At 39.2% G+C, this 72,089-nt stretch overlaps 1 protein-coding gene across 1 annotated transcript; it reads right to left on the reverse strand.

Annotated features, from left to right (window-relative positions):
- Positions 1-10,401: 10,401 nt before the first annotated feature.
- Positions 10,402-56,603, reverse strand: LOC114045640 (uridine phosphorylase 2-like). Its single transcript, XM_027865707.1, is given in 8 exon segments — positions 10,402-11,515; positions 23,561-23,707; positions 26,709-26,918; positions 29,273-29,387; positions 38,784-38,896; positions 38,899-38,941; positions 48,342-48,459; positions 56,350-56,603. Coding segments are annotated over 8 exon segments (957 nt in total). The 5' UTR covers positions 56,412-56,603; the 3' UTR covers positions 10,402-11,366.
- Positions 56,604-72,089: the final 15,486 nt, after the last annotated feature.

Here is a 72,089-nt window from a genome sequence, read left to right on the forward strand (position 1 = left end):
CCTTCATACTCAGCACTGTGTTTTCTTCTTTAGCTGCTCTTTCTATTAGTTGCACACTAGAGAATATTCAAAATCAAATCACTCAGGATGTATTTGTGCTATTAAGCAGGTGGGGAGCAACTTGGAAGTGCTGGACTTCAGACAACCTGTGTGTGTTTTCTCAGATCTGCTCTCTCTTTTGTTATCAGCACATGAATGGTCAGGGACTTCGAGTCCAAGGCTCCTGTTTGTTCTCTATATTACCCAACAGTCACTATAAGGGGCAAATGTTTTCCCAAATCAACACAGAAACTTCATAAGACTAGTTGGCATCTGGGCACAACAAGGCAGCTACATTCACCTCTTTTCCAATACTTATGACTCCCCTTGTAAATTCCAAATCTATTTTGAGACGTCCCTGATTTAGGGTAAAGACTATAATAGACTGATCTCATTGACTATGAAGGTCAATAACTTAAGTCATTCATAGTCAAACATAGTGTCAGGAATGGTCAAGAACCCAGTATCTGAGGGAGAGATTTTTCTGATTCCTTTCTATATTCCCCTCCTTACCCCATCCCTCTAGAAAATTGAGAAAGTCTCCACTGTGCAAAAAGACTCACCCACTATAGCATTTGGATTGTCTTCCCTTCTGAACCTCTTACCCAGCATTATATACCTGCTTAGAGGCTTCAAAACAATCTATAGGCACCTTTAATGGGCTCCTCATCACAGCATCCCTCAAAGCAATAGGACTTGATGTCAGTTTGCATTCATTCCAGTATCAACAGTCTACTACAACTGAAAAGTCATTTCTGTAGCTCATTCTCACTACTACAAGGGATAATAATACAATACCCACTAAGCCTAGTTTGCCCTAGATCCAGTTTCAACTAAGAAAATGTATAAAATAGATACTTTAACAAAGTTTCTCCAGACAAATCCCTAAAATGTAACCCTTGTATTTGAGACATTCAAGACACAAAATCCTTCACTTGTTTTAGTCCATCTGCCCCATTCAGGAACCTTGGGACACTTTTTTGCTCAGTACTTTCCTATATACTGAGGTCAATTCTCCGCTTGCAAGCATGGGTTTAATATTGTTATAGAGGAGAAGTTCACTGAAAGAATGAAAACAAAACCTGGGCAATTTGGTGCCAGAATGGATAAAGTGCCTCTAACATTGACTAGGTATATGACACTTAGCAAGTTAATATAATCTTTCTGGGACTTAGCTTCCTCGTCTGTAATATGAGGGGGCTGGATTTGATGGTCTCTTCAATCTTTTCCAGCTCTAAATACTTGATCCTATGAATGTTAGTTCCAAAGATTTCCCAAATGTAAATCTCTAGTCATTTTTAGTTTTAAATATGGAGACACTTCCGGTAGACTTCCACCCCTACTGAATCCTTCTGATCTGAATCTGACCTCTCATTGCTAGTTGAAAGGGAATATGACTTTTTAAAAGCTTAAAAAGACATTATTTCTGGGTAATTTAATACTTTTATTAATAAGGCCAGCTTATTTATTAATAAAAGGATATCAATGGTTCTCTTGAATACCAAGGACCCCTCATCGCAGAGGACTCACAGTTTACATGCTCTCAGAAGAGTTGATGTTTTTGAGGGTAGCAATCAACTCTGATTGGTTAACAATTAATTAGAGAATGAATATTGTAATGGGAGGTTGGCTATATTAAAATGAGGATCTTGGGAGTACATGACTTGGAGCAACTAAGTTTTGGTTAAAAAGACTTATAAATTTCCCTATTACCTGTCTGGTAAAAGAGAGAATCCACATTTTCCCAAAACTGTCTGAGTAAACACAATGAGCAGAGATCCTCCCATTAGCTCAAACTTAGAATTTTTTTTATTGCTTTTGATTAGATCTTAGCCTGGGTAAGTCTTTAAGCAAGATTTCCCACAATGGTTGATTTCTGGATGAGAAAGTAGAAAAGGGGAAAAACCTTGATCCCAATATAATAATTACTTATTAAATACAAGAAAGAGAAGATCAGTTCTCTCAGAGGAAAGGGCAAAGTTTTTTTCCTTCTCTTTCTCTAGCTCCCTGCTATACTTGGGACAGTACATTCTCCACACTGGAAGCAGACCCCTACCTTAATAAGAGTTTAAAATTCAAGTAATTGGCTAGGAACATGAGCAAGCAGCACCAAAAAAAGTCAGACCATAGAATCTTACTTTGGTGACAAAGAAGATCAAAATATACAACCAGAAGAAGACAACAAAGTCAAAGCTCCTACATCCAAAGCCTCCAAGAAAAATATGAATTAGTCCCAGGCCATGGAAGAGCTGAAAAAGTTTTTAGAGAGGCAAGTAAGAGAAATAGAGGAAAAACTGGGAAGAGAAATGAGAGTGATGCAAGAACATCATGAAAAACAAGTCAACAGCTTGCTAAAAGAGACTCAAAAATATACTGAAGAAAATAACACCTTAAAAAATAGCCTAATCCAAATGGCAAAAGAGGTCCAAAAAGCCAATGAGGAGAAGAATGTCTTCAAAAGCAGAATTGGTCAAATGGAAAAGGAAGTCCAAAAGCTCACTGAAGAAAATATTTCCTTAAAAATTAGAATGGAGCAAATGGAAGCTAATGACTTTATGAGAAATCAAGACACTGTAAAACAAAACCAAAAGAATGAAAAAATAGAAGACAATGTGAAATATCTCATTGGAAAAACAACTGACATGGAAAATAGATTCAGGAGAGATAACTTAAAAACTATTGGACTATCTGAAAGCCAAAATAAAAAAAAAGAGCCTAGACATCATCTTTCAAGAAATTATCAAGGAAAACTGCCCTTATATTCTAGAACCAGAGGGTAAAATAGAAATTGAAAGAATCCCCCAATCACCTCCTGAAAGAGATCCCCAAAGGAAAACTCCTAGGAATATTGTAGCCAAATTCCAGAGTTACCAGGTCGAGAAGAAAATATTGCAAGCAGCCAGAAAGAAACAATTCAAGTATTATGGAAACACAATCAGGATAACACAAGATTTAGCAGCTTCCACATTAAGGGACTGGAGAACTTGGAATATAATATTCCAGAGAGCAAAGGAGATAGGATTACAACCAAGAATCACCTACCCAGCAAAACTGAGTATAATCCTGCAGGGGAAAAAAATGGTCATTCAGGGAAATAGAGGACTTTCAAGCATTCTTGATGAAAAGACCAGAGCTGAATAGAAAATTTGACTTTCAAATACAAGACTCAAGAGAAGCATGAAAAGGTAAATAGGAAAGAGAAATCATAAGGGACTTATTAAAGTTGAACTGTTTACATTCCTACATGGAAAGATGATATTTGTTACTCACGAGACCTTTGTCAGTACTCAGGTGGTTGGAGGGGAAAAATATATGTATACATATACATACTTACATACATACATACATACATACATACAGATAGATAGATAGAGGGCACAGCATGAATTGAAGATGAAGGGGTGATATCTAAAAAAAAATTAAGGGGTGAGAGAGGATTATACTGGGAGAAGGAGAAAGGGAGAGGTAGAATGAGGTAAATTATCTCACATAAAACAGACAAGAAAAAACTTTTACAGTGGAGGGGAAGTGGGAGAAGGTGAGAGGGAATGAGTGAATCTTATTCTCATTGGATTTCGCTTAAGGAGGGAATAACATACACACTCAATTGGGTATGGAAATCTATCTTACACTACAGGAAAATGAAAGGGAAGGGGACAAGAGAGCTGGGGTATGATCAAAAGGAGGGCAGACTGAGGGAGGGAGTAATCAGAAGCAAACATTTCTGAGGAGGAACAGGGTTAAAAGAGAGAATAGAATGAACAGGGGGCGGGATAGGATGAAGGGAATATAGTTAGTTTTTCACAACATGACTACTATGGAAGTGTTTTTGTATGACTGCACATGTATAACCTGTATCAAGTTGCTTCCCTTTTCAATGAGGGTGGGTGGGGAGAGAGGAAGGGAGAAAATTAGGAACCCAAAGTTTTAAAAACAAATGTTAAAAATTGTTTTCACACGCAACTGGGAAATAAGATACACGGGCAATGGAGTATAGAAATCCATTCTGTCCTACAGGAAAATAGAAGGGTAAGGGAATAAAAGAAGAGGGGGATAGAAGCGAGGGCAGATTAGGAGAAAGGGTATTCAGAATTCATGCCATCTTGGGCTGGGGGAAAGGGGTGAGATGGGAAGAAAATTTGGAACTCAAAATCTTGTGGAAGTAAATGTTGAAAACTAAAAATAAATAGAGTATAAATAGAAAAAAAAGAAGCTAGGTATAGACCAACATCTCACACTGTAAGCCAAGATAAAGTCAAAGTTGGTACCTGATTTAGACATAAATGGTGGTATCATAAGCAAATTAGGGAATCATGGAAATTTTTACCTATAAGGAAGAGTTTATCACCAAACAAGATAAAGAAGATCATGGAAAGTATAATGGATAATTTTGATTACACAAAATTAAAAGTTTTGTACAAACAAAACAAATGCAACCAAAATCAGAAAACAGGAAACTGGGGAAAATTTTTTTTTACACAGCAGTTTCTCTGACAAAGGCCTCATTTCTCATATATATATATGAAACTGAGTCAAATTTAAGAAAAAAAGAGTAATTCCTTAATGGATAAATGGTTAAAGGATATAAACAGGAAGTTTTTAGAAGAAGTTTCCATATGTACAAAATATTTATGTATATGTACATGTACATATATATATATGTACAAAATATTTATAGCAGTAGTGGCAAAGAATTGGAAATTGAGAGGATGCTCATCAATTAGGGAATGGCTGAACAAGTTGTGATATATGATTATGATGGAATACTATAATGCTATAAGAAATGACAAGGGAGCTATTTTCAGAAAAACATGAGAAGACTTAGGTGAATTGATGCAGAGTGAAGTGAGCAGAATGGGGGGACCATTGCTCATGGAAATAGTAATATTGTAATGATAATTGACTGTGAAAAACTTAGCTCCTTTGATCAATACAATGATCCAAGAAAATTCTGAAGGACTCATAATGAAAAATGCTATCTACCTCCAGAAAGAGAACTGATGAAGTGAGTGCAAATTGAAGTATAATTTTTTCACTTTTTTTTGCAATATGGCTAATATGGAAATATATTTTGTATGATTTCATATGTATAGTTAATATCATGCTGCTTGCCTTTTCAATCAGTGGCAGAGGGGCTGAAGGGAGGGAGAGAATTTAAAAATCAAAATTAAAAAAAAGAATGTTAAAAAACAAATAAATTGAATTTTTAAAAAATCTGCTATACAGGTGATAACGCAAGAAGAGGTGATTTTTCAGTTGAAATTGAATATGGAGGAGGGGCTAGGAATGGTGGCAGACAACTGTAATCCGTGTTGCCAGGAAAGCTGAGGTTGACCAATCTCTCAAGCTCAGGAATTCTGAACTGCAGAGGGCTAAGCTGTTCAGGTGTCTACCCCAAATTCAGCATTAATATGGTGAGTCCCTGGGAAGAGAAAGGGCACAAAATTGCTTACAGAGGGGCAAAACTGTGTCTCCTGGAAAATAAAAGAGGTCAAAATTATTTTGCCAATCAAAGTAGGACTAGGACTGTGAATAGCCCCTAGTACTTTCAGCCAAGGAGACCCAGTCTTAAAAAAAAAAAAAGAGAGAGGATGTTGATTAGTAAAGAAAGAGAATTATGTGTATTCATAATATAACTTTGTACCTATAGAAGGGACGTAGAAGAGGCAAATAATTTAACTCTGAGGAAGAGTTACAAGAGCTGGGAGTGATTGGAATTATCTTTGGTAAGTTTTTTTTTAGGTCAAAAAGAGTGTAAGGTGAAGGAGTATCAAAGCAATTTTTTAGGGTGGCTATAATGAGGAATACTAATGTCCTGTTCTAGAGCTCTGACTTGGCATGGGGGTGATGCTTTGCAGTTTTGTTAGCATATCAAAGACTCTTGTAGGTCCTACAAAGGTGCTTTGATTTTGAGTTTTTGTTTCCCCTATGTCAAATTTTAAAAATAATATTTTATTTTATTTTTCCCCAATTACATGTAAAAACAATTTTTAACATTTTTCCCTAAATTTTGAGTTCCAAATTCTCTCCCTCCCTCCCTCTCTTCCCTCCACCCATTGAGCAGGCAAGCAATTTGCCTATGTCAAACTTAATATATACTCTAAAAAGCCCAAACAATATGCCCCAGTTCATGGTTTCTTACACAATCTTCTTTTTAGTTGTTGTTTTTTGAATATTGAAATGTTTGCTGTTGATTGTTAAATTCTGAGAAAAAAAATATAAGAAACACATTAAGTGTGTGCCTAGAAATGAACTCTTTGTCATCAGAAGCTTTGCCTGACAGTTTTGAGAGATTGTAGTCCAGTAGAGTGAAACTGAATTAGAAACTTACTTAAGGATCTGTAATTAGAAACTGTACTTAAGGATCCCTGTTGTCATATGTCGCTATCTATGCTTTGTTTCATTTTTATTTATTTAAAAAATATTTCCCAATTTAATTTTAATCTGATTGAGATTACACTTGAGAGTCATGTAGCCCAGGGACTTTGTGTTCTACATCTCTGTTGTAGACCACCGAGTGACAACTTTTTGACCACAGCAACTGTTGGAATTATCTACTAAAACATGAAGAGGTTACTATTGGTGTTGATGAAGGGTCATTCACACCAATGAAATCAGGGATCCTTGAAGTAAGTATAGTGAAAACTACTGAATTAGAGGAGAACAAAGTTCTTGGGGCATTTTAATGATAACTTACATAAAGGAGTGCTCTGAAGAGGAAAATTAATTGATGATTGAAAGGAAGCCTGAGGTATCTGTGGGTTGTGAGAAAATTTCAACATTTTTAGAATTTTATTTCTAGAAGATAATACATGGGTGTTGCCTTAATTAGGGCCAAGCCATCCTAGGATAGTTCTCTTCTTTTCCCCTTCATGCCACTACCAAATCTAACCACAGTAGAGGAGAGGAGAAGAAAGGGGAGAGGGGAGGAGGGGAAAGGACTGGAGAAAGTTCAAAAGACCTATTCAGATAATTATGGAGAAGTTTCTTCTTGGCTTAAAAATAGTAAAATGAAATTAAAAGCCTCCAAAACAGAGCTAGAATGTGATGGGAACTGATTTAGATCCCATCCTATCCCACCCCCTCCAATCCCAGGAGGGATGAAAACAAGCATTTATTAAGGGCTTACTATGTGCCAGGCACAGTGCTAAGTAGTTTACAAATATGATCTCATTTGATCCTCACTACAAGTCTGGGAGGTAGGTATTATTATTATCTCCATTTTGCAGTTGAGGAAATTATCAGAGGTTAAGTGACTTGTCCAGGGTCACACAGCTTCTATGCGTATGAGCTCAAATTTAAACTCAGATCCTTTGACTGAAAATTTGACCCCTCTATCTAATGGGCTTCACATATGATATTATATAACACCACTGCCTTTATATATGTTAATCAATTGCTTCCCAGTCAGGACTGTTTGAAAATCCACATTAAACACCTATGTGTTGGTAAAGAAACACAATTCAATTCAATGGGCATCATATTAGGTGCTTGGAATTCAAAGACAAAAGTGAAACAGTCCCTGCCTTCAAGATGCTTATATTCTCCTGAGGATTAAAAACACCAATACATATGAGACACTCCAGGGAGTGAAGCTGGCAAAGTAGATCAAAGTGCTTTATTTGAAGTTGGGAAAAGCACTAATAATTTGATTGGGTAATGGGGAGAAAATCAGAAATGGCTTCATAGAAATGGTGGCACTTTAGCTGAGCCTGAAAGGCAGAGACTTGGTATGGTGATGGGGACAAAAACAGGGTTAGAAGAAACGAGGCCAAGGTGGAGATGTAGGTCTCTGCAGGCTTCCATTTCTTACCAGGACAATCGTTTAAATGCCAGGGCAGCAGTGAGCCTGAGGTGGTGGGAGATGCTGCTTTCTCTCTTAATAACAGTGGCCCTGACCTACCTGAGTCATGGTGAGAAAAGAGCCATAAGTAGGGCAAGGAGAGCAGGGCTCTGCCTCAGGGTCCCAAATTTAGAAGGGGTGCTGACAGCATTTGCGCCTAGTTGGCAAGAATAATTAGGAGGGATGAGCTGCTGCTGTCCAGCATTGAATCCAAGGAGTTCAATGATAAAAAGAATGACTCCCCATTTATCAAGATATTTATAGCAACATCTGTAGCAGTAAAGAACTAGAAATAAAGTAGATGCTCATCAACTAGGAAACAGCTAAACAACTTGTGGTACAAAATGTAATAGAACATCATGTTTCTATAAAAATAATGAATATGGTGCATACAGACAAGCATGAGAAGACTTATATGAACTGATGCAAAGTGAAGCACAACTAAGGGCACCATATGCACAATGACTAAAACAATGTAAATAAATGAAAAAAAAAACAAGCAACCAAATTGAAATTGAATGCTATGAGATTGAGATGATCCAGCTTGGTCTCAAAGAAGAGGCATGAGAAGATTCCTTCCACCCCCTTCCTTTCAGAGGCGAGAAAATATAGATGTGGAGCACCGCAATGTTAATGTGTTAATTAGATTTTGCTGAACTGTTTTTCCCCCTCTTTTTTTTATTCTTTGTTATAATACATGGCTCACTGGGAGGGGAAGAGGGAGAAGGAAGAGCTATATTAAGAAATAAAGGTGGTTCAGATTCTTATAATCTAGCCAATAGCACACTAATGTTCAGACTCCTTAAGAGTCTGCCCAATATGACACATATTCTACTAAATCTTGTCTTTGGTTGAAAAAAAAAAAAGAAATAAAGGTGCTGTAAAAACAAAAAAAAATACAATAATTTTTTTTAAAACTTTAAATAAAATAGGTGGGGGTTGGTTGGATTTATGTTTTTATTTCATAGAAAAATGACCAATGTGATGAAAGAATTACTAGGAACTAAATTTGGAATTGATGTTAAAGTTGTACTTTTTTTTAGAATATTTTAGCAATTTTTCTTTTTTTTCTTTGAATATATTATTTTTTCCCAATTACACATAAAAACAATTTTAAGATTCTTTAAAAATTTTTTTTGAGTTCCAAATTCTTTCCCTCTCTCCATCCCTCTCCTCTCCTCTCCCTGAGATACAACCAATTTGATGCAGGTTATACATGTGCAATCATGCAAAACATTTTCATATTAGCCATGTTGTGAAAGAAAACACAGGACTCCCCTCCAAAAAAAAAACCCACAAAAAAGTAAAAAGTAGTATGCTTCGATCTGCATTCAGACTCCATCAGTTCTTTCTCTGGAGGTCAATAGTGTTTTTCATTATGAGTCCTCTGGGATTGTCTTGGATCATGGTATTGCTAGGAATAGTTAAGTCATTCACAGTTGATCTCATACAGTATTGCTGCTACTGTGTACAATGTTCTCCTGGTTCTCACTTCACTTTGCATCAGTTCATATAAGACTTTCCACGTTTTTCTGAAATCAGCCTGTTTGTAATTTCTTGTAGTACAATAATATTCCATCACAATCATATACCACTTGTTCAACCATTCCCTAATTGATGGACGTCTCCTCAGTTTCCAATGCTTTGCCACAACAAAAGGAGTTATATAGAAGATTTTTCTCAGTATATGTATAGTCAGTTTGGCCCTCCAGGAGGTACCATGTGTTTGTGGCACTTGTTCCAGGGCACAAGAGTTCCTAGTTATTTTTTGTATAGATGGTAATGGCAGCTCAGAGGACTATGTAGTGAGGTCAACCTTGAAACACCATCTCTGTGAGGGATCCCTGAACAGGAGAATGACTGACAGGAGGAGGCAGGGGTTGAATTGCCTCTCCAAAGATTCTGTTCTGCACGTGCTTTATTCCATAAACTATGATATTTAGCAGAACTGTAAGTCATCCCTTTGTCCCTTACTCCCCATCCTTCCCCCAAGGAGAAGTGCCAAGGAAAGTACTCAGCTATCCCCTTGACCATCCTCTTACCTGGTGATAGCCCAAGAATCTAGTGGATTAGGAGAAAAAACCCCTCAGAGTCATTGTGGAAGAGACAGTTGGTGGGGAAGTGAAATGTTGCTGATCTCTAAGCTCACTTCCATGATGCCAGAAGAAGGGTCCTTTATTTGGTATTCTGTTAGAGTAGGAAGGCTCTATCAAAATAAAATCTCTACCTTAAGATTTATAACATCTTTCCTCACAACAAAACCATGAAGTATTTTAACAAGTATTATCCCCATTGTGCAGATAGGAAACAGGTTCAGAGAAATTTAGCAGCTTGCCCAGAATCACACAATTGGTAAGAGTCAAAGTCACAGCTCAAATGCAGGTCTTTTGACTTCAAGACCATGTTCTTTCTACATTACACTGCTCTACAAACCTGCCTTAAGAGTTTCTGACAGCTGACAGTGTTTTTCCTCCAGTTACTTTTTTTTTCTGGTGTGAAAATGACTCTTATACCAAAAGTATCAGTAAGTATACGAGACCGTAATTAAAGCTTTATTTGATCTAAAATATATGAACATATGTACAAATCATTTATATATAAAACATCACCTACTACCATGTTCTAAAATCCAACTACCATACCCCGCCTCCCCCCAATCACCTTGTCCCCTTCTTGCATTTGTCAGCCTTGGAAAAGAGCCAAAGGCTTAGACAATTATTTCAGGGCACTGAACAGCCTAAAAGAGGTATGTTGCTTCCTGGAGGGCCAAGCTGACTATTGAGGTATCATGTAGGTGCTGAGAAAAATCTGTTATAATATTCTATAAAAGGTTCAACTTTAACACCAATTCCAAAAGTTCCTTTGTCAAGCTGGTCATTTTTCTATGAAATAAAAACACAAATCCTACAAACTACCAATGCTAAAAGATAATTTAGCTTTATAAACATAGTTAAATATTCCCCCACCTTACCCCACCTGATTACCAAGTCTTTTCTCTCAGAAATAAATATGAAACCCAGATTACCTTTGTTTTGAAATAAAATCATTTATATAAAAAATAACTACCTAGGTTTTGAGTTCCCACTCTCTAATTTGCTGAAACCCTGCAGATGGAAGCAAAGTGAAGTGTGACCCATTTCCCTAGGATGATTTTTCCATGTAGATCCATATTAAACTGACATTTGAGAGGTAAATATTTTGAATGTGTGTGCTCAACTACTGAAACTTGTCCAAATCTTAAGATGGTCTGACAGTGTTCTAACGTGAAGGTCTGGATGGGTTTCAGAAATAGATTGACTGGTAATCATATCTACAAAATGGCTGGTGTATTTCAGTGTGAGCTTGATTTGGGCTTTGTACCATGACCAGAAATCAAAATTGAACATGTCATTGGTTTCACTGGGGCTGCCATATATAAGCTTCCTTCAAAAATGGAATTTGCATGTAATTGCAAGTGCAGAGGGACAGTTTGGCTGCTTGCAAATTACTTTGGGTTATATCGTCCAAGGCGCTTTTTGATAAAGATTGAGATCAGTTTCTGGGGGTGTTGCTGATATTCTAGTAGGACTTCACGGGGCAAGTTGATCTGGTCACATTCTAGTCTGTTGAGAAGGGTAACACAGACAACAGCAGCTAGAAAATGAAACACAAAACAAAACACAAGCATTGTTATTAGCATGTCACCCTTTGTATATTAAGATGATTTGCATCTCTTATACTAGGCCATATATGCGGAGTTGTTTTTCTTGCATTGGTGCAGAAAAGTCATGCAGTGTAGAATATATTTTGTACTTTCATGGTAACTCACATAAGGGAGTCTCAAAACAACCTATAATAAGTGTAATATAACTATTGCCCTGTCTCCTTTTGTATAATACTTGATTAAAATGAGGAAAATCAAAGCAAAATGTACTCTCATATATCTGAAACAGCCACCAGGGAGGCAAAGTGTTTGATTTTGCTGTTTAAGGAAGAACCCAAGGTGAGAAGGTCAATGCCTCGGTGCAGTACAAAATCTTATATTGTCAACATTAGGGCCAATTTTTGATTGCATTTAGTAGAGCCACAAAGGAGAAAATGGGTGATGACCGTCTTTTGAGAATTGACAATTTAGTGACAATACAACTGTCTATACATTATTGCTTAAAAAATATATCCAATGATAAAAAAAAATAAACATAGGTGACTAGACCAGCTAATCACTCCTTCCTTCTGAAATTAAACAAGGAAGAGAAAAATTTTATTTTTGGTTTTTCATCTTAAAACATCTGGCTTAGATGTGGGGAGAAGTATAGTCATAACTAGAAATAGAGTGCTAAGGTTTTGTCTACCCTGTAGAGACCCAGAGACTGCTGTGCCCATCCTTTGCCAGGGGCAGGGGTACAAGAGGATCTAGGGAAAAACAAAAGAAGGGGGTTGTGGGCTGGAAGAGGAGATAACAGGATCATAGATTTTCACCTGGAAAAGACCTTACAGGTCATCGAATTCAACTCTCTTATTTTGCAGATGTAGAAACTGAAGCCCAGAGAAATTAAGTGACTTGGCCAAAGTCATACAGCTAGTAAGTATCTGAGGCAGAATTTGAATCTCCAACTCCAGGTTCGGTACCCTATCATTATACCACGGTGCCTCATCTAGCCTATAGCACTCAATAGTCACTAAGTAGTCTCCCCTCCAAGAACAGATCAACTGTGATCCTGCTTTGCTTCTGAGATCTAAAGAGATGGGTGCATTCAGGGTGGTTTGGGGTGCCCCCTCTCTTTGTGTGACTGTAACTACAGTTGATCAGTCCTCTGTATGTGTTGCTGCTCCCCCATCCCAACTATTTTTCCTTAGGTAAAAAAACCAAAACTGTTATACATCTGGAGAAGAGACAGTGACCTGTAAAAGCCAGGATGGCAGCAATTCTCTGAATCTACAGAGAAGAATCCTAGATCACTCAATAGGTTGCCTTTCTCTCAATGCTCCTCACATAGAAATCCTCTTGGGAAGCTACCTCCTCGGGCCATTGCTAGTCAGAATAAGAAGTCATGAAAATATTCAACCAGGGTGGAATCAAGTATTCCACCACTTAGGGTCCTATTTGTTTCAAACTCACTCAGTTGAGAAGCTGACTGTCAGAGCAAGGGTAGAACCAAGACATTCTCAGGTTTATGATCACCAAGTCTATGAAGCCCACAGGTGCCCATTAGGGAACAGGAAATGTTGACAGTCTCTCTCTTATTCCTTTCCTCTTGGCAGGTAGATAAAAGTATATTCGGTCCATGTCATACCACAAAGTGGGAAGCAGAACCAGGGTTTCCTGAATGTCTTTTCTGATTATTTCAAGGACAAGACTAAAAAGTCCAAAGAGGACAGTTCATAACCATCTCAGTGGTATTTTTCTGGCCTTGGAGACCCCATTAATAAGCAATGTATAATAATCTTGTCACATAAGATTACAATTTCCAAGAGCAATTAAAATGGACTAATTACACACAACAATTTTTTAAAAAATTAAGCCTGACAGGTTTGTTACTTTAAGGCACAGATGCCTACATCAAGGATCCCAGCTATTAAAATGTCACTGAGAAAGTAAGCCAGTCCACAGACCTGAAGTTAGTGTGGCATGGGACTCAGAGAGGTCATCCTGGTCCAGGGACATATAGATATATGTAAAGTTGATAAATATGCAGAGATTCTACAGAGCTAATCATCTGACCCATGTGGGATTCATAAACCTTTTCCTTGACTGTACCCCATGCTTGAAATGCTTTCCCTCTAACCTCCTGACTTCCATGGTTACCTTCAGTACTTAGCTCAAATCTTCATACCCCCATCTCCTCCAACAGTGCCTTACCTCTGCTATTATCTGCAGTTTTCCCTGTTTGTATCTTGAATGCAGGGCAGCTAGGTGGCACAGCAGATAGAGAGCTAGGCCTGGAGTCAGGAAGACCTGAGTTCAAATTCAGCCTCAGACACTTACTAGCTGTGTGACCCTGGGCAAGTCATTTAACCCTGCTTGCCTCAGTTTCTTCATCTATAAAATGCATTGGAGAAGGAAATAGCAGACCACTCTAGTACCTTTGCCAAGAAAACCCCAAATGGGGACATGAAGAGTCAGATGTGACTAAACAACAAAATCTTGAATATATATAGGTGTTTGTATGTTGTCATCTTCATTAGACCATGAGTTCCTTGAGGGCAGAGATTGTGTTTTACCCTTCATATTCCCAGCACTTAGGCACATAGTAGGTGCTTAATACATGCCTAAATTAATTGATGAATTAATTAATTGATTGATTCTTAACCGGGTACTATACGATACAGCACCAAGATGTCTTTGTGGACAGTTTGATTTTCCTTAGTTGTTAGTGTCCACTCCCTTCTCTAATTCTCCTGCATACACTTATCTCTACACATATTACATCCTCAAGGAAGAATATAAACGTCAGGGCAGGGACTCTTTTTTTTTAAAATTTGTCTTTGTATTCCCAAATAGCTAGCACTATGACTTCCAACTGAGAAATACATAATAGATGCTTGTTAGATTGGATTTGGTATTTTCAGCCTTGAGGCCTTGCTTATCATCACACACTTTTTTGGGTCTGGGTCTGGGTCTGGGTCTGGGTCTGGGTCTGGGTCTGGGTCTGTGGTTTCATTGGTGCAAGGGACTCCCTCTACCATGTAAAGAGGCAACTGTTCCTGGGCTTGGAAAGTCTGGGGCTCTCACTGAGACATTAGGTGACTTGACCAGTCACACACTCAGCAAGGGTCTAAAGCAGGACTTGATATGTATAGCCTATATCAGATTGTTATGGAAGTGATTGTTTATAAATCAACATAAATTAATAAAAAAAGTAGGACTTGAATTAGGATCTTCCTGAATCCCAAACCAGGTCGTTACTTACTGTACCTCACTGCTTTTCTACTTTTCCACTCCCTTTCCCTATTACCATTGTTTAGGGCTGGTCCTGCAGTCCATCCTCTCCTTTATCTAAAGGAAGGAAGGAAAAGGAATAAGCATTTCTATAGCACTAGGCACTGTGCTTGCACTTTACAAATATCTCATTTGATCCTTACAATAACCTTGGGAGGTAGGTGCTGTTAGTATTCCCATTTTGCAGTTGAGGAAACTGAGATAGACCGAGGTTGAGTGACTCTCCCAGGGTCACAAAGCTAATAAGTGTCTGAGGTTGGATCTGTCTGTTATTATCTACACTTTATAGTTGAGGAAATTGAGACAGAAGTTGAGTGACTCTCCCAAGATCACACAGCTAGTAAATGTCTGAGGCTGGATTTGAACTCTAGGTCTAGCTTTCTATCCACTGTGCTACTTAGCTGCCTCAAAACAGGAAATATTCTATTTCTGGTCTTTCATGCTGGGAGACCCATCAGGTTAGCCTTTAGAGCAAATAAACTTTAGTCAAGGGTTACTTAACCCCAAGCATTTGCATTTGAAGTCTTTTATCCGTAAGTGCAGAAAAAAAATAAGGCTATGTAACTAGATAAAGAAATTTTAGACAGTTGAAAAGGACTTTTTTTGTTTGTTCTTGTTTTTGTTTTTAAGAGGAGAGGTATGAAAGCCTCATGCTGTACCCACTGCTAAAGCAGAGCTGTGACTAACTGTAACCCAGTACCTGGGACAAATTCTGTTGGCAAATGGGAGAAGGATGGTTGTGGTGGACATACCATGAGATCTGAGGACAATGAGGAACTCTGAGGGCAGGGTGTTTGAGGGGTGCAAGGCTTGGGTGGAAAAGAAGACTGTGAGCCAGGCACCAAACGTATTGGGGAGAAGGGAGAGTGGTCTAGAGGTCTCCAGATGATAAGAAGAAGGATTGGGCCAGATGGAGTGAACTTTCAAGGACTAGAGGTCCTTGTTGAGCATTGGTGGCAGATGGTAAGTCTAAATATGGCAGTAGGAAGCAGGTAGAATGCCAACTGGCCCTGTGCTTCAGGAAGTGTGAGGAACGGACCAGCCTGCCTCTAAGAGGGGGTCAAGACATGTGCCATCCTCTCTTCTGTTGTCTTTGGTTATTGAAACATTCATGCCTGTTAAGTTCATAATAAACAATTTTTTTAAAAAGATCTTAGATGTCAGTGAGTTACTGAAAATGAAGAGACTGTAAGAGGAAGAGATCTAAGATCATTGTATCATAGGGTGGAATCCCACCTATGATGTAGGCATCTGAGACAAAACCCCAGCAGTCCCCTGCTAGTTCTGACTCTGTCTGAAAGTCTACCTGCTTTGATTGTTTCAGAATGCCTGGGAAAGGGAGAGAGGCATGTGTGAGGGGGCAGGGCAGCAAGGAAGACGTTATCCCAGGATTTGGTAGAGTTGGAGAACTGACTGTCAAATTAGCTTCCTAGTGCTGGCTCTGATACACAAGGTAACAGGGTCACAGAGAAGTACCATCACCCATTACCTCATCCCCTGTAAGAAGATTTTCAAAAACTAGAAACAAATAGTCTGGAGGGAACTGAAAAGTTGTTTCCACGGTATCTTTTGGAATATTTATCATCTTTCACAATTCATTTCCCCATTCCCAGTGAGGTATTCTTCTTTACTCCAGCCAGCAAGAGGATATCAGAATGAAAAGCATTCTAAGTCAGGGTTCCTTGCACCTTTCATTGGACTTAATAAGGTAATGTTGAAAATACTGAATACATTCTGTGTGCTTCTAGTATCTGTCAAAGGAAATAAAACTGAATTCCACCTTCCCCCTATGAAAGACTCTATAACTAAGTGATTGTGTGGGCTAGAAACAAGGAAAGACAGAAAGTGGAATTTCAGCAAAACTTAATCTGAGACAAACATTAGGCTCAGTGTGTTGTCATTCAGCAGAGTGAGTGGCAAAATGTATTGTCTTCAAAAAACTGAGTGGGAATCGAACTCTCTTATCAGAAGCTCCCAGAGCAAAAGGATTAGCATCTATAATCAGAATTTTACTTCTTTCAGCCAATGGAGATTTAGCCTTGAGAGGAAAAAGATCTGCGCATGTTATAAAATTTTTTTTAAAAAAAAGATGTAAGTAGTCAGCTAATAAACATCATATGCTGTGCATGTAGAATTGTGTAGGTTCAGCCTTCAGGTGTAGTGCCCTTGGGTGAGTTCCCAAGTTCCCAAGTTTCCTGTCTCCTCTATCCATCGGAGGATGAGGATGATGGCAGCATTAACCAACGTATGTTGGGGGGAGGGATGGATTTTTTGGGGGAAGTGATGATTTCAGTTTGGGGCATGTAGGGTTTGAGATGCTGACAGGACACTCAAGTGGAAATATTAGTCACATGGCTATGGGTGTGAGACTAGAGTGCAGGCACATGATTGGGGCTAAATATTTGGAAGTCATCTTCATAGAGGTGATTATTAAAACCAAGAGTGTGGATGAAATCTCTAAGAAAAATAGCATAATAATAATATAATATTAACCATAATAATATATTTCCATGGTATGTTAAGGTTTCTAAAGCACTTTTTGGGGGACCAAACCTGTGATTTTATTCATTTAGGAAAATACTGGTGAGGAACCTCTCTTTACCAAAGCAGATTGGAACTAATGAAGAATAAAATGAGCAGGACAAGGAGAATAATTTATATGAGAACACTGTGAAAACAAACAACTTTGAAAACTGTAAGAACTGTGATCGATAAAATGACCACTGATAATTCCAGAGGATGGATGTTGAAACATGTTGTCTATTACAGAGAGGGTATGGAATGAAACATATATATTTTTGTGTACAGACATTGGGGAATTTGTTTTGCATGACTATACATATTTGTTATAAGGAATTTACCTTTTTTTCTTTGCTTTTTTCCTCCCAGTGGGATGGAGAGTGGGGATGGGAGGAAGGTAGAGAAAATAGATTTCTACTATTTTTTTTTTACATAGAGAGGTGAGGGGTTGCTAAAGATTGAAATATTGCATGAATTTCAGATAAAGTTGTTGTATTATTAATATTGTCATACTTTTGTTACAAAATACCTCTCACTAAGTGGGAGTAAGTGGTAAATGTTTGCAGTATAAAAAATTAATAAAATTGAAAGCATTAAAAAAAAGCAGACTGGCACCTTCTGATATCTTAGAGTTTTAGAGATTTGTGTGGAGCACTTAAAGGTTAAGTTACTTGACCATGGTCACACTGCTAGTATCTGACAGAATTTGAACCCAGACCTTCCTGGCTCCAAAGCCAGATCTCTCTCCAGTTAACCATATTGCTTCTGATGGGAGACATTATCAGCCCCATTTTACAGAGGAGAAAATAGAGGCTCTGACAAGTTAAAAGGACTTGCCCATGATTACACACCTGACAATATTGAATCCCAAGTCTGCAACCCTTTCTGCTGTGCCACATAGCCTCTCAGAATAGACTAAATCCATTCCTTTCTGAACCTCAGTTTTCTTAACTACAAAATGGGAATGATACCATTCATGATACCTAACTTGCAGGTTTTTTTGTGAGGCTCAAACATGTGTTAAAAGTACTTGCAAATGTACAAGCCCGATATAAATAGCTTTTTGTCACCGACCCCACCTGAGTGTCTTTCCAACATATTAAACCAACATGTCCAAAACCAAAATGGTTATTTCCCCACCAAAAGAACTCTCAACTTCTCTTTTTTTCCCCTCCAGGTCAACCAGGCTCCAAAGATCAAGTCCATCTTTGACTTTTCTGTCTCCTTCATTCCCCATCCAAGTAGTTGCCAAATCCTGTTGATTCTCCTTTCGTTGTCGGCATCTCTAATTTCAGATGGATTGGCGTCTCTCTTCTCCACTCAATACCCTCTCACCTTGACTCCACTCATTAACTCTCACCTTGACTAGGGTACTAGCCCCCTGATAGGTCCCTTCTCTCCAATCCAAACTTCTTCACACAGCTGCTAAAATAATCCTACCCTGCTGATGAGTAGGCCTTACAGTGTCTCTTCTTTGCTGAAAAATGTTCCCTACTTCTCTAACTTTTAGGCTGGTGTTAAAGACCATTCACAATCCAGTTAAAAACCTAACTTTTGCAGACTTCTTTCATTCTTCTTGGGGCAGCTAGGTGGTGCAGTGGGTGGAGCGCTGGGCTTGGAACCAGGAAGACTTATCTTCATGAGTTCAAATCTGGCCTCAGATACTATCTGTGTGATCCTGGGCAAGTCATTTAACCTTATTTGCTTCAGTTTCTTATCTGTAAAATGAGTTGGAGAAGGAATCTTTACCAAGAAAACCCCCCAAAATGGGGTCACAAAGAGTTGGACGCAACTGAAAACGACTCAGCAACAAAATTAATCCTTCTTCCCTTCACATACTCTATGTTACAGAGAAAGTAGACTACCAGGCTGACATGTCTTGTGTACACAAATCCTCCACATTGCTACCTATTGAAGGCTTTCTCTTCCTTCAGGGCCATCAGGTGCCATTGGTCTTTTCAATCCAACCAGGTAAAAATAATATCTCTCACCTCAAATTTCCTATAGCTTTCTCTGCATCTTCCTTTGTTTTCATTTCATTCCAACTTTTAGTTAGTCAACTCTGTCAACTAGCATAAATTAAGGGCCTACTACATTTAGAGCTAAAAAGGCCATAAAGTCCAACTCTCTTATTTTACAGCTCTGGAAGCTGAGGACCCAAGAGATTAAGTTGCTTATGTATGAGGTGATGTTTCAACCCAGATAGATCTTCCTGACTCCAAGTCTGGTGCCCTATCCATACCACACTGCCCATGCTTATGTACATGTTATACATACACACACATATACATATGTATATGTGCATATGTATGTATATATATGTATATACAAATGTATCCTATTAGATTATTAGCCCCTTGAGAGTAAGCACTATGTTGATTTTTATCTTTGCATCTTTAGCAACTAATACAATGCCTTATATGGTTGTTGTTGTTGTTTGTGAGGCAATTGAGGTTAAGTGTTTTGTTGTTGTTAAGTCACTTCATTTGTACCCAATTCTTTGTAACCCCAGTGGAGTCTTCTTGGCAAAGATACTGGAGTGGTTTGCCATTAGCTTCTACAACTCATTTTACAAATGAGGAAACTGAGGTAAGCAGGGTTCCTAACTTGCTCAGGATCACACAGCCAGTAAGTGCCTGAAGCGAAACTTGTACTCAGATCTTCCTGACTCCAGGACCCAGTGCTGATGTTAGTACCCAACAAATGTTTATTTTTAAATTGAGATAAGTCAAATTGATTGTGTTATGATGAAGGTTGGAAGCCTCCAGGGGCCAGTAACACGTGCACAAGGGACTCAAGGTCCACAAACACCTTGTGAACTCTGTAGAAAAGGTAAATGTTGATTGTGAGGGAAAAGAAAAGGTACACAGGATAGGACTAAAAGGGACAGCATAGGGGGAGGGAGTTCTAGGCAGTCCTATGGAGATTAAGGGCCCTGAGCTGAAAGAGAGAGGAAGACTGGAAGGGTGATTGGGATCCTTTGTGTATTAAGGAAGTTGTCACTACTTGGTCTTGGAATGGGTCATTTTTAGCTGCACTTCTATCTGTTTTACTTGTCTCTGTCACTATCCCCATGCAAGCTTATGGTTTGGTTTGTTTTTTTTTGGCTAGGCTATGGGGTTATGTGACTTGCCCAGGGTCACACAGCTATGTTGTTGTAAGTGTTATGTGTCTGAGGCCGAATTTGAACTCAGGTCCTCCTGACTCCAGGGCCAATGCTCTATCCACTGTGCCACCTAGCTGCCCCCTTAAGCTTATGTTCTAAATAACATAAGATAAGCATACACTTCTTTCCGATCATGTATTTTTCTTGCTTTCTCTAAGGTTCAGGAATGGGCAGAAAGTATATGTTGATTTAACAACCAAGATTTTGGAGCTAGAAGATACCTTAGAGATTCTTTAGTCCAAGGGATCTTAATCTGGGGTCTATAAACATACAAAACAATTCAGCTAACTGTATTTCAATATAATTGGTTTCCTTTGCAATCTTAGGTATTTTATTTGATTCTGAGAAGGGCTCCATAGGCTTCACCAGACCACCAAAGGGGGCCATGACCCACAAGAAGGTCAAGAAGCTCTGATCTAATCTAGCTTCATTGTAGATGAGAAAATGGAGAATCACAGAGGTGGAGAGACTTGTCAGGGGAGTGTACCAGAGCTGGGACATGAATGAACTCAGGTCTTCTGATTCCAAATCCCAAATGCTTTTCACTACATCATTGCTTCCCATAAGTAACATCCCATACTGATGCTTAGAAATAGATTAAGAAGCTTCATTACATATGCTTTTTAGTTGTTATGTCTGGAAGTTATATTCTAATCCTACTAGTGGATTTTTAATTTAGCCTCTAAATCAGCCTTGCAGCAAAGGAGAAAAGTTGTTCTAACAGAGGGTAATAGAAGGGAGAAAATCTTATGAATCAAATTATCAGATAAAAATACCATTTCTTATTTTTACATTTAGTACAGAATCATACACCCAGTAGGTGCTTGATAAATTATATTTGGTGTTGATGATTTATTTCATGGCACTGAATTTCAAAAAAGAGACAGCGACCATGTTAAATACAGATAGTGTACAGTTTTTGAAATTTTTTGCTTTAACATCCTGTTATGTGGTTATCATTTTCCAGCTGTGTGGTAATCATTCTCACTAAAAGAAACTTTTTTTTTGCTGTGCAAACTTTTTATCTGGAGCTTTCCAAGTAGGTCTAATATAGTGTATAAATTTGGTTGGAAACAACTTTTTTATTGGTGAGCTTGTGAATTACTTTCTAAAGGATATTTAAGATGATGGGAGGCAGCTTGGCATTCAATTCAATTCTGTAAACATTTATGAAGTGCCTGCTGTATGCAAGGAGCTGGGTTAAGCCCTGGAGATATAGATAGTTTCAATTCTGCTCTTAAAGAGTTCACAATCTAATGTGAGGAAAGAAATGTATACAAATAACTAACTCCAAGTAAACTGCAATAAGAAATAAATTATAAAATTTATGTGGAGGGAGAATTTTTTTCACCTGCAAGGGTCAGGGCAGGCATCATGGAACAGGTAGTACTTGAGTTGGTCCTTGAATCAAAAGAGAGAATTCAAAGAGTAGGAGCAAAGCCCATTCCAGACATGAATGATGGCATGGACAAAGGCATGGAAATGAGAGAGAAAATAGGATACAGGGAAAGAGAATACTCCATTTGCCTGGAATATAGAGCATAAGAAAGACACTGGGAGCCAGATTGTAGAGGGCCTTGAATACCAGGATATGGATTACACTTCATTCATTAGTTAATAGGGAGCCATTGAAAGTTTTTTGATTTTTGTTTTCTGTAGTAGAGTAGTGACATGATTGGGAGTGGTTAGAAAGATAATCTGAACAGTGATGTGAAGGATATGTAATTGAGAGGAAATAAGGAATACAGTTAGAGTTACCAGGCATGCCTACTTGTTCCTGTGGGGAGCTGACTCCATTATATCCAGTTTTCATGACTAGGGATCAGTGAAATAGAGGAGAATTTGGGAAGAGGTGGAGTATCAGAGCTATTTCCATTAGATAAAATCCATATTAAATATATTCCTTAAACTAACAAGACAGCACGGTAACCCACAGAGTGGCAGAGCTAGAGTGCAAACAATTGTCTCTTCTCTAAAAAAACATAGAGAAGCTGGCACTTCCTCATATTGCTTCTCAATAAGGGGGAGGAGGGGATTGTGTCACTGTCAGGTTGAACTTTCTCAGATCCAGATCCTTCTTGTTGAATAGGACTAGCATAGTGGTTAACAGTGCCATATGGTGGTTGAAGACATATGGGAGAAGGGACAGACTGGAGGCAGAAAGACCACTTAGGAATCTATTAAATAATTTAAGATAAGAAGAGATGCAAGCCTGAATTAGAATAGTTGCCATACACATGGAAAGAAAGGAATGGATGGAAGAAATACTATAGAGGTAGAATCAACAAGACCTGGCAACAGGTTGGATGTGTGGAGTAAGGGAGGTTGAAAGGTCAAAGATGACAAGGAGGTTACATGGTAGATTGACCAAGAGGATTGTGGTGCCATCAACAGAAACAGGAAAGTTGGGATACTGGATATGTTTTAGGGAGAATATGATGAGTTCAGTTTTGGATATATTATGATTGAGATGCCTTTGGTAAACTCAGGGAAAGACATCTAGTTCAGCTTCTTAGTTGAACATATGGCCCTGGAGTCTTGAAGAAAGATCAGGAGGAAAAGACATGGATTTTGGAGCCATCTATGTGGTAAGAGGAAAGGAAGAGGAGGCCACAGAGAAGACTGCAAAGAGGAGAGAGAGAAAGAAAGAGAGAAAGAGAGAGAGAAAGAGAAAGAGAGAGAGATAATAAGTAACAGAGCCGAGATTCGAACCAAGAACCTCTGACTCTAAATCCCATGCTCTTTGTACTGTACCACTTTGCCTCTTATTTAGCAATAAGTGACCTTAGAAAGATTTACCTTAGTAGAATGATGGGGATAGAAACCAGATTGCAAGGATGACAGGATAGATGATCCTTGAAGTCACTGAACTGTCTGTCATTTTTGTCTTCATAACCCCAAAGTCTGGAATAATGTCTTACCCACAGTAGCTATTTAATAAATGTTTGTTGATTAATTGAGGAGTAATGTGGAATTTCATACCTCCTCAGGGTGTAATGGCACACCTCTTCCCAGTTCTAGATACAAGTTAAAGAAAGCAGAAGTCGGCTCCTAATTCTTGTGAAAATCTTACCTTTTAGCCCACAAAGTCCACACATGGCTGCAAACACAGAGGACTCCATTTCAATATTCCTGATGCCAGTTTTGTAAGCTCTTTGTAAGTAATCGAGCTTTTTTTCATTAGAGAAAGAACACAGTGCTCCATCCAGACGTCCTTGTCCTTAAAGAGAAGGGAGAACCTTTGACCAATGGTCTTTCAGAGTTCACAGGCATGCTTAGAGTGGCTCATAGGTTTGTTTAGAGTGGCTCATAAGTGTGATAGCTTGAAATTGTTTCTACAGGTCATTTAAATCACTAGATTCATCTGTATCCTCAGTTTTTACTTTTGTGGTGCAATTTTCATTAAATTTGACAAACATTTATTACATATCTGTTATGCTAAATACTGAGAATATAGAAAATTAAGAAAGCATGGTCCATGATTTAAAAAAACAAACACCCCAACAGCTCTAGTTTAGTGGGGGCAGAGGAGTGAAGGTAGGGGAAGAAAAACTAAATTCTTTTTTTAAATTGGTCTGGATCTGAGGTTTCATTGGTATAGAGAATTGTGAAGAAACTTCCTTTATCAATATGGATCAGAAACTATTTTCTGAGACCCTGAAAGGTAAAAATGATGTGCCCAGTATCACACAGCCAGAAGCCGGATTGAAACCAGGTTTCCTGACACCAGTGCTGATGTCATTACACCATGCTGCCTCTCAAATCCTGTGCCTGAGAGTACCTGAGAGAGGTGCCCTGCCCTCACAAGGAACGAGGATCAAAGGAGGGAGGGCTCACTTGAAGTGGGCAGGCTCAAGCAAAGCTGTATGGAGGAGGTGACATTGGAGGCGAATAAGCTGAATGAGGATAGGCTATTAACTAGGAAGGAAAAAGAAGGCACCACACTACAGAGGCTATATGTTTTAATGGGGGAAAACACACTGGACCTGGAGTTAGAAGACATGAGTTCTAGTTCTGTTTCCATCACTTAGTAGCTATGTGACCATACACAAGTCAACTTCCTCTGAGCCTGTTCCTTCATTTGCAAAAATTGGATTATTGTTGTTTAGTCACTCAATCATATCCAATCTTTTGTGACCTTGTGGACCATAGCATACCAATATTATCCATGAGGTTTTCTTGGCAAAGATACTGGAATGGTTTGCCATTTCCTTCTCCAGTGGATTAAGACAGAGTTTTAAGTGACTTGTCCAGGGTCATATAGCTAGTAAGATTCTGAGGCTGGAATTGAACTCAGGTCTTCCGGACTTATGGGCTGGTACTCTACCAGGGCCAGTGCTCTATCCACTAGGCCACCTAACTTCCCTACTCAATCATATTCAACACTTTTAAAATCATAAAGCATCACATAAATGACAGATATTGTTATTAATCACAAGCTAAGTAATTTGTATTTTATTCAGAACATGATGAAGAGGCAATGAGAACTTTTGATCTGGGAGTACTTTAGTCAGAGTCATACATGTGGAAAATTAATCTGGCATTAGTTTGTAATTCAATTGGTGGGAGGAGGCTAGAGGTGGTGAGACCAGTTAAGAGGCTATTTTAATTATTGAGGTGAGAAATAATAAGGCCTGACTTAGGATGGAAAGGAGAGAATAAATGTAAGAGATATTATAGAAATAAAATGGATAGGAGATGGTGAATAATTGAGTGGGAGGGAGTGGTATAAGGGAGACAAAAAATGACAGAGGTTTTAGCCCTGGTAATGAGAAGAACAATAGCACCATTAACAGAAATGAAGAAGTTGGGAAAAGGATGGACTTGGGGAGGAAGATAGCAAGATCATTTAAAGATATGTTGAGTTGGAAGTGTTGACTACACATGACGGTGAAACTGTCCCACAAGGAGATGAAAATGAGGTTCTGAAGCTAAAGTTAATGATTGGGACTTGTCCCAATGGCATGTAAGCACTAGAGGCATAGATGCTATGAATGAGGTAATTCAAGCCACAGGACTGACTTAGTTAATGGAAGACAGTATATCAGTATACTTACATATGTGTACATATGCAAATATATATGAGAGACAGACAGAAAGACATAGAAACATGGAGAGATAGACACAGTGAGAGACAGAAAGATGAAGAGACAGAAAAAGAGATAGAAAGAGATATATAGAGGCAGAGACAGAGACAAAAACATGGAGATATAGAGACAGAAAGATAGATGGATAGATAGATAGATAAATAGACAGATAGAGCTAGATAAAAAGATCCAGAGAGGGAGACAAAAAGACAAAGATAAAGACATAGACAGAAAGAGATATATAGAGACAGAGAGACAGAGACAGGGAGACAGAGACAGAGAGACAGAGATGGAGAGACAAAGCCAGAGACGTAGAGAAAGAAAAGAGGAGCCAGTAGTAAAGGAAACAAGGAAGGAGGGACAGCAATAGGAGAACCTGGCCAACTTCAATTTCATGCTTTTCTCTCTTTACATCTTTCCCTCTCTCCCACTTCTATTTCCTCCTTTGCTTTTCCTTTTTCCTTATTCTTATTTTCCTCATATCTCTCTCCATTTCTTTCTTTTCCTTGAGTGTGCCAATGCCCCACAGGTATTGTTTACATCCTGGGGTTGATACAACTAAAAATGTAGATTATTACTGAGTTAGATTGGATACCCTCGTGCAACCCCTGAGTCTTTCCTAGGTTCCCCACCCCCACCCTAGCCATCTGTGCAATACTAAGGTGGAAATATTTTGAGGCAGTTCCATCCCTTTGGGGCTCCCATGTGTCTTTCTTTATGTTTTCCAATACCCACTGGTTCCTTCTGTCCTCTGCTTATCCTTTAAGGTTCAGGTGAATAGCAAAAGCAGTGAATGATTATGTTTTCCTTTCTCCTGAATCACTGATTTCAAAATTAATGACATGAAAAGAGACACAATTTTGTTAACTTCCCTAATTGCATTTTAGTATTCAATTTGTTCTTGGAGGATTAAACCCAGCCCTGAATATAAATTCATTATGTGGGTTTCTCTGCTGGTTATTATGTCCTTGTGGTCTTATGCTTTAGTAACTAGAAAAGCCTGTTTCAATTTTCTTTTAATCCTCTATTATTAATTCCCTGAAGTGGGTGTTTTCATATAATTTGTGAACTTAAATACCAAAGAGATACCAACAACTTTCTGCATAGACCCAACTGTTGGTAAGTTGTCCTTACCTTCATAGAAATCATAGGTACACATTGTATGCCCAATGAGTGTTGGGAAGTCTGGAACTTCTTTGCTACATTTGAGTAATTCTTCTGCCAATTCCTTGTCCAGCTCTGTATTTTGAGTAACCACAGTGTCCAGGATTATCTGCTCAAACTGGGGCTTAAAGAAGGAGTCTACAGCTGTGTCTGTTATAACAATAGACCCAGGTTCAATCCCTGTAATATGAAAAGAAAATGAAAAAGAAATGATTGCAACAAAACAATCCTGAGAGCCCATTTTTCTTATCTAATCTAATTCCTTTCCCACATGAGAGCTCTTTTGGTGCTTGAAGGCTGCTAACACAACCTCGCTATGTCTTTTTTCTCCTTCAGGATAACAAGTTACTTCATCTCATCCTTTCTCCATTTCTGGGTGTGTGTCAAGTTGTCTTATGCCCTTCCTAAAATGGGGTGTCTAGAATTGAACTCAGTACTCCAGATGTGAATGGAGGAATCACCATAATGTCTGGTGAATCTACCTTATTTACTACAGCCTAAGAGAGCAATAGACTGAAGAACCTGAATGTCAAGCTTAGGGTCAGTCAGTCAGTCAGTCAATAAGCATTTACAAGTGCTTACTGTGGGCTAAGCACCATGAAAAGTGCTGGGGTTAAAAAAAAGGGGGCAAAAAACCTGTCCCTGCTCACAAGCTATAGTAATTATTGTTATCCCTATTTGACATATGAAGAAACCCAGGCTCTAAGAGATTAAATAAATCTGATGGCCACATTTCTATGAAGTATCGGAGCTGGGATGCAAATCCACATCATCCCAGCTTCAAGGTGTGTGCCCTTTCCACGGTGATTCTGTTCAGGTATGGGAGGGACGCTGAGGACACCCTTCCAATACTGATATTTTATTATTCCATTGCTCGCACCTCCCTCTGTATTGTGTGTGCTTTTTGTGGCTAGCTGGCATGCCCAACCCCAGACTTGGTCTTGTGAGACCTTTAGTTTTCTCTAGCACTCAAAACATAAATGGGTCCAAGAGCATCATCCACTCTCTTACTATTCCCATTTACTTCACAGTTTTATTGGGAGGAATAAAAAAGATAATAAAAGCAATTACTTTTATTATTGAAAATGGATATATAAATGAGTTGAGAGGCAATATCAGGTAGTGGATAGAGGGCTGAATAACCAAAGGTCAAGTTCTGCTTCTAACACATGCTAACTACATGACCATGGGAAAGTTCCAAGCTCTCAGACCTTCAAAAAACTCAGAAGTCTACAAGATGTAGATGAGTTAGTTGTCAATCTGTGTTAGCGGAGATCCCTACACCAATAAAGTCAGAGCTCTTCCCTATCCTTAGCAAAACAAAACAAATAAAAATGTTGTTGTCAGTCTAACTCCTCCCATGTAGTAATATGGGGCTATGAGAGTGCATAACTATGGCAGCATGTTTGCGAGCTTCACAAAAAAGAGCTTTCCTTGCAAACCAAAGAAAGTCTAGTTGTTGGTGTCTTTGCCTCAAATCTCTCCCCAATTCAACCAAGCCTCCAACTCAGCTACCAGAGTGATGTTTTTTTTTTTTAAGAAACTCCAGTTGCTCTCTATTACTTCCAAGATTGGGCATCTAGGTGACACAGCGTATAGAGCACTGGGCTTAGCACCAGGAAGACTCATCTTTCTGAGTTCAACTATGACCTCAGATATTTTCTAGCTGTGTGACCCTGGGCAAGACACTTAACCCTGCTTGCCTCAGTTTCCTCATCTGTAAAATGAGCTAGTGAAGGAAATGGCAAATCACCCCAGTTATCTTCTCCAAGAAAATGCCAAATAGGGTCATGAAGAGTCGGACATGACTGAAAAAATGACTAAACAACTTCAAAGAGCAAACATAAAACCCTTTTGCTTGCTTTAAAAAATTTTTATAACCTGGTCTCCTCTTATCTTTCCAGTCTTCTTATACTTTTCTCCCCTTCATCTTCTTTATGACCTAGTGACACTGGCATAATGATGTTCCTTGCATAAGATATTGTATCCTGATTGCATACATTTCTCTGCCTGTCTCTTACTATTCCCATTGGAATGACTGGAATGTTCTCTCACCTCTTCTCTGCCTCCTGAATTTCTCTGGCTTCCTTCAAGACTTAGCTAAAATTTTACCTTCTATATGAAGCTTTTCCTGATTCCCCTTAATGTTAATGACTTTCTTGTGTGATATTTCTTGCATGTGTTTATTTGTGCATATGTTGTTGTTTGCATGTTCTCTTCTCTTTTAGAATGTGAGCTCCTTGAAGTTAGGGCTGTCTTTTGCCTTTGTAACCTCAGTGCTTTGTCTAATGTCTGACACATAAAAAAGCACTTAATAATTGCTTATCGACTGATTGACTAGTAAGATGATACATCTGTTAGGCATTATCAAGGATCCCTGCCTAGCATCTTGGATTGTTGGGCTTTCCTATTTTCTTTTGGCTCATAGGTGAATGTACTATATTTGGTAGTTTGATTGGTGAGGCAAATGCGCTATATTTTTATACCAATTTTTTATTCATCCTGCTTTCATCATAGACAACTGGGTACCTTACCTATGCCCCCTGATGTGCCAATGCGGATGATTGTCACATCATAACACTTTGCATAGTAAAGGAGTTTGATGAGCTCATGCAGCATAATCGAAATGGAAGGAATGCCCATGCCGTGCTGTCAAGAAGAAAAGAAAAGTCATCATATTTCTTTGAAATTGATAGATGCACAAGACATTTTGTTCCTTCTTTACAAGTTAACAACGCACAGATGAATTTATATGATCATGAAGGACTTGGCAAGGCTGGGGAAGATTTAAGTCATCTCTAACTTATATCCCCATGATCGCCTGATGGATGGGCACATCTGGGAGGATCTGAAAGGAGGATTTCCATCTCTATTTAAGTGGGTTCTGCCCTCCTAGGCAGTAACAGAAAAAAGATGTTATATAGTCTCCAAGATTGTCAGGGGAACATAATTCCTTTACTCCCCACCAGGAGCCTGATGAGGAAACTTTTCAAAAGAGCATTTTTCATGTTTAATTTGATTGTGAGAAAATGTGTGTGTGTTTGTGGCTGCCATGTCACTCAAACTTCTCTATTGTGCTAAGTGGAATTTGCAATTCCTTTTGTTGTTCTTATGTTTCCCTGCCTGAGTTCACTCACTGCTATTTCTATGTGCATGATGAATGGGGAAAGGGGGGAGGTTGGGTGAGAATGGGCCAAGAATCTAGGAATAGACATCTGAAAGAATACTCCAAATCACTGATAGAGAAAAACCAATTAAAGCAACTCTGAAGTTTCACCTCATCTTTGGCAAAGATGACAAAAAAGGAAAATAGCAAATCTTAGAGGTGCTTTGGGGAAACACACATTAATGCCCTGTTGGTGGGTCTGTGAATTGGTAAAGCCATTTTTTTCTTTTTTTTTCTTTTTTTTCTTTTGTTATGGTAATTTTTATTTATTTTTTTTTGTTTTCAACATTTACTTCCACAAGATTTTGAGTTCCAAATTTTCACCTCATCTCACCCTTCCCCCCATCCCAAGATGGCATGCATTCTGAATACCCCTTCCCCTAGTCTGCTTTCCCTTCTATCTCTTCCCCCCTTCTCTTATCCTCTTCCCTTTCAATTTTCTTGTAGGGCAGGATGGATTTCTATACCCCATTTCCTGTATTTCTTATTTCCCAATTGCATGTGAAAACATTTTTTTAAACATGTGTTTTTAAAACTTTGGGTTTCAAATTTTCTCCCTTCCTCCCTCCCCACCCACCCTCATTGATAATATATAGGTTATATATGTGCAGTTACGCAAAACACTTCCATAGTAGACATGCTGTGAAAAACTAACTCTATTTCCCTTAATCCTATCCCACCCACCCCGATTTATTCCATTCTTTCTTTTGACCCTGTCCCTCCTAAGAAGTACTTGCTTCTGATTGCCCCCATCCCAATCTGCCCTCCTCTCTATCATCCGCCTACTCTTGTCCCCTTCCCCCCCCCATTTTCCTGTAGGGTAAGACAGATTTCCATAACCAATCGAGTGTGTATGTTATTCCCTCCTTAAGTCAAATTCTATGAGAATAAGATTCACTCATTCCCTCTCACCTTCCCCCATTTCCCCTCCACTGTAAGAGCCTTTTCTGTTTTTTTTTGTGAGATAATTTACCCTGTTCTACCACTCCCTTTCTCCTTCTCCTAGTATAATCCTCTCTCACCCCTTAATTTTATTCTCTAGATATGACTCCTTCATTTTCAACTCACCCTGTGCCCTCTATCTATCTATCTATCTATCTATCTATATCTATATATACATGCATATAATTTTTTTCTTCCAACTACCCTAATACTGACAAAGGTCTCATGAGTTACAAATATCATCTTTCCATGCAGGAATGTAAACAATTCAAACATAATAAGTCTCTTATGATTTTCTCTTTCCTGTTTACCTCTTCATGTTCCACTTGAGTCTTGTATTTGAAAATCAAATTTTCTATTCCGCTCTGGTCTTTTCATCAAGAATGCTTGAAAGTCCTTTATTTCACTGAATGACCATTTTTTTCCCCTACAGGATTATACTCAGTTTTGCTGGGTAGGTGATTCTTGGTTGTAATCCTATCTCCTTTGCTCTCTGGAATATTATATTCCGTGCCCTGTGGTCCCTTAATGTAGAAGCAGCTAAATCTTGTGTTATCCTGATTGTGTTTCCACAGTACTTGAATTGTTTTTTTCTGGCTGCTTGTAATATTTTCTCCTTGACCTGGGAACTCTGGAATTTGGCTACAATATTCCTAGGAGTTTTCCTTTGGGGATCTCTTTCAGGAGGAGATCAGTGGATTCTTTCAATTTCTATTTTGCCCTCTGGTTCTAAAATATCAGGGCAGTTTTCCTTGACAATTTCCTGAAAGATGATGTCTAGGCTCTTTTTTTGATCATGGCTTTCAGATAGCCCAATAATTTTTAAATTCTCTCTCCTGGATCTATTTTCCAGGTCAGTTGTTTTTCCAATGAGATATCTCACATTGTTTTCTAATTTTTCATTCCTTTGAATTTGTTTTACAGTGTCTTGATTTCTCATAAAGTCACTAGCTTCCAATTGCTCTATTCTAATTTTTAAGAAAGTATTTTCTTCAGTAAGCTTTTGGATTTCCTTTTCCATTTGGCTAATTTTGCTTTTTAAGGCATTCTTCTCCTCATTGTCTTTTTGGACCTCTTTTGCCACTTGGGTTAGGCTATTTTTTAAGGTGTTATTTTCTTCAGTATTTTTTTGGGTCTCCTTTAGCAAGCTGTTGACTTGTTTTTCATGATTTTCTTGCAAAACTCTCAGTTTTTCCTCTACTTCTCTTACTTGCTTCTCAAAATCCCTTTTGAGCTCTTCCAAGGCCTGGGACTGATTCATATTCTTCTTGGAGGCTTTGGATGTAGGAGCTTTGGCTTCATTGTCTTCTTCTGGTTGTATATTTTGATCTTCTTTGTCACCAAAGTAAGATAATATAGTCTGACTCTTTTTGTGATGCTTCCTCATGATCCCGACCAATTACTTGAGTTTTACACTCTTTGTTAAGGTAAAAGTCTGCTTCCAATGTGGAGAATTACTGTCCCATGCTTCAGGGGTTTGTACAGCTGTTTTCAGAGATATTTCTAGGGATCTGTAAATTTTCAGTTCTTCCAAGGTGCTATGATAAGAGGCGAGGTGTTTTCTCTCCACCACCACAACAAGCTTCACCACACCAGCACTCCTCCTCACCCCAGGACCACCCCATAGAACTGTGACCCCGATCCAAGCATGGGCAAAGCAAGAGATTCCTGCCCCAACACTGGTAAAGAGACCCAGCAATCCCCCTCGATCAGCCACTCAATTCCCCCTCAGTCTGTGGGCCAGAAGCTCAGGAAACAGCCACGGCCCTGGGGGCGGCTGAGACCTAGCTCCTTCTCTCACTGCAGTCACAGACTTTTCCCACTGACCTTCTAAGTTGTCTTTGGCGTTTGTGGGTTGAGAAGTCTGGAAACCACCACAGCTGCCCATGATTCAGTCCTCTGAGGCCTGCTCCAGTGTCGCTGTGGCCTGTGCACCCACACCGAACTGCTTCCCTCTCCCCGCCTGGCGTGATATACCTTTCTGATCAACCATCCAGGCTGTCTTTGGCTGGAAATTTGTTTCACTCTGTCTTTTTGTGGGTTCTGCTGCTTTAGAATTTGTTTAGAGCCGTTTTTTATAGTTATTTGGAAGGGTTTGGGGGGAGAGCTCAAGCAAGTCACTGCTTTCCCTCCACCATCTTGGCTCCTGGTAAAGCCATTTTGGAAAGCAGTTTGGAACAATACTCCAAAAGTCACTTAACTGTGATATTGTTTGATTGAGAGATAGCACTATGAGGCCAACAGATAGACAGATAGATAGATAGATTTAAATGTATATGTGTATAAATGTGTGTATGTATATGTGTATATATTTATATGAGGGTAGATAGATAGATGATAGATGCTTAAGAGACCAAAGAAAGAGGGAAAGTATTCACATACAACTATATTTATAGTGGCTATTTTTATGGGGGGAAAAACTAAAAACTAAGGGAGTACCATCAGTTGGAAAGTGACTGAACAAATTATGGTATATGAATATAGTGAAATACTATTACACCATGGAACATAATGGAAGGGACAGTTTCAGAGAAACCTGGGAAGACTTATGTGACCTGCTGTGGAGTGAAGTGAGCAAAACCAAGAGACCAATTTATACAATAACAACAACATTATAAAGACAAATAACTTGAAAGACTTAAGACCTCTGGTAAATGCAATGACCAATAACAATTCCAGAGGACAGGTTCTGAAGCATGCTGCTCACCTCTTGATGGAGAGGCAATGGACTAAAGAAACAACATGAGATGTGCATTTTTAGACATGGCCAATGTGGAAATTTGTCTTGCTTGATTAAGCATATTTGTTATAAGGGTTTTGTTTTTTCTTAATTTTTTTCAATATGGGTGGAAGTGGGAGGGAGGGAACATAAATGCATGGTAATTGAAAAAAATCAAATGAAATCTGTGTGAAAAATAAAATACACTGAGAAACAAGTTGCAAACACAATTTATATTTTGCAATATATACTGGAAGCACAGGCAAGAATCATGACAGACTGTGGGGGTGGTGTAGCATTTTGAACACTTTCAGTCAGTCAGTCAGTCAGTCAGTCAAAAGATAGTTATCAAGTGCCTGCTATGTGCCAGGCACTATACTAAGGGCTTGGGATTCAAAGAAAGGCAAAAGACAGTCTCTACTCTCAAGGAGCTTACAATCTAATGAGGAAGTCAACAAGAGAAAAAAATGTGTACAAACAAGATATATACAGAATAAATAGAAAATAAATGAGAGAGAAGGCCTTAGAATTAAGAAAGATGGGGAAAGTCTATATAATATGGGATTTTAGTTGGGATTAAAAGGAAGCCAAAGAAATCAGTAGGCAGAGATGGGAAGGAGAACATTCCAAGTAAGGGGGATAGTCAGAGAAAGTGCCTGGAGACTAGAGATGGAATGTCTTATTTATGGAACAGCAAGGAAGCCAGTGTCACTGGATCAAAGAGTAGATGGTGGGGAGAGAGGTGTGAGAAGACTGGAAGTGGACTAGGTTATGAAGGGTTTGAATGTTAAATAGAGGATTTTGTATTTGAATCTGGAGGCAATAAAGAGGAATTGAAGTTTATTGAGTGGTGGAGTGGCATACTCAATCCTTTACTTTAGGAAAACTCATTTTGGTGGCTGAACAGAGGATGGAATAGAGTAGGGGGAAACTTGAGGCAGGCTGACCCACCATCAGGCTATTGGAATGGTCTAGGTGTGAAGTGATGAAGGCTTGTACCAGGGTGGCAGCATTGTCAGAAAAGAGAAGGGAGCATACCTGAGAGATGCTGAAAAGGTAAAATTCACAGGCCTGGGCAACAGATCAGATGTGATGGGTAAGAGACAGTGAGGAGTTGAGAATAATACCTGTAAGCCTAAGGAACTGGGAATCTGGAGATCAGCAGAGAGGTTTGGGTAGAACGGGTAGATTGGAAAAATATTAGCATAGAGATGGTAATTAAGTCCATGGGAGCTGATGTTTTCACCAAATGAAGTAGTGCAGAGTAGGTCTGACTAGAAGCAGCTGTTGAAATAGAGGAGAGTTGTTTAACTCTCTAACCTATATACATTTGAACTCTAATGACAGGAAGATACTGCCATAACATCTTTTGACCTCATCATTCCACTGAAACTGCCCTCTTCAAAGTTCCTAATGATCTCTTAATTGCCAAATCCAAAAGGCATTTCTCAATTCTCATTCTTTATGACCTCTCTGCAGGTGACCTGTTGGTCACCATCTCTTCCTTTATACTTTCTTAGATTTCAGGGACAGCATTCTTTCCTGGTTCTCTTACTTATCCGATCTCACCTTTTCAGTGGAATGATGAGGTCAGAAGATGTTATGGCAGTGTCTTCCTGTCTTTAGAGTTCAAGAGTATACAGGCTAGAGAGTTAAATAACTCTCCTCCATTTGAACAGCTGCTTCTAGTCAGACCTGCTGTCTGGAAGCAATGTAATGAAAACAATGATGGACTTAGAATCGGGAGAGATCTGGTTTCAAATCCTATTCCTGACACTTATTATCTGGGTGACCATGGACAAATCATTTTACTTCTCTAAGTCTCAGTTTCCTCATGTGTAAAATGGGACTACAATCACTGAATTTAACTACACCACAGAGTGGTCATGGAGATCAAAGGAGATAATACTTGTAAAGGGCTTTGCAAACCTTAAAGCATTAAACAAACAAATATCGGTTATCATTACAGGAAATTTGTCCAGCCACCACTGGAAGTAAGTCTAAGCACTGGAAGTGACTAAGCTAAACTGACTACTGAATTGTACTTTGCACAAAGAATTTAGTGGAACCTTGTAAGTGAAGCCTTTCATGTGTTCCACTCGAAGGCAGAAAGACTTTTTGTACAAGAGAGCATATTGGGAAAGAAGGTAGGAGGGCTGGTCTGTCCTGGTAGTTGGGTGGTTTCTGTCAGGACTACTCAGGATGAGTTCAGTTTGGAAACTCAAAGGAGACAAAGTCCATTTGTTTTCAGCAGGATCTCCAAATATGTTTACTGTTTTCTTTATGTCATGAGAGAACTTATACTCTGTGAAATAATCAATTTCTGGTCTGTTCTGGTGAGTTAAATCAATTCCCTTTCCCCTCCTCACATTTGATACAGCCTGCTTCTCCAATCAGAATTTGAGAAATTTGTGTGTGTGTGTGTGTGTGAAGCCCTTGGAGAGCACGGCCGGTGTCTCTTGCCTTTTTTTAACCCCAGTGCCCTGCCCAATGTCCTCATCATGCTGGCTACTCAATAAATATTTGCGGCTATGAGCTTGTTCATTTTTGTTACAGGTTTTCTGTTACCTCCCCCTATCTATCAGCTAGAGAGAAGACATTTTTAAAAAAGGGCTTTGAGTTAGGAATTCCTCCATTCTGCTGATGAAACCAAGGTCCAGGTTGCTGACCTTAGAGCTAGAACCATGTTTTAGCTACTCTTTTCTCAAGGGGCACTGAGATTAGGCTGTTTTTATTTCATGGTGAAGTTTTATTGCTTGCTTCTGGTGGTTTTAAATATATTTTATTAATGCTGTATTTCACTATCCTCACACACTCAGACTGCTTGAACAAAGGGCAGGGTGTTGTAAGTCAAAAAGCATGTTAAGGCTTTGGGAAGCAAGGTCTACAGAAATATTAAAAGTTCTCTATCTCCACTCTCCCTTTGAACCCAAAATGGGCAGCATCCATGCACTTTTTTTTTTGGCTAGGCAATGGGGTTAAGTGACTTGCCCAGGGTCACTGTCAAGTGGCTGGTCTGAGACCAGATTTAAACTCAGGTCCTCCTGAATCCAGGGCGGGTGCTCTATCCACTGCATCACCGAGCTGCCCCATCCATGCACTTCTAATGGGGGAAGCTCCCCCGTCTTTTCCTTCCCCATCATCTTCCCCTTTGCTGTCATTCCCTAGCCTTCTGTTCTCCTCTCTAGCCATTGCTGTGCCCAGAGACTGCTATGTCAGTTACAGCTATCCACACAGGCTGCTGCTTGGGGGATAGAGTTATGATTAGCTTTCAGTGGTAGTCATCATTTCCTGGCATGGGACCTATCTCTAACTTAATTGCTAGACGGGAGAATTGTTACAGCCTTGCTGCAATGAGGTTTCTCTGGTCTTCTGGCCACATCTCAGGCCATTCTTCCTCTGAGGCTGCATGGTCTAGTGATGCTAGATGCTCCCTGCTGTTACGTTATGACCTTGCCCCGTAGGTAGAGACAAAGTTTGTAAGGCCAAGCTAGAGGCATATTCTGACACATCTTTATGATATTCTGCTTCCCTGAAGACAATAGCTAAAAAAAAAGTCAGGGGAAGGGTAAACAGGATTATATTTTGCGTATAGTTCATAAAAATTGTAATTCTGTTCTTCATTTATCTTAGGGCACTGTGTGTCTACTGCTGCTAACATATTCTAAATGCAGGAAAGTAATTTATAGGAACCACATGAAAATGCATTAGCAGATTTTCAGTAGGGCTTATTAAAGTTTTAAACTGTCGCATTTTGGAATAACTACAAATTTCCATGGTGTACTAAGACTTCCACGTTCACAGAGGTAGAGAGGTGTTGAAGAGAGAGTTGCTGAAAGGTGATGTGTGTATAACAGGGACAGTTAATGGTTAGCAGTGAGAAAGAAAGTAGATGTCCTTTTTTGCTATTTCTAACATGAAAAGTTTACATGTTAACTGCCCCAAAGCAATACTGAACAGTATGTCCTGCCCTTTCTTTCTAATAATGAATTTGTACCTGGCAACTTTGTGGGATTGTATTGGAAGGTCACACTGAACATCTCAGTGATCATGTTGGGTTGGGTAACCCCTCCACCAGGGTAGAACACAGATATAAAGACAAAATGGCACTGATTCCTGTCTGGCCTTCTCTTCAATTCCACAGGGGCAGTGCTACAGTGAATAAAGGAGCAGAAGGGGCTAAGAATCACATATTTATAAATGTCTGTGCAACTGCTGATACTCTTAATGCATGATCTTTTTCCAATGATCAGTAAGTTGATGCTTTACTGGAGGAAGTGTCCAGAATGTGAAAGAGAAAAACAACATGCTTATCTTTGAGCATTCCCCACTCCTGATTGGAAACTAACCCCTACCCTGCTTACCCATCCCTATAGGTAAGAACCCAGAATCTATGCTCCATTTGAGGCAGCTAAGTGGCTCAGTGGATAAAGAGCCAGGCTTGGAGCCAAGAAGACCTGAGTTCAAATCTGGCCTCAGACATGTATTAGTGGTGTGACCCTAGGCAAGTCACTTCACCTTTGACTGTCCCAGTTTCCTCAACTGTAAAATGGGGAAAATAATAGCACTTACCTTATAGGGTGGTTGTGAGGATAAGATGAGATAATAATTATAAAGCACTACATAAATGCCAGCTATTATTAACTATTTAGAGCCTTTGGCCCACTTCCTGTTTCCTAATTGTGGTGGGCCAGACCCCTTCCCTACCCCAACCCTGCAGAATGGACATAGCTGCTCACATTGCTTGTATGAGCTAGAAATAAACAATAGTTCTTCTAGTAAGGTGGAGGACCACTAAGCCTTACCTTTAACCCTGACAATGATTCCTCAGGTTCTCTGGGTCTTTCCATCTTTTCTGCTGCTACACCCTCCAGACCCCCAGGCACTGTCCCCAGGGCTTTGCCATCTGCCTCACGCATAAACCCATTTTCTTTTAGGTCTTCCAACCACCCTGCAGCTGAACTTTCTTATGTATGTTGTCTCTTCTAGTTAGAGTGTCAACTCTTGAGGGCAGGCACCTTCTCAGTTTTTCTCTTTGTATCCTCAGGGCTTAGCACAGTATTTATAACATACATGCACAAGCACATAATACCTGCTTAACAAATTTTTTCATTCATTTATTCATGCATTCACTTACAAGTAGCCAGATTTTTGTATCCCGCTACAATGATTTCAATAGCTTCTGTGAGGTAGGTCATCACAATGATTTAGTACTTACATTGATGGAGAGCACTGGGCCTGTTTTGTACATACAGTATCTGTCTGTCCCAGTACAAATGTCTTGCATGTCTTCCTCACTTCCCTCAAGTCCAAGTTCTTTTCGGATAAAAGCGCAAAAGCCTTCATTCTGTTGGAACTCCCTCTGACACAGACAAACTGCAAAGAAAACCATCCAAGAGCAGTTGTAGTAATCAATGTGGTAACCAAGGCTCAGTTTGCCTCTAAAATGTCTCATTCAGCTCTTCACATGTGCCTTATGCTAGGGTACGTCTATACTGTAGACAGTATTAGGCAGAGAGCAACAGTGTAGGGGAGTTGAATGTATACTTGCCTTGGAGTCAGGAAAGATGGACGTTCAGATCCTACCTCTGACACTTACAAGCTATGTGACTGTGAGTATGTCATTTAATTTCTCTGTGCCTGAGTTTCCTCATCTGTAAAATGGAAATAACCACCCCTTAGAGTATTTAATTCACCCAGTGTTTGAGAGGATCAAATAAGATCATCTGTGTAAAATGCTATGAATGTTGTTGTTGAGTCATTTTTTCAGTTATATCTGATTCTTCATGACCCCATTTGGAGTTTGCTTGGTAAAGATACTGAAGTGGTTTGTCATTTCCTTCTCTAGCATTTTATAGGTGAGGAAATTGAGGCAAACCAGATTAAGGGACTTGCCTAGGGTCACACAGCTAATAAGTGCTGAGGCTGGATTTGAACCCATGTCTTCCTGACTCCAGGCCTGGCACTCTATCCACTGTGCCACCTAGCTGCCTTGTTATAAATTTAAATGTCTATTATTATTATTATTATTAAGGAAGTGAATCAAAGGAGACTGGATCAAGTCAAAGAAATTTTCTATGTAATCTGACAATATAGTAGAGTGTAGATCATTGTTAATCAAAACGGAGAAGTTCCTCCATAAACCTGATGAGATTATAGGTCTTGGCCATTGGATGAAAACCAGTGATGGAACACAGGGAACTCCTAGTGATTGGATAGTGAATGATCAGTCATGCAACTTATGGCCTATACAGGCAAGCTAGAACTTGTCTTGTCCTACTCTGTTAGAACTCAGCTCTTGAGGAATTGTTTTTCATGTGTTTCCTCAGACCTATTTCAGAGTATGTCAAGGGGAAGGGGGAGGTGCAGGGTATTCCTCCCATCTTCCAACCAGAAGCATCACTGACAACTTGTAGCAGCATATGGCCACAGGAAACATGTGCTTCCATGCAGCCTGAAAAGAGAATTCAAAGATTGTTTCCTGAATGCCAACTTCCTGTGTAGAAAAGGGAAGGGGTATTTTAATCTCCTTAGACAGTGTGATCTTGGGATCTTGCCTCTTAGCAGAGAGAGAAATTTTTCAAGGCAGCACCAGTTTTGAGAATTGCCTCATGGGTAACTCCAAGTTCAGGAGTTCCTGAGTTTGAGAATTCCAGGGACTAGATCTTCTAGAGAGAAAAGATTTCCTGATACCTCCTGCTCCTTGGAGGAGAAAGGCAATGTTCATCATTTTAGCAGAGTATAGTACTTGGACCATGAAGCCAGATAAGGGATAGTGCCCATTCTAAAGAAGCATGCAGTGCCCTACCCAAGGATTGAAAGCAATGGATACTACAGTCAAGCAGCAGTTTTGGAGCAGTCTCTGACAGTAAGCATTCAGCCAACCAGTGTCTGGAAGCATACTGTATACTATGAAACCAAGGTCAGGAGCCTCTAAGTGGTGCAGTATATAGAGCACAGGCCCTGGAATCAGGAGGACCTGAGTTCAAATCCAGTCTCAGACCAGACACTTGACATATACTATCTGTGTGACCCTAGGCAAGTCACTTAACCCCAATTGCCTTGCAAACAGAAAGAAAAGAAACCAAGGTCAGCAGGAGCAACATGCAGACTTCGGGGTCCTGCAGCGTTGGAGGCATGAGCTGTCCCTTCTCATGTTTCTTGACTATACACATTCCCTTCGTAAGTATCCCTTCCAATATACCCTGGTCATATCCATCCCCTATGTATTTTCCTCTCTTCTTATGATTTCTATGTGCATCCATTCTCTCTGCTGATGCTGATTTTTTTTTTTTGTGGAAGAGTGCACTCCAGATTTTTGAGGGAGATATCTGGTTGTTGTTTTTTTTTTAATTTTTTAATTTTTTTCCTGCTGTCTTAGTAAATGACTTTGCTTTGAGCTAATTATGCCCTCTGGCTAACTTTTAAAAGACAAACTTATTGGTGAGGGCTTATAATGTATAATTTAAGGGTACATGTCCATTAAGTGCCTAGTGCTATATTATTATTATCGTTGTCATTATTATTATTATTGCTATCATTGGCTTATGACAAATATTAGCTGACCAGTCTTTAACATTAACCTGGAATTAAATATAGAACAAAACGTAAGATAACTTCAGTATGATCAGTTTAAGTGAACAGGTCAGCAAAGATATGATCACAAATCAAAAAAAGGGTGGTTCACATCTCACCTGAGTGTTTCCTAACGTTTTCATTTACATTGACTATCTTGGCCTGCTTTAGACATTTGCTCTTGCATAATCCCTGTGTTCAATAATAAATGAAATTGAAAAATGGAATCATATTAATATCAGTGGACATATTTAAAGAACCAGTAGATTCTTTAATTCAGCAAAAGTTTGAGAATTGTTTTACTGGCAAACTCATGAATTAAAAATCAGTTCTTAGTATTTTTTTTAATAGAGAGAGTGTCTATTGAAGTTTTTATAACTAGGAGTGAAGATCTCATTGATTCAGTAGAGTCCAGAGCCTGAGCAGGCCCAACTGTAAAAGGACTTAACAACTCATAAATCGTGCCTAAGTTATTGGCATATTATTGAGTGTGGCAAGCAGGGCCATCAGGGCTTGGGATCAGAAGTAGAATTGGCATGAGAGAGTTAAGAAACTCTAAAACAAAAGTGTCGCATTCAAGGGTGCCACAATATCTAAGGAAATTGTTTAAGAGCCAGTAATTATGTTGAAGAAATAACAAGCAAGAAATTTGATTACTAGTTTTCAGCTCCTACTTGGAGGGCCCATTCCTAGGTATAGTGGATCAGGAGTCGGTTGCAGAAGACTTACTCTAGCTTCTATAGTTGGAATAAGTCACAAAGACTCACCTAGTTCAGCGAAGAAGTAAAAACATAGAGCAACTACAGCAGTTCTTGGGGAGCATCTTCTGATGAGGAGAAAATATGTCATTCAAGACTAGTTAATGTTAAAGTAGGTTTAGATAAGAGTCACATGGTGACTCTCTTTTATACTTTCTACGATGGCTGTTCCAAATGTTGTCTTTTCTCTTCACATCTCATTCCATTTACACTGAATATATCATGTATGCACTTCCCCCCAAGTTGTCTTCCCCAGTAGAAGGTGAGCTCCTTGAGGGGAGAGGCCATGTTTTTGCCCTTCTCTGTATTCCCAGAACTTAGCAGAGTACTTGGCATTTAGTAAATACTTTATAAATGCTTATTGATTTAGGATTAGTGAGATCCTTTTCTTGTACTGTGCTGAGAAAATAAAGGACATTCATCATGAGTTCCCTCTTCTCATCCATTACATACCTCTACACCATCCCTCATTCTCTCTTCCTTTGTTCTAGTCCCCGATGAAGAGATGACTCTTCTCTTTTCCGAAGCCAACCACTCTACCTATGCCCTTGACCTCATCCCCTCCCTATTTCTCTGGGAGTCTTTTCATAATCTAGTTCCAGCCTACCTTTCCTGACTTATTTTCTATTACTCACCTTCATATAGTCTAGATTCTAGTCAAACTGGCTCAATTGTTTTTCCTTGAATTCAGCATTCCATCTCTCATTTCTGTACTTTTCTCCCATCCCCAAATTGACACAATCTTTTCCTCAGTTTCTTAGAACCCCAATCTTCTTTTAAAGCTTAGCTCATGTGCACCTTCTAAAGTAGGACCTTGGATATAAAAAATTGGATAAATGTATTTCAGTAAAATTTATTTCCTTTGTAGTCCTATATATTTTAGTTTATATACTTAAAAACATTTTTCTGAGGGGTCCATAGATTTTTACCAGATTGACAAAATGTTCCCATGACATAAAAAAGATTAAGAACTCCTGTCCTAAAAGAAGCCTTTCCCAGTCCACTTAGTTATTCTTGCTCTCTGCCTCATATTGTCTTGCATTTACTTATTTGCTTACTTGTCTTATCCTCTAGTCAAATGTAAGCTCCTTATGAGTAGGTGAAGTTACTCATTTTTCTCTTTGCATTTCTAGTACCTAGGACAGGGACTCACTCATTGTGGGCACTCAGTAAATGCTCGTTGGTGTTGGAGGTTTTAACATTATTTCATTAAGCTATTGGATATTCTAATTGCATTATGTGCTACTATTATTAATTACTACTACTACTATTATTAATTACTACTACTACTACTACTACTACTACTACTATTACTACTATTACTACTCTCTTTTGCTGATTACCATGGAGCCGTTTTTGTAGCTCCTTGGTTTATTTGCCAAGGGACTGATAGTAGGTAATCAGCTCTAACTCAATTCAAATTTAAAGGCTGAGTAGAAAAGGAGGTGAAATCATGAGCTAAGTTGAGGTTTTGAGTTAACTGTGGATTATCCATTCAATTTCCTCCTCTACTATCATGAAAAGCCAAGAGTTGGCTTGAGATCTAAGTGTATGCAGGCTATTTTTTGCCAAGCATGATAGTTTCTAAATAACCTCATTGTCTGATACCAGTGAATGTAAATGACTATGATTTATATTGATCATAAAGCCAAAACAGATGTTAGAGTAGCTTGTGGTTTGATTTCTCCTTTGAACTGTAGCTATTGCTGCAATCAACAGGCATTACTGGATGTTGCTGGAGCCATAAGGATGATATGGTCAGACAGAAAAAGCCTAGATAAGACTTTGTAACTGACAATTCTTAAAACCAAAGTCCTAAATCAGAGGCACTAGCATTTCAACTACAGATCTGAGTTTCAATTGACTGCTTAAGTGGGAAGTTAAGCTTGGCTGGCAACTACCAACATTGACCTTGATGGTCACTAATCAGTCAAAGCCTCAAATGAGTTTTTTTTTTTTTCATTTGTCCTTGTTCACTCCAGAGAAAAAGTGGTGAGGAGGATCCACAAATGTCACAAGAATATGTGGAAGAAACAAGAATAGTTGCTGATAAAGTTTATTTAGCTGTTACTATAAGGTATACACTATCTTATCCTCGGTATTGATTTTAAAAAATACCTAAAATTAAGTTTCCTACTTTACAGGTCTGGTGGGCCTTTTTGCATTATTCTGAATTGTGTAAATGAGTATATGGAGGTTTTTAATCCGTTATTATCCTTCCAGTTTTATGTTTAAATGTCCTGGGGACAATTTGGCTTATGTGGGTCTCTCAGCAAGCCTTCTGGAACTTACAAGGGATCAACCATGCGCTCCACTGGCCGAGGCAATGCTAAGAGATCTAGAGGAACTCTCCTCCATGCCTCCACTCTGCCACGTTGCATGGACCCCCTGGGGAGAACATATTGGAAAATAGGATGAACACAGGATGAGTAGGCATTGGTGGGTTGTAATCTTTATCATTTGAAGGACAAGATCCCAGATCTATCAAAGTCTCAAAGCAGCACATGAATCAGAATTCCATTTTTTCACCTAATATGTCTGTGAAGCTGCCTAAAGACATTGGGGAAGATTATAAAATTATGTTTATGGTAGCAGTCTCCCCAGCATTTTAAAGACAAAATTTTCAATATGTTCATAGACAGACACTCAAAGAGCTTTCCCCTGATTTTGTAGATGATGTTATTAACAAGGATGACAATTTGTGTATAGATGGAGCTTAAAAAGCTAATGTTGTTTTGATATTGTGAAAGACTGTGGACCTTAAGTGGACCTTAGAGGTTGTGTACTCCAAACCATTCATTTTACAGGCCCTTGGAGGTCACATGATTTGCGCAAGATCACATAAGCAATATGTACCAATACCAAGAATTGAACTCAGTTCACTGTTTCCTATTGTCCAAGTGCACTGATTACATTTATACTGCTAAAGATATCTCCAGAAGGTATCTGTGTACTTACAAGGATTTAAAAAGTTCCAATTTATTTTTAGGCATTAGTATTCAATATCCTCCACATTTTCCAGAAAAATCCCCTGTCCCAAGTAGGACTGCTGCTATTAAGTTTAAACTCAAGCAATGAATTGACCCTATAAAATGCTGAAGCAGAGATAAGGAAGGAAGAAGATGGAAGAAAAGCATTTCTAAATGTGAATCAGACTGGCTGGTTCTTCCAGTCGTAGCTAGGATAGCACAAAGTCACACAGGTAGAAGGAATATGATACACAACTATGGAAAGGAGAATGATAGAAACCCTGGGATAGAAGTGCAAGACTGATGCTAGGTAGTCTGCCAGTTGGGTAGGGTGCAGAGGGAAGGAGGCTAGGATGGAAGAGGAAATCTCCCCAGCTCCCAGCCCACCATCTGGTAGAATCTGATTTTAACTTCTAATTCTTGCTAACTAGTTGTTAAATGTTGTTGTATCCATGCTGCCAAAGGATGACAAGTGATGTCAACATTCTCTAAATTTAGCTTCCTGGGGCAAAGTCCTGGTCACTCTGCTCTAGTTATAGTTGTGTGGGTTCCAGTTAATGCTAGAAAGATCCTCCTTTCATTCTCTTCCATATGCCTATAGCTTCTGCCCCCAAAGGTACAGGTCAGATGGATAGTTCTATTTTGGAAATTTCCCCTCACTTCCCCATCATAATATAACAATTCAATTCAATGCTTTTTGACCAGATCTGTGGTTTCATTGGTATCGAATCAAAGATCTAGGAACTATTAGTAAGGAAAACCCCTCTGCTGGTGCAAATCAATCTTGCCTCTCCAACTTATACTCTGGAGCACTGAAAGTTCAAGTGACTAAAATCATTCACCAGGTGTCAAAGGTGAGATTTGAATCCAGGTCTTCCTTATTCCATTGCTTCCCATTGCCTTATTATATTTATTAATTACAATATGTATGTGCTATACTATATTTATTATTTTCATTATGTTTATATTATATAAATTATATAGAAGGTTCTTTGGTTATATGGAATTGTCATGTGTAAGAAATGTTTCTTAGGCATTGGGAAGTCCACATAATGGTACACAGTCAGGTGAGAATTCAAGCTTTGGTAAATGGAAACAGTAGGGTCTATAGCAGTAATAATGATAATGATAATAATAATAATAATAGTTGTCATTTATGTAGCACATTAATACTTTACAAATATTATCTCATTTTCCCCCCACAACAATTCTGGGGGGATAGAGGTAGATGGTGTTATTATTCTTATTTTTACAGATGAGGAAACCAAGACTGAGGGAGGTTAAGTAGCTTGTTGGTGGTCACACAGATAGTATGTGTATGAGTCTAGATTTATGCTTGGGTGTTCTTGACTCCAGGCCCAGCCCTGTATGTTCCACCGAGCTATCTCCTGAAGCCTCCTTCCTATAGCAGGGCGAATAGAGGGATGCAGAGATCAAACTTTTAGATACTTTCCGCCAGGAGAAATGCAGATGACAGGGCTCCTAGGGTTTAGCCCAGGCCCTGCAGTGTGTGACAGCACAGAATAGTGGAAAGATTGTTGATTTCCTGATTGCTTAGAATCAGGAAACCCTGAGTTCTAATCTCTTCTCAGGCCCTTGCTGTCTTTAAAACCACAATCAAGGCAAGTAACGTTTCAGAGGTTGTTTCCTTTCCTTCAAAATTGGCATAATAATAATACTTATACTACCTATTCCACAGGGTGGTTGTGAAGCAAATTCTCTGTAAACTTTCAAGAGCTCTGTAATGGAATTATCATTGGTAAAACAAATGGTACCCATGAAATATCTTTTTTAAGCAAAGGATCATCCATTCTGAATTGGAACCAACCTTAGAAATCATCCTTCCCTTATTTGATAGGTGAAGAAACTGAGGTCCATGAAGGGGAACTGGGTTGCCTGAGGCCAAATAAGCAAGGAATCAGGCCCAGCTTCTCTGAGTCCAAATCTAATCATCTTTCTTCTGTGCTGTACCTCTGAATAAGTACCTGAGCTGTTTTTAGCCGTGATACCAAGACACCATCCAAAATTTGTTCAAGTACGTGGACCCTCAACATCCAGTAATAGCACCTCTGTTCTATCATGATAGGTCATGTGGTTTGCAGGATGAGAGTTAGGACACTATTGTTTGTTTGCTGGGTTGTGATCAGAGGTGGGCATTCTGGTTCCGGCTCTGTCCTTCACTAGCCTTGTCAACTTGGATAAGTGTTAGGTAACCTCTGTGAGCCTTAGTTCCCAACTCTGTAGGAGAGGTATGATACCTGCCCATCTCATAGGGCTATTGTGTGGAACAGAAGATATACTATCAATGAAAAGGCTTTGAAAACGATCAAGCATTACACAAATGTAAGGCATTTTCCATTCCTTTAATTGCTTGTATATTTATATTTATGTTCCTGCTTCTGATTCTTCCAAACCAGGGCCATCCTTAGAGGGGTGCAGGGCCTAGGGAAAATTACAGTATCAGGCTCCAGGGATATCTTCATTCAAGGAAAATCTAGTGAGAAGCATCAAGAACAGCCTCGATTGACTGAACTGAGCTTAAGCATCAAGGATGATAGATAGGAGAAGTATTACAGTTTAAAGAAAATAGTCAATAGCACAGATATCACAAAAAGGCAACATACACAAAAGGATATGTTTGAAAGGGGGGAGAAAGGACATAGTTGTCAGCAAACCAGTCCTGGTCTCTCCTATGTTGCCTTGGTGATGATGGAAGGAGGATGGGAGAACTCAGGGCAGATTGTGAGTGAGAGCATCAGTTTTTGTTTCAGCAAAAGGTGTTGATGCTACTTACCCTACTCCCCTCTTGTTATATCCCTGAGTTATATGTTATATGTTATATCCCTAAGTCATTGCATAGCTTCAGCAATCTGGTCCCTCCACTATGTCCCCTTCCCTCCACAAAGGCACAGATCCCAAGACAATTGCTTAGATTACAACACAATAAATATGGTTCTCTGTATTGCTGGATGGCAAATTTCTTGGAAAAGCAACAAATCTGAATAATTTCATCTGAGTTGTATTTTTTAAAGTGAAATAAAGTTTTTTTTTTGTTCTCTGCTACTTAGATAGTATTGGGTTTAATGACTTGAGGATTAGGGAAATTCACTTATAAATTTAGACCTTAAGTAATGATTTACTAGATCCTTAACACTTTGGTTAATTCCCAAACTCTGAGCACCATTGAGGTTATCAGTATAATTTTCTACATTCCTGGGGTAAGAATAACCAGTATATGTATACTTGTATTCAAATTAGCTTGGGAGTCTTCATGTTTCATTGAGGATAGAGAGGAATTCCTCTATTATTGGATAAATTTGAAATAGCTTCAGAAAATGAGAGTGGCTTCAGTTCGTATAAGAACTGACTTATTCCTTTAGTACTAAATGTGAAACTCAAGTGATATAGGTAAAAATGAGAAGCAGCAGATGAAGAAAGTCAGTATTTCCCAATGTTCCAGATATTTTTATTTACCTTTACATCACCAAACATGGCTGGAAGGTTATGTGTCTTTGTTCCTAAATCCAAGTGGTAAAGAATATCTTCATCCATAGAATTCAGGTGAGGGTTTTTAACACAGACAAACCTATTTCTGAAAAAAAAAATGAGAGTTAATGTAGAAGAAGTCAGGGGATAAATTAACACTCAAAAGAGGAAGAATGACAATCAGATTGAAATATATCATGAAATATGATCATATTGGTTTCCCAATATGGTTTATAGGCATGTTCTCAGCTCTCACGTGGGTCACAAACTTTACGCTGGGGCCAGTGATTTGTTGAGATTCCTTGGGTATGACCTCCCAACACAAGGAATCTTAAAGATTGCAGCTGAAGTAGAAGCTAGTCAGAAAAAGGATACTTTTTCATTCACTTTGTCAATAAATGGCTGCCATGATTGAAGGAACTATTCCCTATGCTATGATTAGTTGTAGGCCACAAAATATTATGGCAGGAAAGGATCATGGAAGCACATAACCAAGCTGAAACAAATAGATAAGGATAATCTGAGAAGTAAGAGAGAAAACTGGGTTGAAAGGGCAAGAAAAGATTCCCCACGAGGCCTTTCCTGAGCCTCCCCAAACTAGTAGTACCTTCTCACCAAAATCTCCTTATATACATTGTGGATATACTTACATATGTATTTGTCTCCTCTGGCTGGCCTATAAACTCCTAGAAGGCAGATGCTATTTTTGTTTTGTTCAGTTCTTGAGAGATGAGAGAATAATGAGGAGAAATGGAGAACAAAGAGGATGAGAAAGAGAAAGAGGAGTATATAGAGAAAAAACAAAGTCATAAGGTCTATTTGTCATAAACAATTGGAACTATGAAAGAACAAAAACCAGGAGAATGGACAAAAAATGGAGATCATAAAAAATACCAAGGGTCAGATAAGAAGCAGAAAAATGAAAAACAACAAATCTATTGTCCTAGGAACATCTTTCTAATAGAGATCAGAAACTCTAGATAGAAGTGTGTGTGTGTGTGTGTGTGTGTGTGAGAGAGAGAGAGAGAGAGAGAGAGAGAGAGAGAGAGAGAGAGATGGAAAGGAAAGAAGAAAAGGAGACAGAGAGACAAATAGAGACAGAGAGAAATTATATACTGAAGGACCAAATGTCTAAACACAAAATAATACAAATCAAGAAATAAGGAATACTATTATAATACTCCAACTGCGAAAGATTTTCAGATTACAGTCAATCCTTGATTTCACCATATAACTCACCTTTCCCCAATACTTCAATAGCTCCCTCCAGATTAAATGTTGACTTCAGACCACAGCCTTCAAGTCTCTCTGTCTTCCCTATGTGCTTTCATCTCAGCTATAACTGAAACCTTAACTTCCTTTCTAGTCCACCTTGTCTTCTAATGACCTATTGCACATGGTATTATTCCTACCTCTTGATTTAAGTTTTCCCCATCCTTTCTGTAAATCACAGTTTACCTTCTGACTCATCACGGATGTTACCTGACTTTTACCAACCATTCACACCTAAACACACACAAACATCATTTGAGTCAATAATTTCATAACAGCCTGCAGGGAGCATAGCTGACTGCTATGCTTTCTTAGGCTTGCCCTACTCATTTATTCTCTGGAGGAAGAGCTCCTAGAGGGAAATCCAGAAATGCAATCACAAGATAAAAAGATGGCAAAAGAAAAGAAAAAAGGAAGAAAAGGCAGAAGATTGGATAATGCATAGTTGAATAATCAAATTGACTTCATCTCGTTTTCTCAAGATAAGGGAAAATCTGCTCCCTGTCCTATTTATAACTGAAGTTCAAATCAAATATTACCCTCCAGAGGCAAATGTCCCAATATTTGGGATCTGCCCTTGGCCTCTGTGGAGAATTGTCTCAGATGAGAAAGGAGGAAGGTCAACAGCTATCCATGAGTTGACCCAAAAGGCTCTAGTATATTTTGTGAGATTTTCTCAATCCCTTGGCTCAAAGCCCCCAGTCAGGAAATCTAGGGAAAAATGCTTAGTATCCCCTGGTTGAAGGAGATGGACTCCTCATTTATAGGGAAGGGAATAAGCATTGATTAAGCACCAACTATATTCCAGGCACTATGCTAAGCACTATACAATTATTATCTCGTGATACTCCCAACAACTGTGGGGGTTAGGTACTATTGTTGTCATCTTCACTTTACAGTTGAGGAAACTGAGGCAGACAGAAGTTAAACGACTTGTTCAGGGTTGCACAGCTAATAAGTGACTGAGGTCTCATTTGAACTCAGGTCTTCCTGACTCCAGTTTTACTACTCTAACCCTGGTGCCACCTAGATGCCTCTGCAAAATGAGGGGGGATAGACTAGGTGATCTGTAAGATTCCTTTCGGCTCCAGATCTATGATCCTCATTTGTAACCGTGTACTTTTAAGCAGTTATTAAAGGAGGAAAACAAAATACAATGCTTAGAATGAACAACTATTAGTTCCTAATATGTATGTATTTCCTGAGACTCTTATACGTAAAAGTGTGTTAACTCCCCTGGGGTGGGCCCTTACTAATAAGTCCCTTCCTGGCTGCTGCTCCTTGTCCCTAGGGGCAGGGGCTTTTTGGTGGGGAGAGCAGGAATAGAAAGGGGAGAGTTGTATTTCTTTCTTTCAACCATTTCTCATTGATCTGTATTATAACCATCTAATATCTTACTTCTCAGACCAAGCCAGAGTGAGTTTCCAAAGAGTCACTCAGTCTTTTGATGTCATTTTCTCAGTTCAAAATTAAGGGGAAAAAAAAGTAAAACTCCCTCCTAGGTCCTTCCCTTTTCTCCTGGTTACCACTAACAGGTCTGTCCCCACAGTCCCTTCTTCTTTACCTTCTCTTCCTTTCAACTACTAGCCTCCCCATCACTGTACATAATTTTAGAGAAGACACCCTTTATTTTTCCCAGTTACTCAAATGGGAAAAGAAGAGTAAAAAGGCAAATATCCCATTACTTGCTAAATAAGAAACTTTGGGATCAACCGTGGGTCTCTGTAAAGCCTTATAAAAGAAAGAAAAGGGAAAAGGCCCATGGCTGTTGCTGACTCCACCCTGGATTCCCATTCCTACCTGCCCCAGCTCCTCATCTATCTGGAATTCTTTTAGTCAACTGCCACTGTCACGCCTAGTCATCAGGAGTACTCCCTTTCTATCTTGACTGAAGTAGAGAAAATTCCATTTTTCTCAGTCAATCAATACAAGGTTAGGATTTTTCAAAAGGAATTAAACTAAAAGAAAACTAGTAACACACCAAATCCTAGAAAGAAGCAAATTTCCAAGTTACAGATTTCTGATCCCAGTTTTAATGTCTAATCAAAAATTGGCCTGGCTAACATAGCTTCAGAAGAATGTGTTTCCTAGAATTCTTTTTCCTAGACTCGAACCCATCTGAGGTCTCTTTCCCAAGGTCCTCTTTTTCAGACTTTCCTCTTCTCATTCTTTCTTGTGACTCTAGCTTTTCCTTTAGGGGATGGAGTAGAATATAATCTCTGGTTGAGTTCCCCTAGCCAGGTAGTAGAATAGACTGGCACTTGGTTAATTAGCCACCCCTAGATAGAGAAGCACATCATTTTCTATATTGTACTAGCATATCAGAACAGAATCCTTAGATATTCAAGTATCCCCTCCTCAGGGGGGCTATTCGCTTTTCCTGAGGGACAAAAACTAATTTCCTCATAGTACTTCTTTCCCAAACTCATATAAACATATACATTCCTTCCATCTGCTCCTTTTGTATAATTTAGATTCTCTTATTCCCAAGGACTGCTTTCTTAAGCTGAAGTTTTTCTCTAGACTTTTAATAGAATCCAAGAATCACTATGGTATAGTGGAATAGTGTCTTGTTTAGATTCAAAGGACTTGAGGTCTAGTCTTGGTTTTACCACTTATTAACTACATAACCCTGGATAAAACACTTGAATTTTCTGGGCCTCAGTTTCCTCATCTATAAAATGGGGATAATAATGCTGGCATTAATTATCCTATAAGGTTCTTATAGATTTCAAATGAGATAACATGCGTAAATATTTGGCAAATCTCAAAGTGTTGTACAAATATCAGCTCTTTATTATTGTCGTATGTCAGTTGAAAAGGCTTAGGCTATGGGTCTGATAACAAACTATACTATATGCATGTGTGTACATATATCTATATCTTTAATGAGATATTTAATAAAATATTTGAACTATTATAATAGATGTATATATCTTTTAGTACCTATTGCAAAGGGTTATTGTGAAGATCAAATAAAATAATATTTGTAAAGCAGTTAGTACAGTGCCTGGCACATAGTAGATGCTTAAAAAATGTGTGTTCTCTCCTCCCTTTAGTGGCCATGTCACTGTGACTTCAGCAAGAGATATTCCTCAACAGGAGAGGTTTTCAGGACTACTTTTCCTAGAGGGCTTTGGACAAGCCTAGAGTATAGTGATGTCATTCTGCAAGGACTCTGATTGGTGGGGAGTGTGCCACCAGGCAGGATGTTTAAAAAGAGGATGACATGAATACAGAATAAGAATCGAGTGAACATGGGAGTAGATGGAGCTTTGAATCATTCTATGGAGCTGGAGTTAGGGTGGAGAGACCATATGGAACTCTATGGCTAGGATATCCCTCAATACCAGAGTCACAGCTGGACCCAAACCTCTAGAGCCAAGGTGAAAGCATTTGACTATTCTCCAGTGTGCTGCAGGAGACTTCCAAGAAAGAAATGCCCAGAGGCAGATGACAGTGGACTGTAAATATTTACCACTGTGGCAATGACTTCTGAAGTGACTGCATCCTTTTCCTGCCATACTGAGGAACCAGGGGGATTTAAAAAAAGAATTTGTATTGAATTCCTCTGGAAGTAATCCTTATTATATGGGTTCAGAGAATGTTTTGCTACTGATCCCCTTCTTTGTTATTTATGTTGCTTCCTATCTAAATGATTTTGCCTTTGGATCTATTCATCTCCTGTATGGTCAAGCACAAGAGAAAAATTTTTTGCATTGGTTGGGGGCTTGAGCTATGAGTCAGATGACTGATTACCTAGCACGACCATACTGGAAGTAGTGAGGAATATTATGTCATCATCATTATCCTTATAATACCTATCATTTATATAGCACTCACCATATATCAGGCACTATGCTAAGCATTTTATAACTATTACCTCATTTGAGCCTCACAACAACCCTGGGAGGTAGATGCTGTTATTATCCCCATTTTAGAGATGAAGAAACTGAGACAAACGGTGGGTAAGTGACTTGTCCAGGGCCACACAGCTAGTAAGCATCTGAGGCAGGAGTTGAATTCAGGTCTTCTTGACTCTACACCCAGTGCTTAATCCTCTGTGCCACCTAGCTTACCCAAATGTCTGTTATTTGAGGACTCTCCTAAGTTCAGACAGGCTCATCACTGTAATGACCTCAGCAATTCCTGAGGATCATCATTACTAAATCATACTAAATTATAGATCTTTGAAGTGTTGGAATATTACTATTGTAATTATTATTAAGAGGTTGACAAATCTCAATTGTTTTTCCAGTCCATTTCCCTGGCTTTCAAGAATGAACCTCCAAACCATCTTAGTCAGATTAAACCTACTCTTTAAGAAAACCTCCCAGGAAAGAAAAAAGTATCCTTTTCCTTGATAGCCAACCGGTCTCGGTGACTGAGAATTCTCTTTGACAGTAAATTCCTTTTTTTTTTTTTTTCGTTTGCTTAGGCAATTGGGGTTAAGTGACTTGCCCAGAGTCACACAGTTAGTGAGTGTTATGTGTCTGAGGCCGAATTTGAATTCAGGTCCTCCTGACTCCAGGGCCGGTGCTCTATCCACTGCACCACCTAGCTGTCCCTGTCAGGACATTCTTAACTAAGTCATGCCTTAGAAGGAGGAGCATCTCAAGAATCTCCAAATATCAACATCATTTACTGCAATAAAAACTTGCCTAGAACTCCATTCCATTTCTTGGTGCAGCATGAATCTTTTATCTCACCATTCTAAAATGTGTGATGCTGTGTGTGTGTGTGTGTGTGTGTGTATGTATGGGGTAGCAAAGAACTAGAAACAAAGAGGGTACCCACCAAATGGGGAATGGCTGAACAAATTGTGGCATATGAATGTAATGGAACATTGTGAGCCCTAAGAAATGCTGAATAGGAGGAATACAGAAAAACAGGGAAAAACTCAAATGAACTCATGTAAAGTGAAGTAAACAGATCCAGCAAAATGATATATGTATAATGACTACCATAATTTAACTGAAAAAGCAATAAGATGAAGCTAAGCGTGATATAATTATGACTAATCTTGGCCCTGGAGAAGAAATAGAGAAATGTAACTCCTCTTTCATTAGAGAGGTAGGAGACTGTGGGTGTGAAATGTTGCCTATATGATCAGTTATGTAGCTTAACGACTTTTCTTTGTTATAAGGGAAAGATGGAAAAAAAATAAAGGAAGACTTGGATAAGCAGGGAATCAAAAATGTATATGAACCCTTGCAGAGTAAAGTAAACAGAACCAGGAAAACAATGTACACAATGACTACCATAATTTAACTGAGAAAGCAATAAAATGAAGCTAAGTGTGATATAATTATGACTAATCTTGACCCTGGAAGCAGAAATATAACTCCTTTGTTTCATTGGAGAAGTGGGGGACTCTGGGTGTGGAATGTTGCATACATGATCAGTTATGTTGGTTGGTTTTGCTTAAATAATTTTCTTTGTTATAAGGGGAAGATGGGAAAAAAAATAAGGGAAACCTGGGGTGGGGAGGGGCAGGAAGTAAAAAAAAAAGTGCATTACCACAAAAGGCAGCAATAGAACTTTAAATAAGCAAATGAATGAATGAATAAATAAATGAGTAAGTATAAAAAATGACTAGGGCTTGCTTTATTAGATTTCTTTCTTTGCTTTATGGACACTTCTGTACATTTTAGATTTTCCCTTTCCTGCTCCTCTAGAGCACACAGTACAGAAAGGAAGAAATGCAAACCTCTCCCCAAAGCTTCATAAATTACACAACATGGCCAGCCTTTAGAAAATACAACCAGAGAAAAGTCCTAGCAAGGAAGCAGTCAAAGGATAAACCTCTCCTCATGGCTCTCTTTGTCTTCATCATTTTTCATTCTCTCTGTGTCTCTGTCTTTCTCTCTCACTCTCATTCTCTCTGTTTTTGTCTCTGTCTCTCTCTGTCTTTCTGTGTCTCTCTGTCTCTCTGTGTCTCTGTCTGTGTCTCTCTTTGTCTCTGTCTCTCTCTGGAAGGAATGAACACTATAGAGGCCCACCTCTGCTAAGGAAGGCTAAGTGATTCTTTTTGTTGAAGTACTGGAATGACTGAAGTATGATGGGAGAAATCCCACACAATCCACCGTGAATCAACCAATACTTTCACAAATGCCTAAAGCTTGATGAAGATTAATGATCCACAGCATTCTGTGAACTTGAGGATAACACCTAAGCTAAATACGCCAACAGTTTCCACAGATTTACGTTTACCCTACAGTTGTGTGACATGTGATATTTTTGAAGCAAATTTTATCTAAAGTCAGTCACAAAGCTGGTGAGGTTGTTTCATAATGGGCTACTGGAAACAGTCAGTCAGACCTCCCTGGGGCACTGGGAGGCACCTTTAATGGGGTCCCAGGTTCAGCCAATTTTCTCCTGAGTTGAAGGATGAACTCTATGGAGTACACTTCAGGCTTGACTTTGAATTTCTTCACTTAAGGGAGTTGGTTAAAGCCTTAACCTCATTTCCAGTGATTTATATTGCCCCAATTTCTTAGATAAATCCGTGTGCAGAAATCTGATATAAATGAAAATGTTATTGATAAGACAGTTTGCATTCTTTCTCTCCTTTCATATTACAATTGCTATTTCCACTACCTAAGCTTTAAACTTAAGAAGTTTAAATAGTAGCACAGGCCAATATTCAGAGTTGAATTTAATATAACACCTATAGAGAGCTCATCTAATCAGAACAAATCCAAAAAATGTCAAAATTACTCACCCAACATAAGTATTCCTGTCAGTCTTCATGGATTTACTGGAGTCAGCTAAAATAGATGTCATGCTTTTCTACTATGAGACACAATCAGTCTTGAGTTTGAAATCAAAAGAAGGAAAAACAAATACCAGTGTCCGCTCTTAATTTGTGGATCTAAACAGAATTTTTCAAGCGTATTTGCTGTGGTTAGAGTGATGCTCCTTGCCTGGTGTTTTTCATCAGAGATTAGCAATGGAACTTTTCCATGGGCCTTTTCATCACCTCAATAAATTCAAATATTCCCCCTTCTCTGGTGACCTTTTCTTATATACTAGAGTTCAGACATTGTCAAAGCATTTTACGCAGCAGATTGGCTCTCTAGGAAGGTGTGGCATCCTATCCCCACTGTCAGGTTGGAAGCCTGCTCACTGTTTGTCCCTGTTCTCACATCTGGCACTCATCCCAGAATGAGTTTGATGGGGCACATGGACTTATTTGCTTTGAGATTAGGTACAGGGATGCAAGCCCTCTGTTGGTTTCCATAACAACCCCACTGGGTTTTCCTGCAAACGTATCCAGCACACGTGAGAACTTTCAGCCCCCAAACAATCACTTCCCTCTCCTAAACACTTCCCCACCCTCACCACTCTCAACTTCTATTTTCATTCTTTCTAATCACAAGTCAGGATAACATCCAAAGTTAATACTTAAGCACAACATCTCTTGTACTTGGCTAGCGCAGCTTCTCATACAGATGACCAATATTTAAACTGTATTCATTTCTTGAGGTCTCACCATCTATCTGGACTGTCAGACTGAGTCTGCATCACAGTGAATTAGTTGTTTAGGGGCCAAACCAGGTAGAATTGTTGAAATGTCAATGTCAATCTGACATTTTTAGAAAACACAGTGTCCCTGTAAAGGGTTCTATGGATATACCCCCCCCCCACTCTCCCTATACATGTATATTATATATATATATACACATACATATATTTATTTATTTATTTACTGTCACTTCAGTCTTCTTGGGCCCTCAGTTTGCTCATCTGTAAAATGTGGGGGTTGAATTAGAAGATCTCAAAGGGCCCTCTTATCTCTAATATTCTGTGGTCTTACTGATTCTCACTATTCTTTTCAGGAAGAATTCAGAATTATTCAGTAGGACCCAAACTTATTTCCTTTTTAAATTCCCTCCTATGGAAGCCAATTGCAGTTCTATGCTGATGGAGGCCTTATGAACATTACTCTCATGGCTCCTATATAAGTCAAAGTATAAAATATTCATAGATGCAAAACTACTCTGATCATTTAGAATTTAGTGATACACATTGATTTTTTTTCAAGAATGTGCGAATTAGGTATAATATTTTTTTCTTGTACCATAGTATGTGTTGACATCTATATCCATTCTCCATAGTGCTGCTATGGCTGACAGTTCTTGTTTTTTTCTCCTGTACCCCTACATTGACCTTCCTCTCTATAAATCCCAGCCACTAATTCATTTCTCTCTTGGGGAGGCATCAGCAGAGTTTGAAGGTTGAGATGGAGAGAGTGAAAGGAAAGGGCCCAGGCAGTTAAATTAGTGGCATGGTGGAGGTGTCAAACTCAAATACAAATGGGGGTCACTAAACCATAAGTGTATCTGTAGGCTGCATATTGACTTGTAAAACCATGTAATAACATTATCTATGTTTTATTGCATTTTTCACTTATTTTGTTAAATATTTCCCAGTTACGTTTTAATCTGGTTCTGGCCCCTCTAGGGCGTGTTGTGGGCCATAAATGTTCTTCAGGTTACATGTTTGACACCTCTGATATAGTGGCCTGGAAGTCTGAAAACTAGAGTATAAAGCAAGCAGTCAATAAAATGTATCAAGTACCTGCTATGTTCCAGGCACTGTGCTAAGTAAGCTCTTAATAACTGTATAGTCTTGAATGAATCAGTTAACCTCTATGGGCTTTACTTTCCTCATTTGCAAAATCAGAGAGTGAGGTAAGTTGAACTAGATGATGTCAGGTCCTTCTTATCTCTAATCCTTAGGTCTCACAACCTTTCTTATACATCTCACATCTGAACTCTCTTTTAAGTGTTCTCTTACACACACACAGACACACATACCCCCATTTAGAACATGAAATCCTTAAGATCAGGGACTGTTGTTTTCTTTTTGTGTTTGTATCTCGAGCACTTTGCAAAGTGCTTGGAAATGCTTTTCATTCATTCATTCATTCATTCATTCATTCATTCATTCATTTATGAACTTCCAATGACCATAAGTTTCAATGCAGTTGCCTATCTACATTGGAACTCTAGAGTTTCTTCATTGGGAGTTTTTGCTATTGGAGAAATCACAGATTTGGACCAAAGGAATTGATCTAGCCCATGACTAAAACAACTGAACAACAACAACTACAACAACAATTTTTGCCATTTCCATCGCCAAATCACTGTTTGGAGTTCTGAAATTTTGTTTGGAGAAGAGGTGGAGGTTTCTAATAAGAATCTCAGAATCTCAGAATTTCACACAGGATTACCTAGTCAGTCAGTCAACAGAAATTTGTGAAGTGTTAAGTCCTGGGAATACCAAAAAAAGCAAAAACATGTAGTTCAGCCCTCACCTGAAAAAGAATTTCCTCTCCATTCCATTTGATTGTAAACTCCTTGAGGGCAGCAACTATCTTTTGCCTCTTTTTATATGCCCAGAGCTTAGCACAATGCCTGCCATATAGGAAGTGTCTAACATATGTTGATTGATTATACGATATCTCCAAAACATGGTCATCCGGCTTTTACTTGAAGACCTCCATTAAGGAGGAACCCATACCTTTCCAAGACAGCCCATTTCACTTCGTAGAACTAATGTTAAGAAGTTTTTCACACTCCTAGCTTGAGAAAGCATGTCATTTATGCATTGGTGACTGGAAAGCAGTGGGAGAGTTGGGTACAAACCATCTGTCCTCTAGCTTATACCAGTTTGTTGGTTATGGCAACAATAAAGCCTTTTGTCTTATGACTCAGCCACTTTGGCCTTCCCAGTGTCCTTTCCCAGCAGTCCACAACAATGCTGAGCATTCAGCATCTCAAGTTTTCTTGGCCACCCCTCTTCGCCTCTTACTTGTAGTAACTTTTAATTTATAGTTAGAGAGTCATGTCAGGGGTACAGGGACTCCAATCTGGCATTTACTTCTGGTTCTGACAGGTGAAAGCATTAGCTAATTAGATAAATGTCATGTAATTAATTAATCCAGTTAATTAATTTGGCTTATTAAAATGCCTGTTTTTAGTGCAGATTTTGGATTTTGCTAACCAATACTTTTGATCTGCAACAGTACCATGGAAATCCAGCTGAGATTTATATGCCCTATGAAGCAACTCCCTTAGACATTAAGGAAAGTCCTCATCACCCCACTGAATTGTAGAATCTGCTTATAGATTCTATGAAAATAGAGAGTTAATTAGGGCCTTCTGGGCAAACAGTTTATGCTCCATGGTTTTCCAATTTCCCTAAGCCTTGACTCTGTTCTATTTTTTTTTAAGTAGGGGGAGAGAAAGGGGGAATTATTCTGCTTTTTTTAGGGTTCTGCCATACTTGACCAGTCAGTGCTTTTCATGAGGAAAGAAGAAAAGAGAAATACATTCAATCATGTACTTTGGGAAGTGAAAGATCTTAGCTCCCCTTCAATCACTGAGCAATTTTCTTACTTGCAAACTGAGCAGAATGCTGTGACTCAGCATGGGCAAAGGATTGGTTTTCTGAGTCAGGGAATCCAAATCTCAGCTTCCTCACTGTTTGCCTTGGGCAAGATACTTAACCTTAGTTCTTCCTTGGTGGTGAAAACATTATGATATGACCTCTCCCATGGGGGTTTTATATCCAGCTTAATTTTGCCTTTTAGCCATGCATGTTTGAGGGAAGAAAGCAGATCCTATGCCTGCTGCCTAAGCCTTTGGGCCCCTCTCCACCTTACAAACACTCTGCTCCCCTGCCTGCCCATAAAGGGAAAGTGCTGGATGTCTAGTTCAGATGACTCAAGTTTGAATTCTTTTTCTATCACTTTCGACTTCTGTGACCTTGGGCAAATCTTAATCTCTGTGGGCCTTAATTTCATCTGTAAAATGGAGGAGTTTTATTAAGTGGTCTTCAAATTCCCTTCCACCTCTAAGATGATCATTCTAAGTATAGATGAGATCAAGAAAGTACTGTGTAGTCACATTATATCTCTTTCTTTTATAACCTGGCTTCAACCAAACCTCAGGGCATTTTTCGAGCTGATGAATATGCAGAGAGATGTAACTCATATGTCTTGGAGAGAATATTGAGTACAACCTGCCATAAGAAACTTAGTGAACTGGAGCCAGAGTATCTGGGAGAGAGACACATGAAGTTCCAGAGACTATTCAAGAGAATGCTACATATGGGGAGAGAAGTTACAGATATGTAGAAGAAACCTGCTACTTCTCAACCTGTCCTTTATTTCCAGCTTACCTCCCTAGAAACTGCTAGAATGGACCTCTTTGGGTGAGATTGGATCTTCTCTCTCTTGGTTTGAACTGAGAGCTCCTCTTTTTTTTTTTTTTGTAAGGCAATTGGGATTAAGTGACTTGCCCAGAGTCACACAGCTAGTGAGTGTTATGTGTCTGAGGCTGGATTTGAACTCAGGTCCTCCTGACTCCAGGGCCGGTGCTCTATCCACTTTGCCACCTAGCTGCTCCTGAGATCTCCTCTTAATCCTTGCTAAAGTGCTCATTCACTCTTGCATGTTCTTTGGTATATTCTAATCTGTATACGTTGCAGATTTCTGTTTGCTGTTTAGATGAATTTATACTCATTTTTTGTTATTCATGGTGGTCTTTTGTGAAATGAGCATCTGATAGGAAGGAGCTAAGCTGGTAAGTGTAACCTCCTTTTTAAGGATGACCAGGAAAAAAACAGCTTTCCTTTGGAACCAGACTCATACCTTTAGACTACCAGTATTTGTGGAGACAGATATATATAATTCTAGCCTGACATCCCTTTTAGAGATAGGTGAGAGAGGGAGCAAGTGCCCAGTCAAGGCTTTTCTCTTGCTCTCCTTAAGGCAGAAATTTCTGCCTTTCTTGGAGAAGGGTCATCTGAATTCCATGCTACCTGCAAGCTGTGTCATTTAGACAACTTGTGTGTATACACACACACACACACACACACACACACATTATTTATCTATCTAATCTTAATCTTCTAAGTAGCGTCATAAGCAAACTACTTTAAACCTATTTTTGTTTACATTAATCTGGAAGAAGGGCATGGCTAGAAACTTGGGCATCCCAAGAAAAATTTCAACAAACTTCCATAGACAGCCCTTGTACCAATGCTATCACATACTCTTTCCCACATCCCAGTGCCTTGTCCCAGGTCTCCTGTTCCAGTTTTCCTCTAATTCCTCCCTGGTACTCTTGGCTTCTTCCTTCTTCCACTCCTATACTCTTCACCCTTGTCATGGGCTGGAGCTAACTCAAACTAGTCCCCTATTAGTTTATGTCCAAAACTGAACAAAATGAGACAATTGTAGTCCATTTAACAGTTAATAGAAGGAGGTTTAGTTAGCTATAGCAAGAGAAGGCCATTCAGAATAGAAAAAAAGGGAAAGGGCTATTCATCTGGGCTATAGCACAGCTCACCTGTGTTGGTACTGGTCATTCTGCTAGTCTACTGTCAGAAGTCTGGAAGAGGAGTTGCAGCCCCTTGTGTCCTGGGTGTTTTGTAACCAAATGACTTGGAAGCTATGAAAATGGCCTTAGTCCCCTCAGTGAATTAAGTTTCAAGGACAGTTTCAATGGGAACACCTTTGTCGTAAGATAGTCTTTATCCTCCTCTTCAGATTAAATAATACCTTTCATCTTTTTATTTCATTTGACACCACGGAAAAATGGTCTCTTTGGAGACAGGACTTGAATTCAAATCCTCACGTGCTCACTTCCACATTTAAGGAAAAACAAGAGGGTGAAGAGAACTTAGGCTATCGCTCTGCTCCCACAACAGCTCCTCTGTGTTTCAGCTTCCTCCTCGTAGGTGCTCTAGGCCAGAGAGTGAAGGACAAACCAGGAAAATAATCTTAAGTCCAAGTTTCTAGCCATATCCTTCTTCCAGATTAATATAAACAAAACGTATATTTAAACTAGTTTGCTTATGACTCTACTTGGAAGAGTAATAGAAAGCCAGACTTCCAGGACTGGCTCCTTCTTCATCTTCTCTGCCTCCTGTGGTTGGTCATTTGGAGTGGAGAAAGGGAAGGAGTAGAGGCACCACAAGGTAGGGACCAGAAACCCACTATTCCAGGTGTTCCTTTGACTGGCACCAAGAGAGCTGGCCTGTAGGATGGTCAGGTATACTTGGAAGTTCTTCAAGCACCTTCTGCCACATATTCCAATATTTAGTAGTCCTTGCTTATAGCCTGATTTCCTCTATATCTATTTTACCCCTTTCCTTGTGATAATTCTTCCTATATTAGAGGACAAATTGTAAGGTTCTTTTTTTCTTTCTCTTCTTGAGGCTAAATAATAATTTTCATCTTTTTATCTTTCCCTGGTGGCCTCATTCGATGCCATGGAAAAAATTAGTTTTGGGTTCAGAAAACTCAAGTTCAAATCCTGGTGCTTCCATTTCCACCTGGGAGAAGAAGACTTTAGTGAAGACACAGCCTCTCTCTACCTCATCTCAGAGAGGTGGATTAGATGACCTCGAGGTCCTTTCAGCTCTAAATCTATGATCCCAATAATGCGAGGGGGGGAGGAAAAAAAGGGAAAAAAGAAATTTACATGATAACCTTATTTTATATTGAAAAGGAATAGCAAGTTGTACATAATAGATTTGCAGTTTCATAGGCAATCATCTTTTTTGTTATGTTATGAAAATGCTTATTTTATTCTATAAACTAAAAATAGAGTTAAAAAATTAAAAAATAATATTATTGATTAATAATTAATAATATTATTAATGATTCTTTGATTTGTGAGATCTGTAGCAACAGAAGGGGTACTCACACTGATGAGATTGCAAATTCACTGGAGCATGGAATATGAACAATGATAGCATTTTCCTCTAATCATTTGCATTGATCTTCTCTAGAGACTTTAGTTTCCTCACAGCACCAGTGATGTGAATACTACATCAATACTCTCATTATCTGACTATGATGAAGGCAAGCAAATGTGACCTATGATAGAGGCAAGAGTTCATGGTGTGGGGAGGGTGCTGAGGCTGATAGTTACTACTGGCTTAGTGCAATGAAGTAATAGCTAGATAGACGTCAGTTCTTGCATCTGATTTCCCAAGTTCTGCTAATAGCATCACCACCCTCCCAGACACATAATTACAATGTCTACTCAGTTGCCAAATTCCATTGATTCTTCATTCACATTTTTCAAGCATCCTCACCCTTCCATTTCCATTGCTAAGACCCAAGTTCAAAACCTCTTACTTCTTGTCTAAACTATTGCAACAGCTTCTGAATTTAACAAATGTTCATTGAATCTGGTTGTTTTTTTTTTAAGACAGTCTTTGTCCAGTGGAGTTAAAATGGTGAATGTGATCTCCATTGTCAAACTAACAAGCATTTATTAAGTATGTACAATGCACCAGGAACCGTACTAGATGCTGGGGATACAAAAACCAAATGAAAGATAATCTTTATCCTCAAGGAATTTATCAGCTACATGAATGAACATTTGTAGGCTTCTCTGCTTCCCAAGATACCAGGTTTAGACAGGTGGATTCTCCACATAGTAACTAATCCAAATAATCTATAAGTTTTTATTGAGCATCTTTGTTGGTTTCTACTGTAGCCAGTGCTATGAAAGTCATAGTAGAAGTCATGGATGCTGTCTTCAAGGAACTTCTTCACTTTTTTTTAGAAAGGCAAGATTAATATACATGAAAGAGGGTATAACTGCACAATTGGTCATAATAATGAGCAGTACATTCTTAGTTAAAAGAACAAAATAATAGCTAGCATTTATATACCCTTTTAGGTTTGCAAAGCATGTTACATATATTTACAAATTTGGCCTTTATAACACCTTGCTCCTTATCAAAACCAACCCCTTTACCTGCACAAGCAAACTCATTCCATACATCTCTTTCAACATATTGCCACCTCTGTTATGCCCACTCTGTTACTTATCTTCAATTTTTCCTGTCTACTAGCCCTTTCCCTCATGCCCATGTTTTCCCCATTCTCAAAAAACCCTCACTCGATCCTTCTATCCCTACTATCATCCTAAACCTTTTCTGTCCTTTGTGGCTAAACTCCTTGAAAAGGCCATCTACAATATATCCCTCTACTTTCTCTCTTCTCTGTCTCTTCTTAACGCCTTACAATCTGGCTTCCAATGTCATCATTCTACCAAAACTACTTTCTCCAAAGTTACCAATGATTTCTTAATGGTTAAATCCAATGGCCTTTTCTCAATCCTTATCTCCTCAACCTTTTTGCAGCCTTTGACACTGTAGATCACCCTCTTCTCCTTGATACTGTCTTCTCTCTAGGTTTTCAGGATCCCATTGTCTCCTCCTACTTATTAGCAAATAACAGTTCAGGTGGATTAAAGGAATGGCAGCAGCCAAGGTGTTGTGGAACAACAGTGAGACATATCAAAAAGCAAAAAAACAAAAAAACAAAAAAAAAAACAAAACCAAAACCAAAATAAAACATTTGAGCACATAGCCCCTGTAGGCGTGTATTTATTTATTAATTATGTTCAGATAGATAGATAGATATGTATTGCTCTGTGAATTTACTCTAATCCAAAATAAAAATGGGTGTATAGCAGGGTTTTCACTCATTGATCATCTTCCCAAAACTATAGCTCTAAGGTGGTCTGGAGGGTACAGGCTAGAGTGTATTTTTCCAATGGGGCCTGTGCAGTTGTTGCCTAGGTTAGTTTATAATTAGCCACTGCAGAGGGGAGTGGTTTAGAAGCAACAAGAAGGGGAAATTGGGGGAAATGTTGAGAGATAATGGGTAAAAAGTAGGTATGGTAGTATTAAAGACAAGCCTTACAAATGGCTATTTCTATGTAATAAGGATTTGGCCCATGCCTAGATCATCTAAGATGGCATTACCCACATGTAAGACTCTAGGGGACCAGAGAACTGGCATATGCAGAGCATTCTGCACTGGCTTACCATGGAGTTGGCAGCATACACTCTGTGTATTTAAAACTGCTTGAACAAGTGCCTTCAGGGCTTTTCCCGAATTCACATCTGAGGATGAAAGAGTCCTGATGATCAATAAAGCAGTTTTAAAAACAGTGACAATTCCAGCTATGTAGCCAATGGAAAAAAGCTGTTCCCAACCAAGTGGTAGGCCAATGCAGAATGTCTAAAGATGTGCCAGCTCTGTAGTCTCTCAGAAGAAGGTCCTCCAACATCTTCCATGTAAGCGACATCATTTTTGAGAATATGGGCAGGCACAAAAACCCTATTACAGCAGGACAGGTGGGATTTGAAACTTATGCCATAATTTCTTTGTAGTCATGCCATGCTACCTATTTTGGAGACTGTTGGTATAGCATAGTGATAGCACATAACCAGAAAGTGGAAATAAACAATAATACATTCTAAATACATCAGAGAAGTGCAAGCCATGTGCTATGTGCAGTCTTGAGGATAAGGTCCTTATTGACAGATCAGAAAAGCCTTCATGAAGGCATTTTCTTGGACTTCATAGGGTAGATAGAAATTCAACAGGCAAAGAGAAGGAGGGAGGACATTCCAGGCATAGGAAAGAGTGGAAGCAAAGATGATGGAAGATGAAGTATCTGCATTTACAGAGACTACAGCTACCTCTCCTCTTCCTTTTCCCTCTCCTATAACTTTCCTTGGAATGGGCAAGGCAAGAAAGAAAACATTTACCAGAGGCAACTTGATTCATCTGCTCAGGCTGTCTTTGGGTCCTTTTCTACTTGTCATTTAGACCCTTATTTTAGGTCCTGAGTGTTTATGCATGTGCTTATTGTGTTAATTGGGTTAAGCCACACTAAGTATTGTTTAAAACAACAGTGGGAAATTGTTTCACAGTCATCTTACGGTAAAGTTTCTTATCTCTGTGTGAGTCTGGAGAGCACCTCCCTGAAGGAAATGTGGGCAGTTTTCCTTTGAAGCTCAAGGAAGATCCAAATCTCTCGGAAAACCAAAGTGATTGCTTCTATCGCCCAAGAAAACTCAAATGGGCAAACCAAAGCTAATGTATCACTGAGATAGTGAATTTCAGTAGATGGAAGCTTCAAAGCTGACTGATTCTCATTTAGGTTTTATTGGATGGTAAGGAATATGCAGTTTGTTTTATGGTGGTCTCCTAACACCCTAAAGTATAATCTATTAGGTTAAACATTGAATTCTCGCTATACAAGTAAAGAGAGTCTGGTTGGGCAAATATGACTCCAGTCACACATCAGTTAATGCTTTACCCTAGGAATTTTGATATTTTCAAGTGCTTGAAAACCTCACCTAGACTTTCCACTTTATTTTTGATGTATGTTTTTCAAAGCAAGGAAAAATAATTATGCAGAGGACAAGGACTGGAAGAGTCATTTAGCTGAAGGAGCCTCATTAATTCAGGAATCTTTATCTTAGCTGTAGAAGGGCTTGCTCCTAAGCAGGAAGAATGTGCTCCAGGACACTTTAAACACACATAAGCTTTTCTTTCAATTTGCCTGGATTTTCATTTCCTTTTGCAAAAGGACTGTCTGGGCCCCACCCCAAGCACAGGTGCAGAGGCTTAGTGAGGCCTAGCAGAGGCCCAAGTGGGGATCCTGCTGAACTGATTAAGCTTGCAGACACCAGGACCCTAGGCATGCAAATTTAGCTGTGATAGCTCCCACATCCTGTTCTGTTTGTTATGGGTTCCTCCCTGTCTGACCACTGGCTCCATTTCCACAGAAAAGTTTTCTGGCTCTCTTGTTGAAGCCTTTGTTTTTCCCTAAACCATTTACCTTCACTCCCCCGGCATCCTCCTCATCTACTCAAATATTCACCGCAGTGAGAACTATTCCCAGCCCCGATGCTGCCACAACAGTGAGACTAAGACCTCACCTCTTCCACTAGGCACCACCCCTCTTTCATCCCACCCCCAAATTCAATCTGTTGCTAGGTTCTATCAATTCCACCTTAGTAATATCTCTCATGCTACAGGAACGAAAGTCTTCCTACATAGAGATTTTAATTATTCATGTGTCAAGAGAACTGGGATCATTTTTGAAACATTGGAAATTTGATTTTTGTTGTTTTGACCTCTGAATCTACAATTCCTCCCCCCTCATTCTCTCCTTAACTTTGCAGTCTGGCTTTTGACCTCACAATTCAACTGAAAATGTCTTTTTCAATGTAACCGATGATCCCTTAATGTTTAAATCTAATGGCCTTTTTTTCAATCTTCATCCCTCTTGATCTCTTTTAAGACTTTAACACTGTTGATCACCCTCTTCTTCTTGATACTCCCTCCTCTCTAAGATTTCTCAACATTACCTCTCCTGGTTCTCCTCTTACATGCCCTGCTTCCGTGTTTCCTTTAATGGATCTTTCATCCAACTCACGACCATTAACCATGAGGAGGGGGTGGGAAGGAGAAGACAGGGAAGCCTCAGTCCTGGGCACTTTTCTTTTCTTTCTCTATACTCATGTACTTGGTTATCTCATCAGCTTCTTTGATTCAATAATTGTCTCTATGCTGATGATTCTCAAGTGTACTTGTCCAGCCCTAACCTCCTGGCTGACTTCCAGTCTCCCATTTCCAACTGCCTATTTGACATCTCAAACAGGATATCCCTTAGACGTCTTAAACTCAATGTATCTAAAACTGAACTAATTTTTTTTTTTTACCAACAAACCCTCCCCTTTCCTTAATTTTCATTTTACAGTCAAGGATACCATCATCTTCCTAGTCACCCATGATTGCAACATAGGTGTTATTCTTAACTCTTCTTTCTTTCTCTCTGTCTCTTTCGCGCTCCACTCCACATTCAATCTGTTGCCTAGTTCTGTCATCTAGTAACTAGTAACATCTAGTAACATCTCTTATACAAATCTCCTTCTGTTCTCTGAGTCTGCCACCACCCTGGTCCAGGTCCTCATCACCTCACACTTGGACTATTACAACAGGCTGCTCCTTCAAGTCTCTCCCTACTCCATTTCATCCTCCACTCAGCTATCTGATTGATCTTCAAAAAGCCATGTCCAACCATGTCACCCTTCCATTCATTAAACTCCAGTGCTCCCTATCACCTACAAGATCAAATATAAAATCCTCCTTAAAGCCCTTAATAATCTGTCTCTTTCCTGCTTTCCAAATCTCCTTATGCCTTATTCCCCCTACTTACTCTGGGATCCAGCCACATTGGCCTCCATGCTTTTTTTCACACATGGTACTATACCTCCTGACTCTTAGCATTTTCAATAACTGTCCCCAATGCCTAGAAGAACTCTTTCCCTCCTCATTTCTCCCTCTTGGATTCCCTGGCTTCCTTCAAGTACCAGCTAAATCTTACCTGCTACACAAAACCTTTTCTGATCCCCCTTAATTCTAGTACCTTCCTTCTATTTCTTTTCTCCAATTTATCCTGTATGTACCTTATTGGAACATAGTTTATACATGTTGTCTCTCCCATTAGACTGTGAGCTCCTTGAGATCAGGAATTGTCTTTAGCCTTTCTTTGTACTCCAGGACTTAGCACAGTACCTGGAACATAGTAGGTAGTAAATAAGTGTTGTCCACTGACTGATGTGACCTAATAAAATTGAGTTGGTGTATAAACTTTAACTAAAGTTCCCTGCCCATTTATTCCCCCAAAGGCTATTGCACTGGTGATAGAAGTTTTCCCTTTCAATAAAATGTTAACAACTGAAAATTCATGAGGGGAATTGCATTTCACACATAATTACAGCTCTCACTATCTTGCATAATTTAATAAATAAAAAGGAATCCATCCTTGACTATCCTCATAAGTTATGTCTAACTGATGTTGTTTGAAATGTTACAAACTGTAATGCTGTACTTGGAAATGGGCAATTACTGGTGATTCTGAATGGCTTTTAAAATATTCAATTTAGTTTGAAAAGATTCTAAAATGTTTTTCAATCAATGTCTCAATAGGTTGCCATGTCTAAGGAATTCATCACCTAGTTACCAATTGACCAATGATACTGCTTTCCCTCTGAATATCTTCCACTTTCACTGTATGTATATTGTATGTACAGTTTTGTGCATGTTGTTTCCCCCATTACAATGTGAGTTCCATGAGGGCAGGGACTATGTTTTTTCCTTTCTCTGTACCCCTAGTACTTAGCAGAGTGTTGGGAGTACACTAAGCGCTTAATAAATGGGTATTAACTGATGAGCCTCTGGTTGTCTGGCAGCAGACATGATGTATCACTGGAAGTGGCTTGGATAGGCCTTCCAGCTTGGTAGAACATGTTTGGATAACTTCCATCCCAGAGCCCAGAATGACCTTCATTACACAATGAGCAGTTGCAGTAAGACTCTTGAACTAGTGAAAGGGTATAAAATGGTATAAAATGTTGTCTTCTAAAAACCTGGCTTAAAAATATAGACATTTATCTCAACTGATAAATGGTCAAAGGATATGAACAGGCAGTTTTCAGAGGAAGAAATTAAAGCTATCTATAGTCATATGAAAAAATGCTCTAAATCACTATTGATTAGAGAATGCAAATCGAAACAACTCTGAGGTACCATATCACACCTATCAGATTGGCTAACATGACAAAACAGGAAAATGGTAAATGTTGGAGAAGATGTGGGAAAATTGGAACACCAGTGCATTGCTGGTGGAGCTGTAAACTGATCCAACCTTTCTGGAGAGCAATTTGGAACTGTGCTCAAAGGGCTATAAAACTGTGTATACCCTTTGACCCAGCAATAGCACTTCTAGGGCTGTATCTCAAAGAGATCATACAAATGGGAAAAGGACTCACATGTACAAAAACATTTATAGCAGCCCTTTCTGTGGTGGCAAAGAAATGGAAATTGAGGGGATGCCCATCAGTTGGGGAATGGCTGAACAAGTTATAAGAAGGTATGTGAATGAATGAACAAAGTATATCATCATAGAACAGAAATGTAAACTTATGTGATAAACTGAATAGTAGATGTTCCAGGCTGAGTCAGGAGACCTGGGTTCTAATTTTCTCTTTGCTGTGTGATCTTGAACAAATTGCTTATCATTTCCAGGCCTCGTTTTCTTTATCTATAAAATTGAAAGGGGGAAAGAGAGTGATGGAGAGTGTAGAGAGTCTTAGAAATAATTTGGTTCAACCCCTTTATGGTCAGGACTGACTAAGGCAGGTTCAGAAATTCAGGTCAGGGACTGGAATGAAATGAGCCACTCATAGACCTTCTTGCAATTAACAGAAGGAAGTTTACTCAACCAAAGCATGGAAAGGGTATTCAGCAAGGATACGGCAGTGATTCAGTTGAGCTCAGCTTTCCTGTCTCTGCATGTGCCATGATAGCATGCAAGTTAAGAGCATCTATGAAGCCAGAGGAAGCTCCTGGAAACCCCACGTGCTGCCTTTTGTCCTTAGGCAACTGGGAAGCTTAGTCAATGGTCCAAATCTTAGTCCCTTGGACTAACTAAATGTGGAAGGCAATCTTATTATCTTTAAACAACAACAACAATAACACAAACTAGCCCAGGCTGCGTGAGGCAGATGTTGCTTCTACTACAGCTTCCATTTTACAAATGAAGAAACAGAGGCTCAGAAATATGAAGCGAGTTGCCTGAAGTCACATAACTGGCACGAGGAAGAGCTAGGATCCTAGGCTTGTAGCTGAAAGGGACCTCAGAGGTTATCTAGTCCAGTTCCTTCACTCTACAGATGACCAACTAAAGCCCAGAGAGATTGGGACTTTGGGAAGCTAGGTGGTACAGTGGAGAGAACTCTGGGCATGGAGTTAGGAAGACCTCCATTCAAATCCAGTTTCAAATTCTAGCTGTGTGACCCTGTGCAAGTCACTTAACCTCAGTTTGCCTCTGTATAGCCCCTACGTAGCACCTACGCAGGGTTGTTGGGAGGATCAAATGAGATAATAGTTGTAAAGTACTTAACACAGCACCTGGCACATGGAAAGTACTATATAAATGTTAGCTATTATCCAAAGGTAAGGAAGGGAGCCAGGATTTTAACAAGGGTCCTCTGATTCCCGATACGGTAATCTTTCTTCTGCACCACATTCCCTCACCTTGTGGCCCTTGACCGTGGAGCCCAGATCCTTTTTCACTCTACCATGCTGGCTCACCTGATTGAACATCAGAGAAGAAACCTGCACAGAGGTACATAATGACAATTGCTCACTATGTCTGCTTCACCTTGATCGTAATAATGAGCAAAAAAGCCCTTGACTATCTCAGTTCTTTGAAAAATAGAAAAAGTCCCGCTTCATTAATCTAAAAATGACAATCATCTCCAGAAAGCTCGGTAGCATATTTGCATTCAATGTTGATGATTTTTCTGAGTGACAGAAACATAAATAGGAAAGCTGCTCACAGCACTCTGGATGGTTTGTTTGGATGAAGACAGAAAAGCTGTTTCCTAAAGGAAATGGCGTATTTAAGGAGCCCCACCCATTAGGCCCGTACACATACCACTCTCATCCTAGTCATGTAAAAACAGAACTGAAATTTTTCCAAAGTCCCTTTTAAAGGTGAAAATTTTGTAAAAGGTTTACTTTGATTTGGGATTATGTGTGTTGACTACATTTGGATT

Source organism: Vombatus ursinus, unplaced genomic scaffold, assembly GCF_900497805.2.
Source record: "Vombatus ursinus unplaced genomic scaffold, bare-nosed wombat genome assembly UNPS02014779.1, whole genome shotgun sequence".
Lineage (NCBI taxonomy): Eukaryota > Metazoa > Chordata > Mammalia > Diprotodontia > Vombatidae > Vombatus > Vombatus ursinus.